Here is a 72,089-nt window from a genome sequence, read left to right on the forward strand (position 1 = left end):
CGGTCTCTGCAATGTGTAACTGGGGTGAGCTGAGGTTTGAGGGTTGGATCGCACTTTGGCAGCGTGTCTCAGGTTCTCTCCCTGCCTTTTTCTAGGGAGAGTCTGCATACAGACTTGAAATGACCTTCCTCCCCACATGAGATGCAGCGTTGGCCAATGGCCGGGCAGATGCCATTGTGGGGATACTCGAATCCGCATTTATAGCAGAATGGTTCCTCCGGCTTCTTTTCGAGTTGGAGACGATGTATGGCTTAAGTCGGTGTAGGGTTGTTGAAGCACTCCACCAGTGAGTAGACGGCCATCTCAGCTTTGAGCAAGAAGCAAAGATTTCATCTAGATTGCAGGCTTTTTGGAGTAGTTTTCTCCTGAACGTTTGCAATTCGCATCACGCAATCATTTGAGATCTTAATACCTCTGTGTTGGAGTAGTTGGCAAAATTACAATGCTTTATTTTCATGCGCAGTCTCATCACATAAGCGTCCATAGTTTCTCCTTTCGTTTGCTTGGTGCTGTGGAATAAATGACACTCATAATCCACGCTAGTGTGTGGGGTGAAGAAAGCAGCCAAAGAGTCTTTTAGATCGTGAATGGTGTCGATGGTGTCTGGGGGCATCTCATCAATAATATCCCTTGTAGCGTGTCCTGTGTGTGTCCTGAACCACCTGCAAATTTTGCGATGGCTGCCTATGTAGGCACGAGCACCATCATTTTACTCCTGGGATGTGGCCTCCCCTCCCTTTGGGCGTATCGTTGGGGTCTGAAGCCTGTGACTGTACCTTGGATGTCTTTGTTATAATCACCGCTGCGACCCGTGATCACCACCGCGGCCCAGGTTTCTGCTTCTGCGCAATGAGCTGATCAGGCATTCCTTTGCCGGGTATGGGCCTCTCTGCACTGCCTCGTGAGTGTGTGTGGTTGCAGTCGGTGCCTTTCGGCGACCGCGATGCGTCTCTGCCCCTCTTGGTTCTTGTCAGCGTCGTCGCTCTGCCCGCCTCGTCGCCAGTGTTGTGGCGTGGGGGAGGGGCCTCTCAGTTCTCACTCTCAAGCACACCAATGACACGCGGGAAACGGTGCTTCTCTGTGCACGTCTTTATTTTAACATCAGCCAAACTGGCAACGCCCCGCCCCTTCACGTCACTTCCCATTTCTCTCCTCCCCGTTACCTGGAACATGTCAACATGACACCTACTTAACTATTAACTTCCACTTTAACTAATATCATACATCATCATGAACATTAAACTAAACATACATTTAAATATTCAACAAACATATAAACACATATAACGTTGCACAGGGGTGACTTCTGCAGTCAGCCACCCCTTCTCAGTACAGTTGATGGTGCTGCTCAGGTGGATGGGAGGCAATTCTGCTCTCGTGTCAGTGGCGTCTCCTCGCCCACATGGAGCACCATATCACTAGACTTGCACCCCAGAACTTGCCCGGCTCTTTGGCAGCCCAATGCTCTGACGGGCAGGCCGGCCATCACCGCCCCACCCTGCGGCCAACAATGCCTTCTCTGATGGCCCTCATGTCAGGAAGTACGCTACGTCTTTCCTGCGCCCGCGGCACACATGATGTTCCTCGCGATGGCCCCGAGTCCTGGGGGAGCCACTGCACTACGGTTCCTCCTAGGCAACTCAATGCCCCGGGGACTCCCCACATCACAGCTAAGACCCGCGCTGCTGTGTTTCTTCAGGCGGCATCCCTGTTGCCATGAGGCCGGCGTCATCATTCACTGCCATGCCTGCGGTGCAGTGCATTGTCATACGGGCTGCACACTTCCCCGGAACTCCAGCCGGCGTGCCAGAGCTCTCTGCTTTACCTGCGTAGCGTGGAGGCTGCGGCCCAGGAATTGGCTTCATCTTCCCGCCCAATCAGGTGGGGCAGACTTCACCTGGACACTGAGGTGATGGCGCGAGACTTCTCTTCACCCCTCGCTCACTGTGGCATGGTGTCTTCCCCTCCTGCGCTGTAGCTGACCTACGTGTCGCGGTGGGACTTCTCCTCTAGGCCCACCCCGCCTGGCTTCGGGTCGGGCCCACAGACGAACGTGTCACCCAAGTCATACCGCCGCCCGCACACCCATGGCCTGGACTGGGTGGCTTTGCTTTCTTCAGCCCGGACGGACGCGTGCTCGCGGTCCGATGCCTTTGCTAATGGGTCCGGGCAGGTCCTCTGGCGGGCCGACTGTTATCCATTGAGCATAGGTCATTCGCTGAAGGAAATAATTCAATACAGTCGTCAGGGGCGGGTTGCATGCAATAAATCAGGAGCGGAGGCACTGCGATGCTGACAGGTCTCTTTATTTAGCCAAGACTGTCGCGCGAGGCGGTAACCCCGCCTCTCGCACCACGTGGGGCGCAGCCCACTGTCAACTGTAATAGATAGAGGACTGTTCCTCTGAACATGTGTTACCAATGAAGGTAGGACATTACATCTCCCCCCTCCTTAAACAAACACTTCAACGGTATTCAATTGGATTCTTCAATCCATCTAATGGGTCTGCGGATGACCCTCTTGGATGGGCTGCGCACCGGTGGGGCTGATCTTACCGGTGTGCTGTCGCTTTCACTGCCACTGTCATCCGCGTCTCTTTCCTCTTCATGATATTCAGAGTCTGTGTCCGACGAGTCATCTGTAGCTGTTGTTGAGGTGTTGACGGTGGTGTTGGTGCTGTTGAAAGCCTTGAAAAAGGATGAATTTCTGGTGATTGAGCCATTTGGGCTAGCGGCAGTTATCATCGACCCTTGGATGTGGGTCACTATCATGGGATCTGGTTTGAAAGCAGGCATGTCCTTCGTGACCTGCTTTTGTCGTACTAGTACTTGGTCGCCAATGCAGAGGGTGCTAGGTCGGGCACGTCTTCGGGCATCTGTGTATGTCTTCATCTTGTCCTTACTTTCTTGATCCTTCCTTCTGGCCTTCTTTATGTGCGTGGACTCATCCTTTCTTCGCACATGGTGGGGAAGTCTTGTTTTGATGACACGCCCGAACATTAGCATTGATGGGCATTCACCAGTTGAGCTATGCGGTGTGTTCCGATACTCTCGTAGTAAGGTACAGATGGATTGCATAAATGATCCATTTGTGATGGAGCAGATTTGTAGAGTGCGTTTGAGGTTTCCCATGAAACGTTCTACCATTCCATTCGCCTGTGGCCACAGTGGTGTGACTTTGTGGTGTTGGAAACCTAGATGTTCTGCGAACATGGCAAAATCATGGCTCGTGAAGGGAGGTCCGTTGTCCGATTTGACTCTGGATGGGATGCCATAGTCAGCAAACGTTTTGTCCAGCGCAGGTATAACGGACTGTGCACTGGTCGAGTGAACCAGATGTACTTCTGGGAATCGCGACATTTCATCAATGATCACCAGCACGTATTTACCATTTGCCAGCGGCCCAAACATATCCACTGCTACTTCATCCCACACTTGCAGCGGCATCTCTGATGTTTTGAGTGGCTCGGGAAACGTGTGCGGTGCCACCGCCTGACATGCTAGGCATTTCCGTATTAGCTGTTCTACCCGTTCGTCTATGGATGGGAACCATACCTTTGTTCTCAGTTGCCTCTTGGTCGACACTATTCCTCTGTGTCCTGCATGGGCGATGTCTAGTACCTGATCTTGCAGGGTTTCTGGGATGACTATTCTGTTTTCTTTTAATAGTAGGCCTTCAGGTGATGTGGATGGAGTATGACGGACAAGTTTGAATGTGCGAAAGTGTTGTTCCTCTTCCGTGGACAAGGAAAATGCCCCTTTTGTTCTGATCTGCCATTGGTTCGATTTTAGGCAAGATTGTACTATCTGGAGTAGTCCGTCCTTTCGAGTAGCTTCCAGCAGTTGTGCCGTGGTGATGTATTTGGGTAGCGCACTGCTGATCAGGTATCTTAGATATTGATTTGCTTTGTGTGATTGGCGCTCATCTTGAGCTGGAAGTGGGTGACGTGATAAGAAGTCGGCGGGATTGTTGTCTTTGCCCGGTCGATGTATTATCTTGAATGAGTACTCTTGTAGCCTTAGACCCCATCTGGCAATTCGTGGTGGCATTCTTGCTGTCGGTTTCCCATAGATGGTGGTGAGAGCCTGGTGATCCGTGATTATGGTGAATGGTCGTCCATACAGAAATAGATGATAGTGCTCGCACGCCCACACTACCGCTAAGCTCTCCTTTTCGGGTTGGGAGTATGCGCATTCTGTCTTGGAGAGGCTGCGACTGGCATAGGCTACAACTCTTCTTGGCGAGTCAGGTGGTGCACCACGCCTGGATTGTGCTAGGATTGCTCCTAGTCCAACTGGGCTCGCGTCTACTGTGAGTTCCGTGTCAAAGTCGGGGTCGTAATAAGCCATGCAGGAGGCCGTTGCGATTCTTTTCTTGATTTCTTGAAATGCTTCTTCACATGTATCCGACCACTGGAATTCTTGATGCTTCCCGGTTAGGAGTCGAAGAGGCGTGCTCACTGAGGCGAAATCTTGTATATATCGGGTGCAATAGCTCGCCATTCCCAGGAAGGAGCGTACTGCTGAAGCTGACGTGGGTGTGGGAGTCTCAACTAGTGCTTGAACCTTTTCCGGGTCTGGTTTCAGGCCATCTTTTGAGAAGATGTGTCCAAAAAATTTGAGAGTGGATTTACTGATTTCGCATTTGTCCGGGTTGAGTGTGAGGTGGGCATTTTCCAGCGCCATGCAAACTCTCCTCAGTGTGTCATCATGGCTCTCTTGTGTGATACCGAAAATTAAAATGTCGTCCGAGTAGTTTAGACAGTTGGGGATGTGTTTTATCACTTGATGTATTTCGTTTTGGAAGATTTCGGCAGCCGAAGATACTCCAAAACTGAGTCTTTTGTATCTGAACAGACCTAAGTGCGTTGAGAAGGTGGTAATATATCGTGAAGTAGGGTGCAGCTCCAGCTGATGGTATCCCTTATTCAAGTCTAACTTGGAAAATACTTTGGATCCATGTAGTAGATGCATCATATCAGTCATTCTTGGAGCCAAATGTCGTTCCCGCTCTATGGCTACGTTGGGGGCCCTCATGTCCACGCAAATGCGAATGCTGTCCTTGTTGTCTTTCTTCGGTACGGGTACAATGGGAGACACCCAGGGGGTTGGTCCCGATGCTGGCTCTATGATGTCCTGCTGCAATAATGACTGAATCTCGTCCTCCACGTGCCTTTGTATGTTTAGTGGTATACCTCTGTAGTGTTATGCTTTCGGGGTTATTTGGGGATTGATGTGTAATTTTACTTGTTTGTCCTTTAATTTTCCCAACCCCTTGAACAGAGAGAGAAACATTTGTTTTATCATGTCCTTGGGGCTGGTCGTGTATGCCGACATTATTTGATACATGATTTGAATGAGTCCCATTTGAATCGCAGACTTGAAGCTCAGGATGCTGCCACCTGGTACGTCCCCTTTTATGACATATATTTTGATCTTTTGACTCTTGTCTTTTTACTGACAGTGTGCCATGAACATCCCTTGGCAGTTGAGAGGCGTGTTGGAGCCATATGAATATATTAGTGTGTCTGCTTCCTTCAGTGACTTCTTGTAGTTGAGTCGTTTGTAGGTCTCATCATTTATGACATTAACTGTTGCCCCCGTGTCAATCAGGAATTCTCTATTTTGCCCATTTATTTGTAGTAGCAACGTGGGACTGTATTCTGCGGCTATGCTGTTTCCAATGGCATGCACGTATCCCCTTTTCCTGTCCCCACTGGATGAGGATGAATGTGAGTCTCGCCTTCTGAGGGGCGAATTTTCTAGATGTCTGATCTTCTGTCTGGAATGTCTCCTGCTCGAGTGTTCTCTTCTTTCTTCCCGCCTTCTCCCCTCCCGTGGCGTGTCACGGGATGAGCTTTGACGTTGGTGTCTGGATACTGTGGGTGACTGTCTCCTGCGAGATCTCGGGCTTTCTCTAGTTGAAAATTGGTCTGACCTCCTCGTGTCCCTGTGCATTTCAGTCGGTTGGAAGAAATTTTCGTTTCTGCATACAGATTGAAAGTGGTTTTCACCTCCGCACTTGTCACAATTGTGTCCTATGGCAGGACATGGACCGACATGTGGAAATTTGTAACCGCACCTATAGCATTTCTTTTGTTCAGTGGGACGTGGTGCTTCTTTGGATGTTCTGATGGGGCATATTGATGCCGTGGAGGCGGACTGTGTGATCTTGATGTTATCAAGTGATTCAGTCTGTTGCGTGAGGGCAGAGTCAGCTTGTGCGAGTTGTAGTATCTCTTCTAATGTCCTGCTTTTTTGTAACAATTTCTTTCTGAATTCCTGAGATGCGCAGCCGGCAATGGTTTGGGACTTTATTGCTTCTTCCGTTGAATATCTGTCAAAATCACAATATTTCGCTCTTTTTCTGAGACGCATTACAAAACTGTCCATATTTTCGCTGCTGTCCTGTGTGGAGGTGTGGAAAATGTGTCGTTCATAGTCGACATTTCGCAAAGGTGCGAAATAAGCATTTAGAGCATCAATGATACCTTGAAAAGTGTCTGTGGTAGATTCAGGCATTTCAAAGACGATGTCTCGTACTACTGGTCCTAGAGAGTGGAGTAGGATTCCTCTAAGTCGGCGCTCCTCCCTTACCCCTGATGCGTCTATGTAGACATGCAGCTCTTTGAGCCATCTGGCCCATCTGGGGGCAAGGCTGCTTGTGTCTGACATGTCAAATGGTGGCACAGCCAGTAGTTGTAGCGATTCTGAGCCACAGTCGTCTTTGTGAGTGGCTTGACGGGGTGTGGAACTGGAGGAGGGGCTTAGGATACCACTATCCGGGTTGACTTCAGACATGTTTGCTTTCTGTTTACTGCCAGCGATGCCTTGTCTGTCTGCTGTTAGCACACAATTCAGTAATGAAGTCTACTGGGATTAAGATTGATCATGCACAGGGGAGCGTCTTGGTGTCTTGCCTTGTCGGTTTCGAGCAAACCGCGTGCTTTGTGATGTACGCACACTTGGTTGGCCCTTGATGCTGGTGTTGCTACGGAGTGTCTGTAGAGCGCGATGAAGGTTCGCGCGTGCTGGGCCTGAAGGCAGTTCTGTAGCGAAATGTCTGTAAAGCGCGATGAAGGTTCGCGCGTGCTGGGCCTGGAAGCAGTTCTTTAGCTGCGTAGCGGCATACGCGTGATGTTTCAGCAGGTCTCCACGGTGCAGCAAATCAGGCGGCTGGAGTCCTGGAGTCAGTGACTGACGGCTGGCAGGACCTTCTGGCTCCGGCACCGGATTATGAAAACCTCGTCGCCATTGTTATCCATTGAGCATAGGTCATTCGCTGAAGGAAATAATTCAATACAGTCGTCAGGGGCGGGTTGCATGCAATAAATCAGGAGCGGAGGCACTGCGATGCTGACAGGTCTCTTTATTTAGCCAAGATTGCCGCGCGAGGCGGTAACCCCGCCTCTCGCACCACGTGGGGCGCAGCCCACTGTCAACTGTAATAGATAGAGGACTGTTCCTCTGAACATGTGTTAACAATGAAGGTAAGACATTACACCGACAACCCTCACAGCCCTGTAGGTGCCTGGGCTGCTCGAGCTTGCAGATGACACCGGCCGCTCCCTACATGTAGTCCAGTTTTGAAAGATGTGTAGGCCCCGTAGGCCGCTCTATGCCACAGTCCCTCAAAGATCTTGCCTCCCGCCCCTTTCTTTCTCCTTCTCGTCCCCTTTCTTCAACCATTTTCTCAATGGCTTCTTTTACAGTCCTTTCTACCCTGCTCAACCCATTCTTGGGCAGGGGAGCTTGGCCCTTTCTTTACTAAGTAAAACACATACAATACATAAACACTAAATAAAGTATTTATTTTTCTACACCCTGGTGTTTGTGTCTTTATTTCTATATTTCATTGTAGGTATGTAGGTGATGCAAGTTTCAAGTCTTAGCCAAATATCTGTAACCACTAGTACCTCTACTGGTTGAAACCAGGGGCACTAATCAAAGGTCGGGGGAAGGTCTTTAGCCCTGTAAGTGATGGGTGCTCGGCCTGGTGGCTTGAATTGCCACTGGGAGACTGCAGAGCAGTGTCCATAGGACTGGGCTTCGGAAGAAAGCTGAAGGATTCCTGAAGAAATGGGGAAGGAAAAGAAAACAGAACCCAAGGAGAGTGAAGCCATACCCAGTTGGCAATATTGCCAGGTGAAAAGTGAGTGTGCCTACATGTCATACCGCCTTAATTGCCAGACAGATCTTGTCCAGCTACTTACTGTTCATATTCTGTAAAGGTCCATAGTTTCAGCAGAAGTCTGGTATGCCACCTGTCACCAGTGATGAGCCCCCACAAGACACCATGTAGTGCAGACCCCTCCCCCCCACACGCTTTTGAAGACCCTGTTGAACATCACTGCAATGCTGTAATGCCTTTGTTCTTGGACTGGGACCTCCAGAAAAAACACCAACCTTATTAGCCAAGTCCACCAGGGCCCCTTATCCCGCAGCCCTTACAGATCACAAAAGCCTCCTCAGGGGGGGCGTGGCCTAGAGCACCATAGATGTGGCTGCTCTTTTAACGGCCTCCGTGGGGCGCCCGCTGTTGGGAAAGAATCATGCTGTTCCTGCAACCCGAACGGGTCGATACCACCAGCTAGTGCAACCAGAATACTCCGAGCACAGCTGACACCAAAATGAATGGGCGTTCTACACCCTAAGTGCCCGAAATTTGCAGTGGAAGCAACTGCCCGCCGGCACCCGAAAATCTAAGATGGCGAACGGGCGTTGCGGCGGGGAGAGGAGGAGCTGAGAGGACCTGAACCCGGAGGGCGAGTGAACACTGGCAGATCCGGGTCTCAACGACATCATTGAGCGCTGAGCGCCACTCGACAGGAGAAGACTTGGTGTCCTACGGGCGGCGGGTGTGGAGTCTCTGGGAAGCACCATTCGCATCCACAGCACCGACAGTGAGCGACGCCGCGCAAGAAGCCCAACACAGCGCACACTGGAAGTGTGCTGCCCTGCTCCCTGCAATCCCGCCCACCCCCCCTGGCGTCCCTCAACCCCTGTACCTGGGGCTCTACAACTGCCGGACCGCACGGAACACCAGATCCCACAGAGCCAGCCAGCAACCTCCCGTGTGCTTACACCGATCGGGAGAGGCGGCGGCTTGCAAGCTTTAAGACGGATGCCCGGCAGCAACACTTCACGCCGTCACAGGCCTCTATAAGGGGCCTGACCCATGCCTGTAGCATGGGGGTCGTGTGACTCCGGGCGGGATGCCCTAACCCCATCCCAAGGGCAGCATGAGGCAGGAATCTGGGGGAGCCCCTGCCCGGAACCTAGCAGAGGGGTGATTATCCTCGGGCCCCCCCCACTGAAGAGGGGGAAACGCTGCAAAAGACTGACCCAGCCTGGGTCCCATGAACTCCACCAGGCCTCCAGGTGCCCCCATCACTGATTTCTGGGGCGCCCCGACCCACGCAGCAACCCTTTGCGCCCCCATCAAGGTGGTATCTATCCTCCCCACGATGCTGGACAGGGGAGGCTTCCTCCTCCCACCCTCATCGCCTCTGGGAGAGAGCATAACCTCCAGGAGCCCCAGTGCTCATGAGTGGAGGGTCCCTGGGCTTCCTACCTGCCCATAGCTTATGGGGCTCCTCTTCTTGGCCCTCAAAGACCTGTCGGCCCCCCCATCTGCTCATATATCCTACTCTGGACCACAGACCTACGCAGCCTAAGGCAACTAGGAGTGCACCAACGCCAACCAGTGCCATTGATCTGATCAGGACCCCCCCCACGCTGTGACCAATCTCCCCCATTAGGCTGAATACAGTCATCGCATACGAATAGCCTCTGTGAAGCCCGACAACCTCACTTCCCGCAGCAACAACAGACTACATCCTTTTGTGCGACTGACCGGCTCCTGAGGCGCCTCAGCCCACCCCCTGATTCCCATTTCTCCCCAGCTGCTCTACACTCCCACCTTATGAGTGGTGACACCATGGCCAAGCAACCTAAATCCACCAAGAACACAGACATTTCCACAATGCTGCTATTGGCGGACAAAGGGAAGAAACAGGAGCCCCCCAACTCTGCGCCACAGATGGGCACGGAAGACAAAGGGACCCTCACAACCAGAAGCGACCTACTGGCCTTCATGGCCGATATGAAATCTTAATTCAGGTCCTGCATGGCCGAACTCTCTACAAAATTAGAGCATACCGATCAGACGGTGACGGAAGCAGAACAAAGATTGGGGGAAGTTGAGGACCAAGCCCAAGACCATACCATGGCTATAGACGAAATCCAACACTCCATTAGAGCTCTACAAGATAGATGCGAAATTTTGGAATTCAAGCAAGAAGATTTGGAAAATCGAGCCTGGTGCAATAACCTACGAATCCGAGGCATCCCCACCTCGATTGCTGACCAAAACGGAATACGTGGGGGACCTCTTTCAGTCCCTTCTTCCACACCTAGACAAGTCCCAACTCTTGTTAGACCGTACCCACAGGCTGCACCCACGCCGAGGAGTGGAGTCAGACCCCCCACCCCGATGTTATCACCAGGGTACACTTTTTCACTACAAAGGAGGCCATCTCGTCAATCTGTCGCACCCAGGACCAGCTAACTTTTCAGGGTTCCCCTCTTCAAATCTACCAGGACTTCTCCCTCCTCACGCTGCAAAAAAGATGATCCCTCCGGCCCCTGACCCTCTTCCTTCAGAGCCAGCAAGTCTGCTATAGATGACTTTTCCCAACGGCGTTACAATTTAACTATAAAAGCACTTTAAGGAGGATTAGCCACCTCGAGGACGCTGCACAAATCATGCATCCAACTTCGCCTGGGACCGCCTCCCCCGGGGCTTCCAAGGCCACCACAGGCAAGGACCCTACACCCCCTCCAAAAGAGAAGCGTACTACATGGACAAGGGTCCCGAGGGATAGGAAGAAGAAATGAGTAAACGCTAAAAGAGGGTACACAGGCAAGAGGACGAGATGCTGACATTCTACATAAAGGGATCTCGCAGCTCCCGCTCGACTGTAATCCTAGTCGGCACGACCCTATTCCCCCTCTAGACCTGGACCTCCTTTGCTCTGACGGAACGCCATTCACAGAGAAGCTAAAGAAAAAGAACCGTTCCATGCTCACGGCAGCGGCCCCCCACTGCTCCTGCCCACTTCCGAGGTACAATCCATCCACAAGTCCTTGGAATGCTAGACTCTGTCTTGCCTCAAGTTTCAGCCATGTTGGCTGACTACAGTTACCTGGCCCAGTTGGCCCGGGGTGGTCCAGTCCCACAAAGCTGGCACCCCCGTTAGTTAACACTTGGCCTCCCCGTTGCAGGCGAGAGCAAAAATCCCAAGAGCAGGATGATAAACAGTCTCATTCGCCCAAGCCATGGCTGACTCATACCCAACCCACGCCTCCCACTTGAACCCAACAGCAACCCCCCGCCCCACCCAGGAACATCGCACCTTGAGATTCATCTCCCTTAATGTCAGGGGGTTGAACTACCCCACCAAACACAAATCTATTTTACAAAAGCTCCAAGACGAAAATGCAGCGGTGGCCCTACTCCAAGAAACGCACTTCGGGCGCCTGCATTCACAACATTTCCCAAAGCAACTCATTTCCTCAGGCGGCAACAAGAAGGGGGTACGGCGGTTCTCTTCAGGAAGGGGTTGAACCCCCACGTCTTGGAAACTCAACTTTGCCCAGAGGTGAGATTCGTGGCAGTCAAATGCCTCCTGCTGGGCCAGCTATATACCCTCATCTCATTGTACGCCCCGAATACAGGACAAGTCGCATTCTATGAAGCTTTGAGCGCCACACTGATTCCCTTTATAGAGGGTCAAATCGTGTTGGGAGGCGATTTCAATGGAGTACCAGACCCCACAAGGGACAAGTCACAACCAGCCTCTTCTGGAGACATCGCTCTAGCCCTTGGATTGCTACGTCTATTTAGGACCCTGGAGGTGGTAGACTCATGGCGGGTCCTTCACCCCTCAGAGACGGACTTCTCCTTCTACTCCTGTGTCCACAGAACATTCTCAAGGATTGATCTCCTCCTGACGTCTCTGCAGGTGCTTGCTTTCACCAACGAGGTATCCATCGGATCAAGGATACTATCCGATCATGCCCCTGTGACCCTGTAAATCCGCATTCATGACCCAACCCCCACAGCCCAACCCAGATGGTCATTACATGACCCAATACTAAATGAGATGCCAATAAGAGACGCCATAGCAACATCAATCACAAATTTCTTCCAGGAGAACCCTGGCGAGGATACCTCCCTGGCCAACACCTGGGATGCCATGAAGGCTGTCATTCAGGGAGAACTAATAACTCGAGGAGTGGCATACCATAGGAGCAGGAGGCAAACTCGCCTGTCCCTCAAGGAAGAACTCCAGGAACAAGAAGACATTAATAAGAAAAAGGGATGGTCCCCCAAAACACAACGAGCCCTCCGGACTGCATGGAAACAAATCGAGGCGCACTACGCTGAACACACGGCACAACTATTAGCAAAAGCCAAACAATTTTATTACATAAGGAACAATAAAGCAAACAAGCTATTGGTAGCAAAACTTGCCAAAATCAAGAAGAACAATACCATTATTGGACTACGAAACCCGCAGGGCAAAATTCAATACTCGGAACTAGAGAAACTAGATCTAGCAACAAATTACCTCACGCAAGTAATGTCTGCACCACCGCGAAACTTGCAGGAACAGACAGAATACCTGCAGAAAGCCGCCCTCCCCAGCTGAAGACCTCAGCCCGAGACTTCCTGGATGCGCCAATCTCAGGTGAAGAGGTAGAAGAGGCCATAAAGGCCCTTAAACCCTGAGCCCCCGGACCTGACGGGTATACCAGCAAATTCTACAAAATATTCAGGCATCAACTTTTGTCAACATTGGTGAATCTTTTTAACTCCTTTCGGGGAACGGGCAAAATAGCCCCCTCCATGCAAGACTCCATCACTGTCCTCCTACCTAAACCTGTGGGGGACCCAACGAACCCAGCCTCTTACAGACCAATTGCATTGCTGAACATTGATGCCAATATCTATTCTAAGGTCCTGGCAACACGCCTCTCCCGCATCCTGCTCGACATAATCCACCCAGACCAGACCGGATTCATCAGAAATAGAGCAACAAGCGACAACATTCGCAGAACACTGGACCTGGGGGACCTGCCTACCCGGGACTCACAAGGCCTGGCACTCCTGGCCCTCGACGCCACCAAAGCGTTCGACAAAGTGGACTGGACCTTCATGAACCTCACCCTAGAAGCCTTTGGGTTCGGGCCAGAGTTCCGAGCCATGGTCCTAGCAAATTACAAATCACCAAAGACTCTACTGAGAATCAATGGCACCCTCTCCGCTCCAATCCCACTAACCAGCGGGACCAGGAAGGGATGCCCGCTATCACCACTTCTGTTTGCCTTGATCATGGAACCCTTCGCCCAAAGAATCAGAATAAACAAGTCTATTAAGGGCCTCCGGGTCGGGCACTCCCAACACAAACTTGCCCTATACGCGTGAAGGGGCCCCTAGGGGACCCTCGCATAGTGGAAACAAGGCAAATCACCACACACGAACTGATACGCCACACACGAGGTTGTATTCCCAAAAGCTAGGGTTTATTGCAAAGCAAATAGTCTCAGTTGGCCAACTCGGTCTCATGCCCCGTGACGTGTGTCTCCAGACCTCGAGGGAAGCAAGAGAGCAAATAACGTACATCAGTTACATATATACAAAATGGACATCCTGCAATCAGTCATGACATGTTCATTACGCCCATTGTACAGTTCCTTTGAACTGGGTCTGATGATTGACAATTTCGACGAATATAGCACCTTCGAACATCTTTTTTATAAACAATATGCAACATTACGAGCCTGGAGACATATTTCTTTGTTGAACAGAACACATTGCTTCTGTTCTTGCGAGCAAGCTGCTTACGGGGGAAGAGTCGCATTCCAGGCCTTGCTATCTCCTATTTGCTATTCGTGTGCTGGGAGTCAGCACGCTCTGCTGGGTTTAGGAAAAGGGGGCTGTGAGAAAAGCATAATTCAAGCCTTTAGCTGTTTCTTTCTAGCATTTCTACCATATTAACGAGACTAGCTGGTATCAGTGAAATGATTAAATGCCGTGGTGCTCTTCCAAGGCTACATGCGGGAGGGGATTGGACATTCCTCTCTGGGGCTGCCTACCTTATGTTTCAACAAATAACTCCCGGCCTCGCGGCCTTGCTCTTTCGCTTTGAACAACAAAGTAATCAGTGAAGCAGAATAAGCAGAATAAGCTTTCGGCTAAGCAGTTTTGAACAAAAAGCAATGAGCAAACGTTAGAGAACAAAATGGCGATTCTAGTTACATCAAAAATGGCCGCACATTGGTCAAAATTATGAGTCTGTATTTCTGACATTCAGTACATGAGACGGTTGGTCTTCGGCCAATATGATACATTGCCATTAATCGTGTGGTATCTATTTTCCTAGACTGACAAACCCTCCTTTTGGCCGATTGCCAAACGCCTCATCCATACATTGCACCCTCCTCTGATGAAGTGTCTGATATATCTGAATTTGAACCTGAATCTTGCATACTACTATATGCATCTTCATTCCCACCAATATTTATGGCCATGAATTCTTTTATCGTTTTCATTTCATGCATATCTTTATCATTTTGGCCATACGTTTGTTTTTGGGTTACCATATGCATACACTCTTCACTTATCTCAGTGCAAACTAGGGGCAGACAGTGTATGCAACAACAGCAAGTCATAAACATTCCGAGCACTATTACTAGTATTGCAACCAACTTCCATCCCCAAGCACCTAATATCCCCCAGAACCAGGACCCTGCCTCCCAATTCCCATTTATGGTATGGAGTTAGGACGTGTAACTTTTTTATCGCTTCAAAAATCGTAGGGGAGGAGTCATTTGCGAATACGCAGCACGCTGATCCCACGATTTTGCAAACTCCCCCATGATCAACCAGGATTATATCAAGAGCCATTCTATTTTGCAGCGTCATTAATCTTATTCCTTTCTCTGCCAGCGTCATGTTGCATAGTATATCAGTTGTTATGTTTATTGTACTCTATAACACTCAGGATAGTTTCCTTATGTTATAGGAATTTATGGCTTGGGCCAAAAATGGTACAAATGATTTTGCTAAGTCTTCTGTTCTTAAAGCATCTTCTGTGCTTCTTCGTAGCCTGGGTCTGGATAACCTGGCTACATCTGCTGTCTCTAAGAGGAACACTCCCGGGAACAGTAAACCCAAATAACATGTGCCTCCCCAGTTTCTGGGTAACCAGGGATACGCTTTTTCTCCGCATATAAAATAAACAGGATCACCTACATACACTGGTTCTACTTCTCTTTTGAGAACTGCTGTATTCATACATCTAGTAAATGTTCCTACTGAATAGGAGCCTTTCTTCTTTAGGCAAAAAGGAACAGTTCGTGGGCTATAATTCACTGTATAGGAAGGGGGCATTGCATCTTTATTTTCTTCTGTTCTTACACGGAACGTGATTACTGATGTTTTGGATGGTGGAGACAATCTATCTCGTTGTGCAGGTTTTGGCGTAAGGTTTTGGATTATCATTCGTGCTTTATGGAATATAGAACAACCTACGGGTCTCATAATTATTTCCTCAAATTCATTCATGTTTGTTTTATCTAGTTGACCCATATCACTCTTATTCCATTTCCCATAAAATAGTGCACTTAGTGATGCACTGCATGCAGAACTTAATGGTAATGGCTGCACATACCAACCTATTCCCTTCCCAGCGTGCTGCAGTACATGGGCGCATACACAGCAATTATTTTTCTTTAAAATTGCATGTGTCATGTTCATTATGAGCAATAAGGTATTATTCCCATATCCTTCTCTGTGCCTCTCTTCCATTGGGGACAAGGTGTAAGTAATTACATGAACCGGGCTTTCAGTAGTGGAGATGTTAATTACTGGCAAGAGCATATTTAATGGGTGCGTTACTTCTATGTACCATAGTATCAATGCTGTTATTATTGGCGCTAACATACTCATGACGCATATTAATATCGTTAGGATCAGCATACAGTTTTTTCGACAATGTGTTTTTTCTAACTTTTCAGTCTTTATACCTAATGTGTTATCACCAGCGGGGCAGGAGGAGGCTAAAGCTGGTTCCGGCATTCTCTCTCTCACAGTCCTTCTTCTTCCGCAGTGTTCGTCGTGAATATCTCTCCTTGTGGCACTCGTCCGAATGTCAATGAATTTGATAAATGTCAACAGTTCATTCTGCCAGTTCTTAGAAGCCTGGATTGCTTACTCGTTAGGCAAGATCACTATGCATTCGCATGTTTGCTCAAAAGGACTCCAGAGCAGTTATCAATTGCCTTTGTACCATGTGCGCCCCGCTTGTTCGTTCGGGTTCCGGACACATGGATTTTTATGATCGCACCGAGGAGCCGCGAGTCTTGAGTTTGCCGACTTGCACAACTCTCACGCTTCTCTCCTCTAGACCTCCAGTTTCATCTCCATCCGTGATGGGAACCAGAGGCAATGATGAAAAAAAACCCAATGAAATGCAGCTTCGATCACTCCTTCTTCCGAAGCCGTAGATTGTATCGTTTAGCTCCTGGTACAGTATGGTCAATGAATAGTGCTGATGCACTCCCAGACTCAAACTCAGAGTCCTGCGGTGCAGTGACAGGTGGCTGTGAACACTGCAGTGGTGATGCAAATTTTGTTTCAGGCTGTGGCACAATGGCAGATGCTGGTGGGCACCAAAGTGGTGCACGCTTTGTGTCAGCCCGCAGTGATGCAGATTCAGCTGGCCAACGTTGGGGCACTCTTTGCCCTTTCTCCTTTATAGCAATCTTTCCAGGCTTCGCTTCAAGCTTCACTTCAGGTTTAAGCAGATCCTTAAGTAAGGGACTGGCAACAGTTTATTTCAATTCTGGAGCTGCTGTTTCTTTCTGGTCGTCTCGGTCAGGCAAGTCTTTGAGCAGCGGTGGGATCTTTTTAGCATGCGTGGCATGAATCCACGCCTTCCTCCCATCCACTCGAATCGCCGTTTGTGTTGCCAGCAGTACTTGATAGGGGCCACGCCATCTGGGTGCTCACGATGATTTTCGTTCAAAATTCTTAAGTAGCACCCAGTCTGCCCCAGACCAGTATACCTCACGGGTAAAGCCTCCTGCACCTGCTGATGAATCAAACACAGTTTTTGTATTAAAAGGCCACAATAAGTACTAAGCACAGGATGCTCAACTTCGCAAAGCCGCTTAGGCTGAGGTGCGCACCAAACATTTGCCGGCCTCCCCATGACAATTTCATACGGGGAGAGCCCAGTTCTTGCCTGTACTGACGTGCGCATGCACAATAGCGCTAATGGTAATGCGTCCACCCAACTCAACTTGCTTCCTGCACATATCTTACTGATCTTAGACGTTAAGATTCCGTTGTGACGTTCAATAAGACCGGCCGACATCGGATGTCTGGAACAATGGAATCGCTTATTGATCTGGAGACCTGCGCAAATCTGTAATATTACTGCGCCCACAAAGTGTGGACCGTTGTCTGACCATATGACACGGGGCAGGCCAAAACGGGAAAAGTATTCCTTCAACATTACTTTTGCCGTGCTCATTGCAGTGCAGCCTTTTAAGGGATATGCTTCCACTCATTTGCTGAATGCACATATTACCACTAGGACATATTTCAAGGTTTGGCATCTCACCATCTCTATGAAATCAAAATGGATTACCTCAAAAGGCATAGAGGGAGGGCCAAAACTTCCGGTTGGAGTCACTGTTCCCTTTCCTACATTGTGTTGTAAGCACGTGATGCAGTTCTGGACCAACCTTTCTGCATTCTTTTTTATGTTTACCTTCTCCCACACCATAGCTAGGTACTGGATTATTTTCTTGGCACAAATGTGGGTAGGGCTGTGAGCCATTGTGACCATTGCAATTACATAGGAATTTGGCAACATCCAGTTTTTAGTTCCCTTGTCCACCCAACAACCCTCCAAATCTAATTCAGCAGAGCCCTCAGCCCACCCTTGTATCTCATCAGCAGTAGCTCCGGCCTGCATTTCTTTGACAGTGGCAATCCCATCTTCTATCATGCAAGGCACTTCCTCAGACTGTACTGTCATCATTTTGGTATTTAAATCAGTGGCAGTTTGTTTCGCAATCCTGTCTACAAATGCGTTTCCCTCTCCCACTTTACATGTCACCTTTTTATGCGCCTCGCATTTCACTATTGCTTGGTGCTTTGGAAACGTGAGTGCAGACAGCAATCGTACAATCAAGGGGCCATGTTGAATTCTGGCCCCATGTGATGTCAAGAAACCCCTCTCAGCCCAGAGTCGGCCCAAGTTATGAACCACGCCAAAGGCGTACTGGCTATCAGTATATATGTTCACGTTCAAATTCTCAGAAATCTCACAGACTCTGGTCAAGGCTTTTATTTCTGCGGCTTGCACCGAGTTGTAGGGGACTCTTTTGCTTTCTACAATGCTCTCTAGAGTAGTGATAGTGTAGGCGGCAGTTGATGTGCCATCAGGTAATTTAAAACAAGAGCCGTCACAAAATAACTCTCCATCTGGCTCTTTCTGTGGGGTGTCACTTAAATCAACTCTTCCCTTTGTTTCTTCCTCAGTTACCATTAAACAATCATGGGGAGGTGATTCGTTGTCACCAAGTTCTTCCGTGGGTAGTGGCATTAATTCTGCAGGATTCAAGGCGCTACACCTCATAATTTGGATATGGGGCGCGAATAGGATGATTTCATATCTAGTCAGTCTAGCAGAGGTGAGGTGTTGCGTCTGTGTTCTATTTAATAGAAAGTCTATGGCATGTGGCACCATCAAAATTAAAGTGTGCCCCAGTACCATCCCTTCCGTTTGTTTCACTGACGCAGCAGCCGCTGCAACAGCTCGCAAACATCGTGGCAGTGCGCACGCTACAGGGTCCAGCGTGGAAGAAAAATAGCTGCATGGCCTATTTCGTCCACCTTGTTCCTGTGTCAAAACATCCAATGCACATCCTTCACTTTTGCATACAAACAGTCTAAAAATCTTCTCATAATTTGGTGTGCCCAAAACTGGAGCAGAACATAATGCAGTTTTCAACAATTCAAATGCTCTCTGACATTCTTCATTCCACTGCAAAGGCATCACAGCATCCTTTTTCGTCAATGCCACCATTGGTTTTACAATTAACGCAAAGTATCCAATCCACTGCCAGCAATAAGAAGCCATGCCTATTATGGCTCTGACTCCTTTCTGTGTTTTTGGAATAGGCATACCAGAAATGCTCTCTATTCGCTCTGGCGTTAGTCTTCTCCCTTCTTTCGAAAGTAAGTAACCCAAATAAGCCACTTCCTTTCGACAATACTGACATTTTTTCAAGCTGGCTTTGTGGCCATGCGCTGCTAAGTGTATTAATAGTAAAATGGTACTTTCTTTACAAATCTCCTCTGTGTCTGCAGCGACCAACAGATTGTCTATGTATTGTAGCAATACACAACCTGTTGGTAGCTCTAGCATATCTAGTTGTTCCTTTAATGCCCTACTGTAAATACTAGGACTTTCCGTGTATCCTTGTGGAATGCGCGTGAATGTGAATGACCGTCCTCCTAAAGTGAACGCGAACAAGTATCTACTGTCCTTGTTCACTGGAATGCTAAAGAAAGCATTCTTTACGTCAGTCACGGTAAAGTATTCTGCTGATGCAGGTATCATTGTCAAAATCGTAGTGACGTCTGGCACTAAGGGAAATTGAGGGTCAACTACCTGGTTTAACGCGCACAGATCAATTATGAAACAATAGGGTACCTCATTATCTCCTTTCTTATATAGCGGAAGAATGGGGCTGTTACATGTACTACCTGTAATTTCCTCAATTACTCCCAATCTTACCAAATCTGAAACAATACATTTCAATCCTTTCTCTCCGTCAGCTGAAATTTTATACTGTGGAATACACGGCAACGTGACCCCTTCTCTCAAAATTATTTTTACTGGCTCTATGTTTAATCATCCCACATCATTTTCATTAATTGCCCATATACAGGTTGGAACCTTACTCAACTCTCCTGGCAAGGGTTTAGACAAAAATTCAGATACCGGTGCTTTCTGTGGCCAAATTGTCAAATACACACCATCGGGAGTGCAATGAATAACTGCACCTAGTTTTTTCAATAAATTCAATCCCATGAGGTTTTCCCCACAATTTTCTGTTAAGAGAAACGGACAATGCTCAGTGAATGGACCTATCGTTACTGGGATTGATTGGGACACTGGATTAATTACTGGTGTACCTGTGAACCCTACAGAAATATTCTTTTGCCCTGACAGTGGTATATCTGGAACCAAGTGATGGTCTATTGAACACTTTTGCGCTCCTGTATCTACAAGAAAATGGTGCTCTTTATCCCCGACTCTCATCTCTACACAGGGTCCTTTCTGATTCACGGGAATAGACACTGGTTCCGACCCCTGTCTTGGGCTGTCCTATTGAGGGAATAACACATCGTCCGATGTGTAATCACTGCTATTACTGTAATACGCATTTTGTTGCGTATCAAAAATGTTCCCATCCCTTCCTCTAGCTCCCCCATTCTGGGTACTCCCATGTTGGTGGTTACCCTGGCCCTGATTCTGGTTGGTAGTGTTCTGATGGTAAGCTTGATTCTGACCTCCTTGGTTACTTTGGTGGTGCTGGATATTATTCCTATTCGGTCCATTTGCTCCTGGGTCCCCCCGGTGCTGTCTTCTCTGACCACCCCCATTTCTATTTTGCAAATGTGGGCATTGCGCTCTCCAGTGTCTTTCCTCTTTGCAATATACACACTGATTCTGACCCAACGGCCCTCCATGCATATTTGTTTTACTCCTTCCTTGTGCATTCCCTCTCCCTCTATTGTGTCCCGCTACTTGCTGAAGTAGCACTCTTGTCTTCAATAAGCATGCTCTCAAATCCTCCCCCACCTGTTTTAACAATAATAATTCATCAACAATCGCCTTTTGCATCCTTCCTTTCCCAATCTCCTTGCTTCTATACCCAGGTGTGGTAAACATTTCAGCATATTCATTATCAAGTTAATTTATAAGCGCAAAAAGTCCATATATATGTTCCCTTATTTCTTCATCTCTTTCTCTACAACGTGCTAATGCATTTAAATCTAACAGTCGTTGTGGCAGTAATTTCCCAATTAACTGTTTCCATCTACCTTCTAAATATTCACCCATGCATTCCAACACTACCTGTCTTTCATTGCTTCTTCGGAAATCATACATCGAGTACAAATGCTGCCGTCCCATCGTTCCCTTCTATATACATCTCTGCTTGTACTTGCAACTCCCGCTTTCTTTCCTTGCTGATCGCACTACGGGTCACTCTTGTGCATCCACTTTGTACAGTCCCATCTCTCGCCCCCGTAGTTGTGAGTTCAATCACGGGTGGGACGGACGGGACTGTGTCTGTTTCCAGGGCGGGAGGTGCGGATGGGATAACAGGAACGGGAAGTGACTGTTGCGATTCTGGCTGGCTAATAGGAGGTGCTAAGTGTGCAGTCTGCGACTGTGCTAGGATTTGAACGATTGGGATGGGCGCGGGGGTTTGAGCAACAGGAGGGGGCTGGACAGTGGTTCTTGACGGGCTTGTTTTACTTTCTGGTCTTGGACCCGGCTTTGTATCGGTCAACATTTTTTCAATTAAATCATCTGCTACATGCAATTTTCGTTGTGGGTATATTCTTTCTATGTTCAACTGTTCACGTCTACCTGTCCTTCTCAGACTCTCAGTCCACTCCTCCTCCTTTTCTTCCGCTATTTTAGTTTTTGATTTATGCCTGCGCGCATGTTTCTCTCTACTTCTCAAACGAAGCATAGCTTCCCTTCTCCAGTCCCTAAGGATATCAAATGCTGCGGGACGTGCTTTCTTTCTTATCAATACCTTTTCCAAGTTATCTATTCTCTCAATCTCAAAACGCCCATTGATCGGCCACTGAAAATCTTCTTGGTTTCTGGTGTGCTTATGCCAAATCTCACAGAACATTATCGCACCCACACCATACTTCACATACATCTCATACGCCGGCGTTCCCCCAGGTGGCGCAACTTGGCAAATTTCCAAAGATTGTCTACCACAGCGGAAAAACCCCGCTAGGGTGGACAATACCCCAGGCATGTTTTAACCTTAACGTCGGCTAATCAACCTTACACCGGGCGTTTGATTTTGCAAAGTCAACTCTCAACCAATATCAGGGCTATTTCTAATCGGGGTACGACTCACCTGATAAGTCAAATTGTCTTCCAAGACACAATTCGTCCGCATACTGACACAACCAATGATGTTGTGTCTGCATATCTTGGCTCTGCCTCGTTTCGGGACCCTCGCCTCCTTGTTCTCTGGCCGGGCACGTCGATCAGGGATCAGATGTGTGCAGATCTGCAAAGGAGTCTCTCATCACTTATACAGGGCGCCCCGGACACCTTTTGATCCCGGCTTGATCGTCCCGTCCTCGCCGTTCTCTCCGCCTTTCTTATTTTACAATGTAAACGATGGAACAAGTGGGGGAGGGTCCCTATTCGGGCGCCATCTTGAAGGGGCCCCTAGGGGTCCCTCGCGTAGTGAAAACAAGGCAAATCACCACACACAAACTGAAACGCCAGACACGAGGTTGTATTCCCAAAAGCTAGGGTTTATTGCAAAGCAAATAGTCTCAGTTGGCCAACTCGGTCTCACGCCCCGCGACGTGTGTCTCCAGACCTCGAGGGACGCAAGAGAGCAAATAACGTACATCAGTTACATATATACAAAATGGAAATCCTGCAATCAGTCATGACATGTTCATTACGCCCATTGTACAGTTTCTTTGAACTGGGTCTGATGATTGACAATTTCGACGAATATGACACCTTCGAACATCTATTTCATCAACAATATGCAACATTGCGAGTCTGGAGACATATTTCTTTGTTGAACAGAACACAGCGCTTCTGTTCTTGCGAGCAAGCTGCTTATGGGGGAAGAGTCGCATTCCAGGCCTTCCTATCTCCTATTTGCTATTCGTGTCCTGGGAGTCAGCACGCTCTGCTGAGCTTAGGAAAGGGGGGCCGTGAGAAAAGCATAATTCAAGCCTTTAGCTGTTTCTTTCTAGCATTTCTACCATATTAACGAGACTAGCTGGCATCAGTGAAATGATTAAATGCTGTGGTGCTCTTCCAAGGCTACATGCGGGAGGGGATTGGGCATTCCTCTCTGGGGCTGCCTACGTTATGTTTCAACAAATAACTCCTGGCCTCGCGGCCTTGCTTTCTCTCGCTTTGAACAACAAAGTAATCAGTGAAGCAGAATAAGCAGAATAAGCTTTCGGCTAAGCAGTTTTGAACAAAAAGCAATGAGCAAACGTTAGAGAACAAAATGGCGATTCTAGTTACATCAAAAATGGCCGCACATTGGTCAAACTTATGAGTCTGTATTTCTGACATTCAGTACATGAGACGGTTGGTCTTCGGCCAATATGATACATTGCCATTAATCATGTGGTATCTATTTTCCTAGACTAACACACAGACAATGTCTTACTTACTATCTCAGAGCCCTGCCCCTCACTGGAACACGCCCTGGCCGAGATAGAAAACAACGGAAGAGTCACTGGCTTCTCCATCAACTTCAAGAAGTCTGCGGCCCTCGGGATAGACCTGACCCTGTCCGAGAAAGAAGCCCTGATCACTCTATGCCCCATCCAGTGGAAGACCACGGCAATTCCCTACCTGGGGGTCCAAATCCTGGCGAACCCAAAAGATGTTTACCGTGTAAACTTTCCCCCTTCTCTTTAAGGAGCTGGAAGACGATCTGAAGCGCTGGAAATGACAGGAAATCTCCCTAATGGGCTGCATCACCGTCTGCAAGATGAACCTCCTCCCCAGATTTTTGTATGCCTGCTCATCACTCCCAGTGCTTATTCCACCGCCAGCCTTTCGGGACCTCCAGAGGAACATGTTACGGTTTATTTGGAGGGGGAAAAACTCAGGATCCCCGAAGAACAATGCTAGGCAATGCAAGATTAGGTGGCCTGGGGGTACCCGACCTACAAGGATACCAGATGGCAGCACAATTAGCAAACACCCAAGCGTGGCGGATGGCCTCTGATCGCCCGAGATGGGTGGACCTTGAACAATCTCGCCTATCCCTCCCCCTACGCTCTCTCCCGCACATTTCACCACCAATGCGGAAGACAGGAAGACTATTTCTAGCTACCAAGCACACTATAGACATTTGGGACACAGCTCTAAAGAAAAACGGGGTTCCCAGAGGACGGAGCCCCTTGTCACCGGTATTCCATAACCCCAACCTTCTCGCCTGGTATGAATCCCTGGAATTTTAAGAACTGGATCAGAGGGGGCCTAGAGTCTCTGGGACAACTGTTGGTGGGGGGGGGACCCCGCACCTTCATCCAATGCAAGGAAGCCTTCCAGCTTCAAGAGACAGACAGGTTCTCCTACATCCAGCTTCGCCATAGGTGCTCCTACCCGCAAACCCGTCACACAGCAACTCGCCCCCCCACAACGTTGGAACTAACCCTGATGGATCTTCCGGACCGAGGTACGATCTCTGCTCTATACAAACGTTTTCAGGGAGATTTCCTCGCCTCCAAAACTCGCTGTATGGCACAATGGGAGGCAGACGTAGGCCATCCCATAGAGGAACAGACGTGGGTGGACATATGGACCGGGGCCCACTCATCTTCAGCCTCCGTCACCAACAGGCAATGCGTCTACAAAATATTGCTGCGCTGGTACTATCCCCCCATGAGGCTCCACCACATGAACCAATCTCTTGACCTGGCATGTTGGAGACAATGCCGACACACAGGGTCCTTCTTCGACATGTGGTGGACATGCCCAAAAGCCCAACAATTCTGGAGACAGTGTTTGGATATCATTGAAGGAATTACTCAAACGGTGCTCCCACTTGTATTGCTCTCCCCAGAGTGCACGGAAAAACAAATCACCAATGCAATTATAGAGCAAATACTTTGAATGCAGAAAGACTCAATAACTCGCAACCACATACTCTTAGAAGACAATCAGCACTTATACGGCTATTTATTCAAAGCTTAGAAGCAACCAGTGATAACATAGAAATAACTCACAGAAGTAACATAGACATAAATCACAGAAGAAGCAAAGAATGCAAAAGGAAATACATCACCGTGAGCGTAACTGGATTCCTCATCTCGCCCAGAAGCGACTGGAAGACCCCGGGAACAGCCAGGCCGAGAGCTCCACAGCTCACAGGAGTGCCGGACATAAGCGTCCTCCTCCGGCTGAAGTCTCACCTGACCACCTGCGGGTTTCCGCATATATACACACTCGGCAAAGGGGTGGCAGTTCTCGAACCTTCTGGAAATGGCACTTGCGCAGTTGATGAGCAGCCGTCGGTTGCCAGCTGGGTCAATCGAGAGCTACCCTCAAGGAGCAGAGTGCCTCCCTCCTCTAAAAACAACCTCCGCGGAGAACAGTAACAAACCATAACAAAGTTAGCTTTCCCAGCAGAAATGTCCTTGACCGCATACCAGGTTTGGAAAGCATGTTTTTCTCAGCACCGTGAATCTAACACTCAGCAAAATGTGTGCAGCTTTTCACTGCGGCATGAAGTAAATATCCATCATGGTTTCGAGCGCTCCCAGAATGCACTGCGCACCGGCGCCATTTTAGTTCAAGCATAACAGCACTAGAGCCTGAACCCATCATGCTAGGTGCTCCGGTCCCTGGAATCTGCTGAAGGGCAGGAGCCCAAGCCAAGCTGTTGTCCCAATGCCTTCTAGCAGGAAGAATAACGATTGCCCGTTCCTGGAAATCTAGGGAGGGCCCACTCCTGCCCCTTTGGTGGGTCAAATTATAGGACATTCTTATTGCAGAGAAGGTGACAGCGGCTACGGCAGGGCTTCTACACCGCTTTCAGAACATTTGGGGCCCATTTCTTGACTATGACCTAAAATTCCCGGCCCTCACGTACAAACCCCAACAGGCCAAGAGGTTTTTATACAGCGGGAATACCCCCGATGAGTGGGACGAGGGATAAAAAGTGAAGGGGAAAAACCCCAACTCCTGGGACTCTGAGCCGGGCCAGCATCCACAATAGGGGAATGGGGGAGGGAAGAATTTGATTGAAATGTTGAATTAATGTATAACTGTACTTGTTTTCCTGCCTTGGTTTAAAATAAACATATTTAAAAAAAAAAAAAAAGCCTCCTAAGGGAACCAACCAAAGGAGCTCTTGAAAGCAAACATAGTGACAGTAGGTCAAGTTCAGCAAGTCCTCTTAGTCCTAAGGGTATAGTTGATGTCCTTAAAGGTGTCCCCAATTTAATGAGTAGCTTCCATCACTTTGGGGATGTAGGTAGTGTGAACAATCCACAAAACCAGGCGTTGCAAGCCCTAAAGGAGAGATTTGCTGCCCTTTTAGCTGGTTGCATGTCTGAGTATACACAACCAAGTACTCGACTCCTCGGGTGGTTGGGCACCACTGTCCGCCCCTTGTTACTGCCTCTGAGCAGTTGATATGGGTGGACCTGTCATGATGCCTGCCCCTGGGCATCCAGACCCAGTCCATCAACCCAGGAAGCAGGCATCATGTCATCTGGAGCAAGCCCAGCAAACCCCTGTTAGGGGCCATCTAGGTACAGTCAGGCTCATATGGGACATCAGTCCTGGCGCCTGTGGCGCCAGGCTCATATGTTTAAACTTACCTGATGCAGACCATGCTGCAAGGAATCCAAGCCCTTGTGAGGCTTGGAAGGGACTACTTTACCTAGGGAACTATTTTGTTACTTGGGCGTGGTTGTGGAGGAAGGGAGTAGTTTCTTACCTGTAACTCCATTTCTCCAGCATTGGTATCTTTCATGGATTCACATGCTTAGAATATTCCCCGTCGTCAGGCTGGGAATCCCCGGTACATTATATAGACCCTTTCCCGTAGGAAAACTTTTTCGACGCTTATGCGTCCTATCCACCTCGTTTTGTATCATGCGTGCCCGCGCCGTCAGGACGCCATGATATAAATACGGGACCCGCCCTCGCGCTCCCTCAGATTTCGGCCCCCAAAGTAGTGGGGGAACCAGTTTGCCTGCTCAGGGGAGGCAGGCGGGCGCATGTGAATCCATGAAAGATACCAATGCTGGAGAAATGGAGTTACAGGTAAGAAACTACTCCCTTCTCCAGCATTGGATCTTTCATGGATTCACATGCTTAGAATAGATTACATAGCAGTACCATCCCGAAAAGAGGAGGCGTGCATGCAAACTCACATACTTTCCTCACAATGCCCGTTCCCTATGGTCGTGTACCCATCAGCAATTGTTAGCATAGAAAACGAACAATATTCAATCATAATTGCAACAAGATCTAACCCCTCAACCGGGGCGTACCTTATTGGAATAGGTGTCGAAGCAACGCCTGTCCCATCCGAGTATCTTCGGCATGTTGTTGCGACAGGCAGTAATGGCGGGTAAAAGTGTGTGTAACCGCCCAGGTAGCCGCCATGCAGATGTCCCCCAGAGGGACTCCAGACCACAGCGCCGTCGACGATGCCGCCGCTCTAGTTGAATGAGCTCTTGGGCGACGCAGAAGAGGCTTCCCAGCCTTGGAATGACAGTACGAAATGGTAGACGATACCCATCTTGACAGTCCTTGCTTTGAAATGGCTTTGCCTTTAGCACCCAAACCATAGGCCACGAACAATTGCCCCGTTTTCCTGAAAGGTTGCGTGCGATGAAGATAAAACTTGAGAGCCCTTTTCACGTCTAATGTGTGTAACGTGCGCTCCGCTCCCGAGCATGGCTCTGGAAAAAACGTAGGTTAAACAATAGAGCCATGTTTATGGAACACTGAAGGAGCTTTTGGTATGAACTGTGGGTTAGTGGCAAGGACCACCTTGTTCTTGAAAAATCTTAAGTATGGTGGGTCTACCATTAGAGCTTGGATTTCCGAAATACGTCGGGCTGAAGTGATGGCCACCAGGAAGGCCAATTTCCACGACAAAAACTTTAGAGATGATGATGACATTGGTTCAAAAGGAGGTTTCATAAGAGACGCTAACACCAGATTGAGGCTCCACACCGGAGGAAATCTCTTCTCGGGAGGGAAACTCCTAAACAAACCTTTAAGGGAGTGCTTAATCAGGCGGTCGCTGAATAATGGTGCGGAATGTCGTTGACGTGTAAACCTGGAGATGGCGGCCAGGTGTACTTTTATCGACGACACCGATAAGCCCTTTTGAGCTAAGAACAGCAAGTATGGAAGGAGCTGTTCCGGCGTAATCGACTGCGGAACCAAACCTGGTTGATCCACACACCACTGACAGAAAGTCTTCCATTTGTACGAGTATGAAGTGTTTGTGGAAGGTGCTCTTGCCGCTTGCAGAATACGACGACACTCCTCCGGAATCGTTAGCTGACCAAATTCGGGGAAGTCAGGAGCCAGGCCGTCAACTTGAGGCTGTCCGGGTCGTGATGCCAAACGATACCCTCCTGTCGAGACAGAAGGTTGGGGATCTTCCTGAACCTCATTGGCTCCGCCGCCGCCAAGTGTAGCAGGTCTGAAAACCACACCTGTCTGGCCCAATACGGGGCCACCAGAATCACCCGACATGGGTACTTGAGGATCCATTGCAACGTCCTCCGGATAAGAGGAAATGGAGGGAATGCGTACAGGAATTTGTTCGTCCATGGGAAGGAGAACGCATCCCCCAGTGAGCCCTGCTGAGGCCATCTGCTTGCATACTGCGGGCATTTCCTGTTGTCCTTCGTCGCGAACAGATCGATGGAAGGATGTCCCCACTTCTTGAATACATGTTGTAGTTGCTGGTCGTTCAGCACCCATTCGTGAACTTCGTTCATTTCCCTGCTGAGGGCATCGGCCTCCACATTTCTCACACCTGGCAGGTGGAACGCCAAGATTAGCATGTTGTGTTGCAGGGCCCAATGCCAGATTTTCTGTGCCTCCATCGACAGGGACCTGGAACGTGTTCCTCCTTGTTTCCTTAGGTAAAACATTGTAGTCGTGTTGTCCGTCATGACACGCACCACAGAGTCTCTCAATTGAGGAAGAAAAGATTTTAGAGCCCACCGCACTGCTCTCAGTTCTAGCAGGTTGATATGCAGGGAGGACTCTTGTAACGACCACCGGCCTTGTACCTGTAACGTATCCAGATGAGCTCCCCATCCGCTCAGCGATGCATCCGTCACCACCGTCTTCTGGAACTCCGGTTCCACCAGAGGCATTCCTTTCGTTAAATGAGTAGAAACTCTCCACCAACGGAGTGCTTGTACCAGTTGTTCGTCGATGACCAGTCTGTCGGACCAGCGACCTTGGCTCTGCGCCCAACGGTCCGCTAGAAATTCCTGGCAAGGCCTCATAAACAGACGGCAGTTGTTTATCAACGGAATGCAGGATGACATGGTCCCTAGCAGGGACATGTATTTGCGCACCGACACCCTGGTACCGCATCTCCATTCCGACGCCTTGCTTTGTAGCTTCTGTATCCTTTCGCTGGATGGTCTTACAAGGCTTGTGTGCGTATGAAACTCCGCTCCTAGAAAGACCAAGGTCCTCGAAGGCTCTACGGAGGACTTGCTGAAGTTTATCGCGAAGCCCAGTTCCTGTAAGAGGGACATTGTGGCCCCCAGACTGTTTTGTGTTTGTTCCACGGACGAACCTCTGACCAGCCAGTCGTCTAGATAGGGATAGACATGGTGACCGTCCTTCCTTAAATGGGCCGCTATAGGGGCCAAACACTTGGTGAACGTCCTGGGGGAGGACTTGAGACCGAACGGGAGGACCTTGAACTGAAAATGCTTTCGCCCGACGACGAACCTTAAATATCTCCTGTGTCGTGGACGTATTGGGATATGAAAATATGCGTCCTGAAGGTCTAGCGACGACAGATAATCCATGGGTTGCACTGACCTGATAACCTCCTGGAGCTTTAGCATTTTGAATTTTGAGCTCTTTAGCCATTTGTTGAGTACCATCAGGTCGAGAATGGGCCTCCATTTTCCATTTGGCTTCTTGACAACGAAGAACCGGGAATAAACCCCTTGTCCTTCCTGTGCCACAGGAACTCGTTCTACCGCTCCTTTTTGCCGCATAAGCGCCACCTCTTGTCTTAGCACTCGAAGGTGGGGCTGGGCCGAAAACACTGGCGGACGACTTGGAGGCTTGTTTTTGAATTGCAGCGCATGACGCATGCGAATCGTGTCCAGAACCCATCGATCTGTGGTGATGCATTTCCATTGGTCGATATGATGAGAGACTCGACCCCCCAGGACGTTCCGAAGGCCGTCATTGGTTGCTGGTTTGCTTGTCCTTCGTCGACGAGGGCCCCGAGCCGCGTCGTCTGGAGGCTTGATAATCTCTGCCTCTACATGCCGACTGGGATGCACGTCTGTAACCTTGAGGCTCCAAAGTGGGAGTTTCCGGAAGCACCCCTGAAGGGGCGAAAACTTCTACCTGTCTGGAGGGCGCCGAGGGACCTAGCGGTATCCGTGTCTTCTTTCATCCCCTTCAAGGCTTCATCTACCTTGTCTCCAAACAGATGTTCTCCTTCACATGGCATGTCTAGGACTTTGTATTGGACTTCAGGTCTGAAAGTAGTACATTTGAGCCACGCTTGTCGACGTAGTACTACGCCATGATTGATTTGTTTGAAGCCAGACTCTGCTAGGTCCACCGCAATATTAATTGCGTGGTTCGAGGCCTCCTCACCATCTCGTACTAGCAACATGGCTGCTTTTCGATGTTCTTCCGGCAGATGTTCTAGGATAGGGGCTAGTTTATGCCACATCTCCCTATCGTATCGTGATACAATCGCCAAGGAGTTGGCTGCTCTTACCGTCGTGGCGCCGACTGAGAGCACCTTTTTTCCAAAGGCGTCCTGCCTCCTGGCCTCGCTTTCTGGTGGGGTTGAACATTTTTGCTGTACTCTGGCCTTCCTAGCCGCTGCCGCCGACACCACAGAGTCTGACAGAGGCTGTGATGTTAGACATTTTGGAGTGGACTCCGGAGCTTTAAACTTTTTCTCAATACGCCCCTTAATAGCCGGTTCCGAGAACGGATGACGCATCGTCTTGAGGCCTTCTTGCCACACATGGTCCAGGATTGGGATGGCAAATACCGATTTCCTCCTTTGACCCATGTGATCAAAAAGAAAACAGTCTTTCTTTTGCTCCTCAGGAATTAAGCCGAACTCGGAACACGCTTTTCCCATCATTGCATGGAAGGCTCCCACATCATCCGGAGGAGATGGTTGTGCCTGGCTCCTCGTAGACTCTACCTCTACATCCGAATTCCATGTTGGGTCTCTCGACGGTGACAGGGAAATGTCCGACCCTGAGTCACCTCGTATAGAATCGGACTCCGATAGCTCACCCTCCTCCTGCGCTCGAGGACGATCCTTTGCCACCTGGGAGGCCAACGGGCTTCTGGTCGTCGAGCGAACTGCTTGAGCTTGTTCGTCGACAGAAGGTGCCGAAAATATCGACGATGAAGTGCCAGGCTGAGGGATCTGCGTATCCAGACGCTGCAGGAGCTTCTGAAGTGTATTAAGCACATCCAGAGACAAAACCGTCTGGGGGGTCAGCAACGTCGAGGATAGAGGGACCACACCCCCACTCGCACTCGTCGTCGACGTATTGGAAGGCCGTAAGCCCAAGTCCGACGGCTGCATAACCATGCCACATTCTCCTTCCACCGACGACGCCGACAAGGCCGTGCCTGGCTGCAGTAGGACCTCAGGGGGGGCCGGGTCACAAGCCTCTGGCTGCCAGGCCATAGATTGAGTCACCGTCGACGAAGGAATCCCCACCGCTGCTGAATAGTAATAGGCATCGTCAGCGACACCGGGGTCGACGAGCAAGTAGCCGGCACCGAGCCTTTAGACTTCGTAGCTGATTTCGTTGCCGACTTCCCTGCTGAAGAGTCTCGACTCACGGAAGACCTAGGATGGTCCCCTGAGGAGGATTTTGATGCCGCTTCCCTCTCTGAGGAGGACTTTTTGTGTGATGAGGAAGACCCAGCATGCTTCCCCCTATGCTTGTCCGCAGGGCGTTTTTCGACAGGTCGCACCTTCTTCGAGGGAGGTTCCGACTTGCTCCTGGAGGCCGTGGAGCCAACTTCTGATGCCGGATAGGCACCCGCTCCGTCGTTAAGCCAGTCGACCAACCTTCTTTTCCGGTCTTTAAGGGTTTTTTGGGAGAAACCCTGGCATATCTCGCATGTATCCGCCGTGTGGTGCGGGTGGAGACAGTAGATACAATCCATGTGGGCATCACCTTCATAGACTTTTTTGAGTCCACATGTCGCACAAGGGCGAAATAAAGCTTTTCCGGACATATTTTTTCCAGAATGTAACGTCGCCGAAGCGAAAATACAACCTAATTTCTACTAGCAGTAACCACGAGGATCCCACTACTTTGAAAGACGGTTGAAATCTGAGGGAGCGCGGGGGCGGGTCCCGTATTTATATCATGGCGTCCTGACGGCGCGGGCACGCATGATACAAAACGAGGTGGATAGGACGCATAAGCGTCGAAAAAGTTTTCCTACGGGAAAGGGTCTATATAATGTACCGGGGATTCCCAGCCTGACGACGGGGAATATTCTAAGCATGTGAATCCATGAAAGATCCAATGCTGGAGAATACGTGGTTGTGGAGGAATACTACCTGGGACTACTTTGGAGGCTATTTAAACCACACCCGAAGAGCAGCACATGCTTCCCGTTATTCTGCATCCTGCAGCGTGACGCTCACCGTGCCTGCAGTCAGCATCCAGCATCCTGCCACGCCCGCTTCGAGCCCAGAGCGCCTAGAAAGGAGGAGAAAGAAGAAGAAAGGTTAGAACAAGAAAATTACTGGATTTCTTACCTGATTTCGTATTCAACTCATCTTTGAACCATTTTAAACGCGTCGCTTCGCCAGCAGCAGCGCCGCCCCATACTTACCGTTCCTCGCAGCACCACCACGGTCCGGCGCTGTCTCCATCACTTGGTTACCGCATTCCAGCACCTAAGGGGGAACAAGGAAAAAACAACAAGGTGAGCCAAGGGAACAAACAAGGACAATCTCTTTCCATCATATATTTACCTGATTTTACCGCCGGAGGTATTAATCACCAGAACGCCAAATCCTCTTTCGCCGCACCTGCATGAAAAGAGAAAGCAGCAAGTTTAACCTTGGCAACTTTTACTGGACAGTGTTGGATAACACAGACTCTTACCTGATCGCTTTCAGCTGCCACAAGACGATCTTCTTTTGGATCTAAGCTGCAACAGAAAAAAAAGGAATTGGACAGAGTGATTACTCGGACATTGTGAACTCTTTAGAACTCTTCCAATATCTTCAAGCCAGTGAAGTAACTGGCCATCAGCGCGCCCCTGCATTCCTCGCAGGATGGAGAGCTCATCATTCAAAACTATAAGGTGAGCTTTGTGAAAGGGAATATCGGAGGTGATAAGTGGGAACGCAGTGAGGTGCTAATACTCGAATCCACGGGTAGCTAATTCCCTTTCCCCGTCTTTAGGAGACTAATTCCACGGGTCAAGCAGACGAAGCTAGGTGGGCCAGTCCGGTCAGTCATCTCTGCACTACGCATCACACTGGTGGAGACCGTGGGAGTCCAGTTCCGTCCGACACCCCTGTGGAAGCCAGGTGACCATAACAGGACCCCAGGTGGTCAGCATTTGCAACTGCTCGGGGCTCCACTCCTAAATGAATCCCTACCACTCCCCTCATGCTCGTTTCCATCTCCACCAATACCATCCCTGTTCTTTTACATTTAGGGAGGTCCCCAACTGTATCCCACTTTCCTACCACGCTGCACCCAGACTCCTTCACCTAATAACCCTATGTGGCATCACCCATTTCCATCCTTGCCCCATTCCTCCTTGTAGATACTCACAGCTCTCATCCTTACCTACCAGCCCAGCCCCCTCCCCGCATTACAAACATACCCCCACCATTTAAGCCCCCACCCCTCTCACACATGCCCTCACACACCTTACAAACAGACCCCCACCATGCTTTCTACCTCGAAGGCCGCTCCCCATCTGTGACGAATCAACTTCCGGGGGCACCAGTGGTCCAAGGAGGAATCTGTTTTTAAACCATCAATCAACCCCACACCTCTAGTACACCAGAAGGGATCCAAGCAGATTGGAATACAAGTGAATTATAAGACCTCATTGACCAATTTCGGTAACGTGGACGGAACGGAAGGCTAATCTCTGCAAGGTCGTGGATCGTGGTGAGTTGCAACACAGCGAAAATACAATGATTACCCAATGATAAAAGGGACTGTGCAGTCAAGGCTGTATTAAAATATCTACTTTATTATTACTACAACAGACAGTTCTAGCACACTACAAATATGACCACCCTGTAAAGGAACACAGAGGACAGACAGTTTCACGAAGGAAAGGGATGCACTCTAGATAGTGACAGGAAGGTAGTTGGTAAAGTAATAGGTCTTACTGTTCAAGGTTATTCGGTTCCAGCACCAAGGGGCCAAAGGGTAGTAACTGTCTCTAGGGGCCTTGGGAGAAGGACCAGGGGCGCAGAACAACAATGTACATGGTGCTCAAGAAGTTCTTAGTGCTCAACAGCATTGAGGCAGTTACAGGGCGCTATGCAGTCCTTGAGACAGAGTTAGTGGCGGGAGACAGCTGCGGGTACTAGGCGGCAGGCAGTTCGGCAAGCAAGGCTGTACGGACGTCTGCAGGCTGTCCGGCGCGACGGATCAGGTCCAAGAATCGTTGTCTCTGTGCTGGTTGGCGGATCTAGAATGCTGGTCGAGGCGACTTGGACGGCTCTTGTGACTGCGACGTGACAACAGTCAGCGGTGCCGTCAGATGCGGTTCGAGAACTCGACTGTCTCGAAGATGTCCTTAAAAGATGGACGCTGGATGATGCTTGTGTGGCACTCCTCCTAGTTCTTTGCAGTGCTTGTGTCCTTTCAAGGCGGACGGTCCAAAGCTCAGGAGAGTGGTTACAGGCAACAGCCTTGTCCTTTGTCCAGAGACTCTCCAGCACTTCCCACCTAGCAAGCTTGCTGGCAGAACCTAGCAGGGCACGCTGTGTGCTGGCTGTGTACTGGTTCTGGAGCTGCTGGATAGGTCCTCTGAGTTCGGTATCTCCCTCTGTTCCCAGGGAGATGTTTAGAGGAGGGATCTTGCTTCCCTCTTGGAACTCCTGGCCTTCCTTCACTGGCGGAAGATGTAAGGTAGACTGTACCCTCAGCTCAGGTCCAAATGAGTCCTTCTTACTCCTTTCAAAGTCATCAGGTGATCTGCTAAGTGAGGGGGTCAGCCATCTTTTAAAGCCAAATGGGCCCCAGTGATTGGTGCAGGCTAAGCCCACCTTAATGAACCAACCTGGGTCCTGTGAGAAACTGGTCGGTGTCTCCCTAGTTAGTCTCTGAGGATCTGTCATCCAGGTAGCTAGGACACGTCCATCGCTGTTCCTAGGGGTGGACGAGTGAGGTAGGATCACCTGGATGAGGGGTCCTTGGGGAGTGGGAGTGGGACACCGACGGTTGAGATGCAGTATCCCCTTCTTGCAACACCTTTTCCCCATCCTACTACGTATGATATTCCAAAACACTGCCCCCCCTCTACTTTTCCGACATGAACACCTTCGCACAACACGAAAGACAACGGACTAACTCCCAAGCCGTTTACCTGACATGTCCCAATACAAGGGTCAGGCAAAGTCAGGCAGTTGACCAGAATCTCACACACCTGACAGCCCTTTCACTTTCCCACAAGGATAAAAGGTGGAGCAAGAGAGCACAGCACGGGCAAGGCAGACCGCACGAAGTGAGAGCTTACTCAGCACGGCAGTTCAAGAGGAGGCGAAAGACAAAGAATACTGAGAAGGGGAGAAGTAACCTTGCCCTTTCCTATCAAGGCTTGTGAGACCTCGGCAGATGGAAGCATAAGACCATGAACAAAGACCAGCGTGTTTTGCAGCAGATGTTGATGGTACACAAGACCCTCCTCCACTGATAGCCAAGCCAGGGAGAGACGCTGGTCTCTGTGGTACCAACCTTGACTCGAAGGAGAACACCAAGCAGTTCATCACAGCCTGTGAGTTGAGAGGAGTCGATAAGAAACCGGGCCGTGTTAAACGAAAAGTGGCAAACCGATAATTTTAACTTGGAAAGCTTAACCCTTTAAGTGACATGGGTATTTCCCCCAAGTGCCAAGGCCTTTTTTGGTGATTTCAGTATGTGGCCATTCAATGGCTTGTAACTTTTTTGCTACATGAGCTATCTCGGCTAAATTCTGCTCCTTTTTTTCCCACATGTAGGCGGTCGTAACGCCACCCAGGAATCCTAGGTTGCTGTAGGGGGGGGAGAGAAAATAAGCAAAAATGGCGAAAATGTTGTGTTTTTTCAAAAAATGCCAATAAAATGATGCCCACAGAAGCCTGTGGTTTTTTCCTTGTAAGAGCTAGGAACAAATGGTTTGCTGTGCTGAATTCCCCAATTTCCTGGCTTTCAAGAACAGGTTGAGTGGAAACAAAAAAAAATTATTTGGATGTGGTTATCAACAGTTTTGTGAGAGGTAGGCGATTTTGGCAATTTTTGCCAATTGGACATGCATGGACGGAATGGAAGAAAAGGGTAGGAAAGCCGAATTGGAGGACAGAGAGGCATATATTTCTGAAAAGTAGACAAAATTCCAAGTTTAGGAAAGGGTGATTTGCGTAGGTCGGGCAACAATTAGGTAGGGGAAAATGCCATAGATTGGGGGGAAAGCAGGAAAATTACCAAAATAAAAGGTATGTGGTGGACATGGTTGGCTTGGTACAGCAATGGCTTCTATGAATTATGAGAAAAGCAATGCTCCGCTACATTCCCATGACTCTTTCAGTTAGGAAAGCACACCTTTTTTGTAGTGTTTTACAAAACAAGCAAGACCACAAGCCAAACACTGGCCCATGGTACACATGAGTGTTATGCTCACGGCCAGAATAGACGCATTTAGCATGTGTAAATCAGGAAAACCAATGTGGTGAGGAACGGCAAACATACTTTTTTGAAAGAGCACAGGCAGACCTTTTCAAGGGTAGGTGACTTGTGCAGGTTACAAAAGTGTATCGTGCCTAAAGCAGCAACTAAATGTAGTGCACATTTGGGAAATTAAATGGTTGTGTGACAAAGGGCGCTGGAAAATGGGTCAAAACGTTATGAAAACCACACAAACACAACAAATGTTATACCTTCCCGCGTTCCCAAAGGTGTCCCAATGAAAACGGTATCTCACATGTGTGGGTGCACCTACCTTGGCGCCAAGGGGAAAGCCGAAAAAACAGGTAACCCCAAGTCTGTTTTGACAACTGAATTTCACACTTTCTCCAGACGGGCACACCATACAAATATGGGCCTCGGGTGTCCAAGCCACCAAGGAAAACCGGGAACCCCATGCATTTCCGAAAAGAGTACACCTGTGGGAATCCGCAGAGGTATGTTTTGCGCAAATCGGCCCGAATATATTACCCAGACACCCCCGCAAAGTCTGAAAAGTGGGAAAAAAACACATTTTCCACACAATTCACTCGGGTCACCCATCGAAACACGCCCCCCAACAACACATGGCCTACCGTCCCGCATTCCGACAGGTGTCTCGATGAAAACGGTACCTCATATGTGTGGGTGCACCTATCTGGGCGCCAAGGGGAAAGCCTAAAACACAGGTAACCCCAAGTCTGTTTTGACACCTGAATTTCACACTTTCTCCAGACGGTCACACCATACAGATATGGGCCTCGGGTGTCCAAGCCACCAAGGAAATCAGGGAACCCCATGCATTTCCGAAAAGAGAACACCCATGGGAATCCGCAGAGGTATGATTTGTGCAAATCGGCCCAGAATTTATTACCCAGACAGCCCCGCAAAGTCTGAAATGTGGGAAAATAAACGCATTTTCCGGACATCTCACTCGGCTCACCCATCGAAACACACCCCCAACAACACATGGCCTACCGTCCCGCATTCCCAGAGGTGTCCCGGTCAAAACGGTACCTCACATGTGTGGGTGCACCTACCAGGGTGCCAAGGGGAAAGCCTAAAACACAGGTAACCCCAAGTCTGTTTTGACACCTGAATTTCACACTTTCTCCAGACGGGCACATCATACAGATATGGGCCTCGGGTGTCCAAGCCAGCAAGGAAAACAGGGAACCCCATGCATTTCCAAAAAGAGGACACCCGTGGGAATCCGCAGAGGTATGATTTGCGCAAATCGGCCCAGAATTTATTACCCAGACACCCCCACAAAGTCTGAAATGTGGGAAAAAAACACATTTTCTACACATTTCACTCGGCTCACACATCGAAACACGCCCGCAACAACACATGGCCTACTGTCCCGCGTTCCCACAGGTGTTCTGATAAAAACGTTACCTCACATGTGTGGGTGTACCTACCTGGCGCTAAGGGGAAAGCCTGAAACACAGGTAACCCCAAGTCTGTTTTGACACCTGAATTTCACACTTTCTCCAGACCGGCACACCATATAGATATGGGCCTCGCGTGTCCAAGCCACCAAGGAAAACAGGGAACCCCATGCATTTCCGCAAAGAGGACACCTGTGGGAATCTGCAGAGGTATGATTTGCGCAAATCAGCCCAGAATGTATTACCCAGACAGCCCTGTAATGTCCGAAATGTGGGAAAAAAATTGCATTTGCTGCACATTTCACTCGGCTCACCCATCGAAACACGCCCCCAACAACACATGGCCTACCGTCCCATGTTCCCACAGGTGTCCCAATGAAAACGGTACCTCACATGTGTGGGTGCACCTACCTGGGCACCCAGGGGAAAGCCAAAAACACAGGTAACCCCAAGTCTGTTTTGACACCTGAATTTCACACTTTCTCCAGACCGGCACACCATGCAGATATGGGCCTCGGGTGTCCAAGCCACCAAAGAAAACAGGGAACCCCATGCATTTCTGAAATGAGGACACCCGTGGGAATCCGCAGAGGTATGATTTGCGCAAATCGGCCCAGAATGTATTACCCAGACAGCCCCGTAATGTCCGAAATGTGGGAAAATAAATGCATTTTCCGCACATGTCACTCGGCTCACCCATTGAAAAATGCCCCCAACAACACATGGCCTACCGTCCCGCATTCCCACAGGTGTCCCTATCAAAACGGTACCTCATATGTGTGGGTGCACCTACCTGGCGCTAAGGGGAAAGCCTGAAACACAGGTAACCCCAAGTCTGTTTTGACACCTGAATTTCACACTTTCTCCAGACGGGCACACCATACAGATATGGGCCTCGGGTGTCCAAGCCACCAAGGAAAACAGGGAACCCCATGCATTTCCGAAATGAGGACACCCGTGGGAATCCGCAGAGGTATGATTTGGGCAAATCGGCCCAGAATTTATTTCCCAGTCACCCCCGCAAAGTCCAAAATGTTGGAAAATAAATGCATTTTCTGCACATTTCACTCGGCTCACCCATCGAAACATGCCCCCAACAACACATGGCCTACCGTCCCGCATTCCCACAGGTGTCCCTATCAAAACGGTACCTCATATGTGTGGGTGCACCTACCTGGGCGCCAAGGGGAAAGCCTAAAACACAGGTAACCCCAAGTCTGTTTTGACACCTGAATTTCACACTTTCTCCAGACGGGCACATCATACAGATATGGGCCTCGGGTGTCCAAGCTACCAAGGAAAACAGGGAACTCCATGCATTTCAAAAAGAGGACACCCGTGGGAATCCGCAGAGGTATGATTTGCGCAAATCGGCCCAGAATTTATTACCCAGACACCCCTGCAAAGTCTGAAATGTGGGAAAAAACACATTTTCTACACATTTCACTCGGCTCACACATCGAAACAGGCCCCCAACAACACATGGCCTACCGTCCCACATTCCCACAGGTGTCCTGATAAAAACGGTACCTCACATGTGTGGGTGTACCTACCTGGGCACCAAGGGGAAAGCCTAAAAACCAGGTAAACCCAAGTCTGTTTTGACACCTGAATTTCACACTTTCTCCAGACGGGCACACCATACAGATATGGGCCTCGGGTGTCCAAGCCACCAAGGAAAACAGGGAACCCCATGCATTTCCGAAAAGAGGACACCCGTGGGAATGCGCAGAGGGATGATTTGCGCAAATCGGCCCAGAATTTATTACCCAGACAGCCCCGCAAAGTCCGAAATGTGGGAAAAAAAAATCGCATTTGCTGCACATTTCACTCGGCTCACCCATCGAAACACGCCCCCAACAACACATGGCCTACCGTCCCATGTTCCCACAGGTGTCCCAATGAAAACGGTACCTCACATGTGTGGGTGCACCTACCTGGGCACCCAGGGGAAAGCCAAAAACACAGGTAACCCCAAGTCTGTTTTGACACCTGAATTTCACACTTTCTCCAGACCGGCACACCATACAGATATGGGCCTCGGGTGTCCAAGCCACCAAAGAAAACAGGGAACCCCATGCATTGCCGAAAAGAGAACACCAGTGGGAATCCACAGAGGTATGATTTGCGCAAATCGGCCCAGAATTTATTACCCAGACAGCCCCGTAATGTCCGAAATGTGGAAAAATAAATGCATTTTCCGCACATTTCACTCGGCTCACCCATCGAAACACGCCCCCAACAACACATGGCCTACCTTCCCGCGTTCCCACAGGTGTCCTGATAAAAACGGTACCTCACATGTGTGGGTGTACCTACCTGGCGCTAAGGGGAAAGCCTGAAACACAGGTAACCCCAAGTCTGTTTTGACACCTGAATTTCACACTTTCTCCAGACCAGCACACCATACAGATATGGGCCTTGGGTGTCCAAGCTACCAAGGAAAACAGGGAACCCCATGCATTTCAAAAAGAGGACACCCGTGGGAATCCGCAGAGGTATGATTTGCGCAAATCGGCCCAGAATTTATTACCCAGACACCCCTGCAAAGTCTGAAATGTGGGAAAAAACACATTTTCTACACATTTCACTTGGCTCACACATCGAAACAGGCCCCCAACAACACATGGCCTACCGTCCCACATTCCCACAGGTGTCCCGATAAAAACGGTACCTCACATGTGTGGGTGTACCTACCTGGGCACCAAGGGGAAAGCCTAAAAACCAGGTAAACCCAAGTCTGTTTTGACACCTGAATTTCACACTTTCTCCAGAAGGGCACACCATACAGATATGGGCCTCGGGTGTCCAAGCCACCAAGGAAAACAGGGAACCCCATGCATTTCCGAAAAGAGGACACCCGTGGGAATGCGCAGAGGGATGATTTGCGCAAATCGGCCCAGAATTTATTACCCAGACAGCCCCGCAAAGTCCGAAATGTGGGAAAAAAAATCGCATTTGCTGCACATTTCACTCGGCTCACCCATCAAAACACGCCCCCAACAACACATGGCCTACCGTCCCATGTTCCCACAGGTGTCCCAATGAAAACGGTACCTCACATGTGTGGGTGCACCTACCTGGGCACCCAGGGGAAAGCCAAAAACACAGGTAACCCCAAGTCTGTTTTGACACCTGAATTTCACACTTTCTCCAGACCGGCACACCATACAGATATGGGCCTCGGGTGTCCAAGCCACCAAAGAAAACAGGGAACCCCATGCATTGCCGAAAAGAGAACACCAGTGGGAATCCACAGAGGTATGATTTGCGTAAATCGGCCCAGAATTTATTACCCAGACAGCCCCGTAATGTCCGAAATGTGGAAAAATAAATGCATTTTCCGCACATTTCACTTGGCTCACCCATCGAAACACGCCCCCAACAACACATGGCCTACCTTCCCACGTTCCCACAGGTGTCCTGATAAAAACGGTACCTCACATGTGTGGGTGTACCTACCTGGCGCTAAGGGGAAAGCCTGAAACACAGGTAACCCCAAGTCTGTTTTGACACCTGAATTTCACACTTTCTCCAGACCAGCACACCATACAGATATGGGCCTCGGGTGTCCAAGCCACCAAGGAAAACAGGCAACCCCATGCATTTCTGAAATGAGGACACCCGTGGGAATCCGCAGAGGTATGATTTGCGCAAATCGGCCCAGAATGTATTACCCAGACAGCCCCGTAATGTACGAAATGTGGGAAAATAAATGCATTTTCCGCACATGTCACTCGGCTCACCCATTGAAACATGCCCCCAACAACACATGGCCTACCGTCCCGCATTCCCACAGGTGTCCCTCTCAAAACGGTACCTCATATGTGTGGGTGCACCTACCTGGGCGCCAAGAGGAAAGCCTAAAACACAGGTAACCCCGAGTCTGTTTTGACTCCTGAATTTGACACTTTCTCCAGACGGGCACACCATACAGATATGGGCCTCGGGTGTCCAAGCCACCAAGGAAAACAGGGAACCCCATGCATTTCCGAAATGAGGACACCCGTGGGAATCCGCAGAGGTATGATTTGGGCAAATCGGCCCAGAATTTATTTCCCAGTCACCCCCGCAAAGTCCAAAATGTTGGAAAATAAATGCATTTTCTGCACATTTCACTTGGCTCACCCATCGAAACATGCCCCCAACAACACATGGCCTACCGTCCCGCATTCCCACAGGTGTCCCTATCAACATGGTACCTCATATGTGTGGGTGCACCTACCTGGGCGCCAAGGGGAAAGCCTAAAACACAGGTAACCCCAAGTCTGTTTTGACACCTGAATTTCACACTTTCTCCAGACGGGCACACCATACAGATATGGGCCTCGGGTGTCCAAGCCACCAACGAAAACAGGGAACCCCACGCATTTCAAAAAGAGGACACCCGTGGGAATCCGCAAAGGTATGATTTGCGCAAATCGGCCCAGAATTTATTACCCAGACAGCCCCGCAAAGTCCGAAATGTGGGAAATAAAATCGCATTTGCTGCACATTTCACTCGGCTCACCCATCGAAACACGCCCCCAACAACACATGGCCTACCGTCTCATGTTCCCACAGGTGTCCCAATGAAAACGGTACCTCACATGTGTGGGTGCACCTACCTGGGCACCCAGGGGAAAGCCAAAAACACAGGTAACCCCAAGTCTGTTTTGACACCTGAATTTCACACTTTCTCCAGACGGTCACACCATACAGATATGGGCTTCGGGTGTCCAAGCCACCAAGGAAAACAGGGAACCCCATTCATTTCTGAAAAGAGAAAACCATATCTGTATGGTGTGCCCGTCTGGAGAAAGTGTGAAATTCAGGTGTCAAAACAGACTTGGGGTTACCTGGTTTTTAGGCTTTCCCCTAAAATCCACAGAGGTATGATTTGCGCAAATCGGCCCAGAATTTATTACCCAGACAACCCCGTAATGTCCGAAATGTGGAAAAATAAATGCATTTTCTGCACATTTCACTCGGCTCACCCATCGAAACATGCCCCCAACAACACATGGCCTACCGTCCCGCATTCCCACAGGTGTCCCTATCAAAACGGTACCTCATATGTGTGGGTGCACCTACCTGGGCGCCAAGAGGAAAGCCTAAAACACAGGTAACCCCAAGTCTGTTTTGACACCTGAATTTCACACTTTCTCCAGACGGGCACACCATACAGATATGGGCCTCGGGTGTCCAAGCCACCAAGGAAAACAGGGAACCCCATGCATTTCCGAAATGAGGACACCCGTGGGAATCCGCAGAGGTATGATTTGGGCAAATCGGCCCAGAATTTATTTCCCAGTCACCCCCGCAAAGTCCAAAATGTTGGAAAATAAATGCATTTTCTGCACATTTCACTCGGCTCACCCATCGAAACATGCCCCCAACAACACATGGCCTACCGTCCCGCATTCCCACAGGTGTCCCTATCAAAACGGTACCTCATATGTGTGGGTGCACCTACCTGGGCGCCAAGGGGAAAGCCTAAAACACAGGTAACCCCAAGTCTGTTTTGACACCTGAATTTCACACTTTCTCCAGACGGGCACATCATACAGATATGGGCCTCGGGTGTCCAAGCTACCAAGGAAAACAGGGAACTCCATGCATTTCAAAAAGAGGACACCCGTGGGAATCCGCAGAGGTATGATTTGCGCAAATCGGCCCAGAATTTATTACCCAGACACCCCTGCAAAGTCTGAAATGTGGGAAAAAACACATTTTCTACACATTTCACTCGGCTCACACATCGAAACAGGCCCCCAACAACACATGGCCTACCGTCCCACATTCCCACAGGTGTCCCGATAAAAACGGTACCTCACATGTGTGGGTGTACCTACCTGGGCACCAAGGGGAAAGCCTAAAAACCAGGTAAACCCAAGTCTGTTTTGACACCTGAATTTCACACTTTCTCCAGACGGGCACACCATACAGATATGGGCCTCGGGTGTCCAAGCCACCAAGGAAAACAGGGAACCCCATGCATTTCCGAAAAGAGGACACCCGTGGGAATGCGCAGAGGGATGCTTTGCGCAAATCGGCCCAGAATTTATTACCCAGACAGCCCCGTAATGTCCGAAATGTGGGAAAATAAATGCATTTTCCGCACATTTCACTCAGCTCACCCATCGAAACACGCCCCCAACAACACATGGCCTACCTTCCCGCGTTCCCACAGGTGTCCTGATAAAAACGGTACCTCACATGTGTGGGTGCACCTACCTGGGCACCCAGGGGAAAGCCAAAAACACAGGTAACCCCAAGTCTGTTTTGACACCTGAATTTCACACTTTCTCCAGACCGGCACACCATACAGATATGGGCCTCGGGTGTCCAAGCCACCAAAGAAAACAGGGAACCCCATGCATTGCCGAAAAGAGAACACCAGTGGGAATCCACAGAGGTATGATTTGCGCAAATCGGCCCAGAATTTATTACCCAGACAGCCCCGTAATGTCCGAAATGTGGAAAAATAAATGCATTTTCCGCACATTTCACTCAGCTCACCCATCGAAACACGCCCCCAACAACACATGGCCTACCTTCCCGCGTTCCCACAGGTGTCCTGATAAAAACGGTACCTCACATGTGTGGGTGTACCTACCTGGCGCTAAGGGGAAAGCCTGAAACACAGGTAACCCCAAGTCTGTTTTGACACCTGAATTTCACACTTTCTCCAGACCAGCACACCATACAGATATGGGCCTCGGGTGTTCAAGCTACCAAGGAAAACAGGGAACCCCATGCATTTCAAAAAGAGGACACCCGTGGGAATCCGCAGAGGTATGATTTGCGCAAATCGGCCCAGAATTTATTACCCAGACACCCCTGCAAAGTCTGAAATGTCGGAAAAAACACATTTTCTACACATTTCACTTCGCTCACACATCGAAACAGGCCCCCAACAACACATGGCCTACCGTCCCACATTCCCACAGGTGTCCCGATAAAAACGGTACCTCACATGTGTGGGTGTACCTACCTGGGCACCAAGGGGAAAGCCTAAAAACCAGGTAAACCCAAGTCTGTTTTGACACCTGAATTTCACACTTTCTCCAGAAGGGCACACCATACAGATATGGGCCTCGGGTGTCCAAGCCACCAAGGAAAACAGGGAACCCCATGCATTTCCGAAAAGAGGACACCCGTGGGAATGCGCAGAGGGATGATTTGCGCAAATCGGCCCAGAATTTATTACCCAGACAGCCCCGCAAAGTCCGAAATGTGGGAAAAAAATCGCATTTGCTGCACATTTCACTTGGCTCACCCATCGAAACACGCCCCCAACAACACATGGCCTACCGTCCCATGTTCCCACAGGTGTCCCAATGAAAACGGTACCTCACATGTGTGGGTGCACCTACCTGGGCACCAAGGGGAAAGCCAAAAACACAGGTAACCCCAAGTCTGTTTTGACACCTGAATTTCACACTTTCTCCAGACCGGCACACCATACAGATATGGGCCTCGGGTGTCCAAGCCACCAAAGAAAACAGGGAACCCCATGCATTGCCGAAAAGAGAACACCAGTGGGAATCCACAGAGGTATGATTTGCGCAAATCGGCCCAGAATTTATTACCCAGACAGCCCCGTAATGTCCGAAATGTGGAAAAATAAATGCATTTTCCGCACATTTCACTTGGCTCACCCATCGAAACACGCCCCCAACAACACATGGCCTACGTTCCCACGTTCCCACAGGTGTCCTGATAAAAACGGTACCTCACATGTGTGGGTGCACCTACCTGGGCACCCAGGGGAAAGCCAAAAACACAGGTAACCCCAAGTCTGTTTTGACACCTGAATTTCACACTTTCTCCAGACGGTCACACCATACAGATATGGGCTTCGGGTGTCCAAGCCACCAAGGAAAACAGGGAACCCCATTCATTTCTGAAAAGAGAAAACCATATCTGTATGGTGTGCCCGTCTGGAGAAAGTGTGAAATTCAGGTGTCAAAACAGACTTGGGGTTACCTGGTTTTTAGGCTTTCCCCTAAAATCCACAGAGGTATGATTTGCGCAAATCGGCCCAGAATTTATTACCCAGACAGCCCCGTAATGTCCGAAATGTGGAAAAATAAATGCATTTTCTGCACATTTCACTCGGCTCACCCATCGAAACATGCCCCCAACAACACATGGCCTACCGTCCCGCATTCCCACAGGTGTCCCTATCAAAACGGTACCTCATATGTGTGGGTGTATCTACCTGGGCACCAAGGGGAAAGCCTAAAAACCAGGTAACCCCAAGTCATTTTTGACACCTGAATTTGACACTTTCTCCAGACGGTCACACCATACAGATATGGGCTTCAGGTGTCCAAGCCACCAAGGAAAACAGGGAACCCCATGCATTTCTGAAAAGAGAATACCAGTGGGAATCCACAGAGGTATGATTTGCGCAAATTGGCCCAGAATTTATTACCCAGACAGCCCCGTAATGTCCGAAATGTGGGAAAAATAAATGCATATTCCGCACATTTCACTCGGCTCACCCATCGAAACACGCCCGCAACAACACATGGCCTACTGTCCCGCGTTCCCACAGGTGTTCTGATAAAAACGTTACCTCACATGTGTGGGTGTACCTACCTGGCGCTAAGGGGAAAGCCTGAAACACAGGTAACCCCAAGTCTGTTTTGACACCTGAATTTCACACTTTCTCCAGACCGGCACACCATATAGATATGGGCCTCGCGTGTCCAAGCCACCAAGGAAAACAGGGAACCCCATGTATTTCCGCAAAGAGGACACCTGTGGGAATCTGCAGAGGTATGATTTGCGCAAATCGGCCCAGAATGTATTACCCAGACAGCCCTTTAATGTCTGAAATGTGGGAAAATAAATGCATTTTCCGCACATGTCACTCGGCTCACCCATCGAAATACACTCCCAACAACACATGGCCTACCGTCCCGCTTTCCCACAGGTGTCCTGATGAAAACGGTACCTCATTTGTGTGGGTGTACCTACCTGGCGCTAAGGGGAAAGCCTAAAACACAGGTAACCCCAAGTCTGTTTTGACAACTGAATTTCACACTTTCTCCGGACGGGCACACCATACAGATATGGGCCTCGGGTGTCCAAGCCACCAAGGAAAACAGGGAACCCCATGCATTTCTGAAATGAGGACACCCGTGGGACTCCGCAGAGGTATGATTTGCGCAAATCGGCCCAGAATTTATTACCCAGACAGCCCCGTAATGTCCGAAATGTGGGAAAATAAATGCATTTTCTGCACATTTCACTCGGCTCACACATCGAAACAGGCCCCCAACAACACATGGCCTACCGTCCCACATTCCCACAGGTGTCCCGATAAAAACGGTACCTCACATGTGTGGGTGTACCTACCTGGGCACCAAGGGGAAAGCCTAAAAACCAGGTAAACCCAAGTCTGTTTTGACACCTGAATTTCACACTTTCTCCAGAAGGGCACACCATACAGATATGGGCCTCGGGTGTCCAAGCCACCAAGGAAAACAGGGAACCCCATGCATTTCCGAAAAGAGGACACCCGTGGGAATGCGCAGAGGGATGATTTGCGCAAATCGGCCCAGAATTTATTACCCAGACAGCCCCGCAAAGTCCGAAATGTGGGAAAAAAAATCGCATTTGCTGCACATTTCACTCGGCTCACCCATCGAAACACGCCCCCAACAACACATGGCCTACCGTCCCATGTTCCCACAGGTGTCCCAATGAAAACGGTACCTCACATGTGTGGGTGCACCTACCTGGGCACCCAGGGGAAAGCCAAAAACACAGGTAACCCCAAGTCTGTTTTGACACCTGAATTTCACACTTTCTCCAGACCGGCACACCATACAGATATGGGCCTCGGGTGTCCAAGCCACCAAAGAAAACAGGGAACCCCATGCATTGCCGAAAAGAGAACACCAGTGGGAATCCACAGAGGTATGATTTGCGCAAATCGGCCCAGAATTTATTACCCAGACAGCCCCGTAATGTCCGAAATGTGGAAAAATAAATGCATTTTCCGCACATTTCACTTGGCTCACCCATCGAAACACGCCCCCAACAACACATGGCCTACCTTCCCACGTTCCCACAGGTGTCCTGATAAAAACGGTACCTCACATGTGTGGGTGTACCTACCTGGCGCTAAGGGGAAAGCCTGAAACACAGGTAACCCCAAGTCTGTTTTGACACCTGAATTTCACACTTTCTCCAGACCAGCACACCATACAGATATGGGCCTCGGGTGTCCAAGCCACCAAGGAAAACAGGCAACCCCATGCATTTCTGAAATGAGGACACCCGTGGGAATCCGCAGAGGTATGATTTGCGCAAATCGGCCCAGAATGTATTACCCAGACAGCCCCGTAATGTACGAAATGTGGGAAAATAAATGCATTTTCCGCACATGTCACTCGGCTCACCCATTGAAACATGCCCCCAACAACACATGGCCTACCGTCCCGCATTCCCACAGGTGTCCCTATCAAAACGGTACCTCATATGTGTGGGTGCACCTACCTGGGCGCCAAGAGGAAAGCCTAAAACACAGGTAACCCCGAGTCTGTTTTGACACCTGAATTTGACACTTTCTCCAGACGGGCACACCATACAGATATGGGCCTCGGGTGTCCAAGCCACCAAGGAAAACAGGGAACCCCATGCATTTCCGAAATGAGGACACCCGTGGGAATCCGCAGAGGTATGATTTGGGCAAATCGGCCCAGAATTTATTTCCCAGTCACCCCCGCAAAGTCCAAAATGTTGGAAAATAAATGCATTTTCTGCACATTTCACTTGGCTCACCCATCGAAACATGCCCCCAACAACACATGGCCTACCGTCCCGCATTCCCACAGGTGTCCCTATCAACACGGTACCTCATATGTGTGGGTGCACCTACCTGGGCGCCAAGGGGAAAGCCTAAAACACAGGTAACCCCAAGTCTGTTTTGACACCTGAATTTCACACTTTCTCCAGACGGGCACACCATACAGATATGGGCCTCGGGTGTCCAAGCCACCAACGAAAACAGGGAACCCCACGCATTTCAAAAAGAGGACACCCGTGGGAATCCGCAAAGGTATGATTTGCGCAAATCGGCCCAGAATTTATTACCCAGACAGCCCCGCAAAGTCCGAAATGTGGGAAATAAAATCGCATTTGTTGCACATTTCACTCGGCTCACCCATCGAAACACGCCCCCAACAACACATGGCCTACCGTCTCATGTTCCCACAGGTGTCCCAATGAAAACGGTACCTCACATGTGTGGGTGCACCTACCTGGGCACCCAGGGGAAAGCCAAAAACACAGGTAACCCCAAGTCTGTTTTGACACCTGAATTTCACACTTTCTCCAGACGGTCACACCATACAGATATGGGCTTCGGGTGTCCAAGCCACCAAGGAAAACAGGGAACCCCATTCATTTCTGAAAAGAGAAAACCATATCTGTATGGTGTGCCCGTCTGGAGAAAGTGTGAAATTCAGGTGTCAAAACAGACTTGGGGTTACCTGGTTTTTAGGCTTTCCCCTAAAATCCACAGAGGTATGATTTGCGCAAATCGGCCCAGAATTTATTACCCAGACAGCCCCGTAATGTCCGAAATGTGGAAAAATAAATGCATTTTCTGCACATTTCACTCGGCTCACCCATCGAAACATGCCCCCAACAACACATGGCCTACCGTCCCGCATTCCCACAGGTGTCCCTATCAAAACGGTACCTCATATGTGTGGGTGTACCTACCTGGGCACCAAGGGGAAAGCCTAAAAACCAGGTAACCCCAAGTCATTTTTGACACCTGAATTTGACACTTTCTCCAGACGGTCACACCATACAGATATGGGCTTCAGGTGTCCAAGCCACCAAGGAAAACAGGGAACCCCATGCATTTCTGAAAAGAGAATACCAGTGGGAATCCACAGAGGTATGATTTGCGCAAATTGGCCCAGAATTTATTACCCAGACAGCCCCGTAATGTCCGAAATGTGGAAAAATAAATGCATATTCCGCACATTTCACTCGGCTCACCCATCGAAACACGCCCGCAACAACACATGGCCTACTGTCCCGCGTTCCCACAGGTGTTCTGATAAAAACGTTACCTCACATGTGTGGGTGTACCTACCTGGCGCTAAGGGGAAAGCCTGAAACACAGGTAACCCCAAGTCTGTTTTGACACCTGAATTTCACACTTTCTCCAGACCGGCACACCATATAGATATGGGCCTCGCGTGTCCAAGCCACCAAGGAAAACAGGGAACCCCATGCATTTCCGCAAAGAGGACACCTGTGGGAATCTGCAGAGGTATGATTTGCGCAAATCGGCCCAGAATGTATTACCCAGACTGCCCTTTAATGTCCGAAATGTGGGAAAATAAATGCATTTTCCGCACATGTCACTCGGCTCACCCATCGAAACACACACCCAACAACACATGGCCTACCGTCCCGCTTTCCCACAGGTGTCCTGATGAAAACGGTACCTCATTTGTGTGGGTGTACCTACCTGGCGCTAAGGGGAAAGCCTAAAACACAGGTAACCCCAAGTCTGTTTTGACAACTGAATTTCACACTTTCTCCGGACGGGCACACCATACAGATATGGGCCTCGGGTGTCCAAGCCACCAAGGAAAACAGGGAACCCCATGCATTTCTGAAATGAGGACACCCGTGGGACTCCGCAGAGGTATGATTTGCGCAAATCGGCCCAGAATTTATTACCCAGACAGCCCCGTAATGTCCGAAATGTGGGAAAATAAATGCATTTTCTGCACATTTCACTCGGCTCACCCATCGAAACATGCCCCCAAAAACACATGGCCTACTGTTCGCATTCCCATAGGTGTCCCTATCAAAACGGTACCTCATATGTGTGGGTGCACCTACCTGGGCGCCAAGGGGAAAGCCTAAAACACAGGTAACCCCAAGTCTGTTTTGACACCTGAATTTCACACTTTGTCCAGACCGGCACACCATACAGATATGGGCCTCGGGTGTCCAAGCCACCAAGGAAAACAGGCAACCCCATGCATTTCTGAAATGAGGACACCCGTGGGAATCCGCAGAGGTATGATTTGCGCAAATCGGCCCAGAATGTATTACCCAGACAGCCCCGTAATGTCCGAAATGTGGGAAAATAAATGCATTTTCTGCACATTTCACTCGGCTCACCCATCGAAACATGCCCCCAAAAACACATGGCCTACCGTTCGCATTCCCATAGGTGTCCCTATCAAAACGGTACCTCATATGTGTGGGTGCACCTACCTGGGCGCCAAGGGGAAAGCCTAAAACACAGGTAACCCCAAGTCTGTTTTGACACCTGAATTTCACACTTTCTCCAGACCGGCACACCATACAGATATGGGCCTCGGGTGTCCAAGCCACCAAGGAAAACAGGCAACCCCATGCATTTCTGAAATGAGGACACCCGTGGGAATCCGCAGAGGTATGATTTGCACAAATCGGCCCAGAATGTATTACCCAGACAGCCCCGTAATGTCCGAAATGTGGGAAAATAAATGCATTTTCCGCACATGTCACTCGGCTCACCCATCGAAACACACACCCAACAACACATGGCTTACCGTCCCGCATTCCCACAGGTGTCCTGATGAAAACGGTACCTCATTTGTGTGGGTGTACCTACCTGGCGCTAAGGGGAAAGCCTAAAACACAGGTAACCCCAAGTCTGTTTTGACAACTGAATTTCACACTTTCTCCAGACGGGCACACCATACAGATATGGGCCTCGGGTGTCCAAGCCACCAAGGAAAACAGGGAACCCCATGCATTTCCGAAATGAGGACACCCGTGGGAATCCGCAGGAGGTATGATATGGGCAAATCGGCCCAGAATTTATTTCCCAGACACCCCCGCAAAGTCCAAAATGTTGGAAAATAAATGCATTTTCTGCACATTTCACTCGGCTCACCCATCGAAACATGCCCCCAACAACACATGGCCTACCGTCCCGCATTCCCACAGGTGTCCCTATCAAAACGGTACCTCATATGTGTGGGTGCACCTACCTGGGCGCCAAGGGGAAAGCCTAAAACACAGGTAACCCCAAGTCTGTTTTGACACCTGAATTTCACACTTTCTCCAGACGGGCACATCATACAGATATGGGCCTCAGGTGTCCAAGCTACCAAGGAAAACAGGGAACCCCATGCATTTCCAAAAAGAGGACACCCGTGGGAATCCGCAGAGGTATGATTTGCGCAAATCGGCCCAGAATTTATTACCCAGACACCCCTGCAAAGTCTGAAATGTGGGAAAAAAACACATTTTCTACACATTTCACTCGGCTCACACATCGAAACAGGCCCCCAACAACACATGGCCTACCGTCCCACGTTCCCACAGGTGTCCCGATAAAAACAGTACTTCACTTGTGTGGGTGTACCTACCCGGGCACCAAGGGGAAAGCCTAAAAACCAGGTAACCCCAAGTCATTTTTGACACCTGAATTTGACACTTTCTCCAGACGGTCACACCATGCAGATATGGGCTTCGGGTGTCCAAGCCACCAAGGAAAACAGGGAACCCCATGCATTTCTGAAAAGAGAATACCAGTGGGAATCCACAGAGGTATGATTTGCGCAAATCGGCCCAGAATGTATTACCCAGACAGCCCTTTAATGTCCGAAATGTGGGAAAATAAATGCATTTTCCGCACATGTCACTCGGCTCACCCATCGAAACACACACCCAACAACACATGGCCTACCGTCCCGCTTTCCCACAGGTGTCCTGATGAAAACGGTACCTCATTTGTGTGGGTGTACCTACCTGGCGCTAAGGGGAAAGCCTAAAACACAGGTAACCCCAAGTCTGTTTTGACAACTGAATTTCACACTTTCTCCGGACGGGCACACCATACAGATATGGGCCTCGGGTGTCCAAGCCACCAAGGAAAACAGGGAACCCCATGCATTTCTGAAATGAGGACACCCGTGGGACTCCGCAGAGGTATGATTTGCGCAAATCGGCCCAGAATTTATTACCCAGACAGCCCCGTAATGTCCGAAATGTGGGAAAATAAATGCATTTTCTGCACATTTCACTCGGCTCACCCATCGAAACATGCCCCCAAAAACACATGGCCTACTGTTCGCATTCCCATAGGTGTCCCTATCAAAACGGTACCTCATATGTGTGGGTGCACCTACCTGGGCGCCAAGGGGAAAGCCTAAAACACAGGTAACCCCAAGTCTGTTTTGACACCTGAATTTCACACTTTGTCCAGACCGGCACACCATACAGATATGGGCCTCGGGTGTCCAAGCCACCAAGGAAAACAGGCAACCCCATGCATTTCTGAAATGAGGACACCCGTGGGAATCCGCAGAGGTATGATTTGCGCAAATCGGCCCAGAATGTATTACCCAGACAGCCCCGTAATGTCCGAAATGTGGGAAAATAAATGCATTTTCTGCACATTTCACTCGGCTCACCCATCGAAACGTGCCCCCAAAAACACATGGCCTACCGTTCGCATTCCCATAGGTGTCCCTATCAAAACGGTACCTCATATGTGTGGGTGCACCTACCTGGGCGCCAAGGGGAAAGCCTAAAACACAGGTAACCCCAAGTCTGTTTTGACACCTGAATTTCACACTTTCTCCAGACCGGCACACCATACAGATATGGGCCTCGGGTGTCCAAGCCACCAAGGAAAACAGGCAACCCCATGCATTTCTGAAATGAGGACACCCGTGGGAATCCGCAGAGGTATGATTTGCACAAATCGGCCCAGAATGTATTACCCAGACAGCCCCGTAATGTCCGAAATGTGGGAAAATAAATGCATTTTCCGCACATGTCACTCGGCGCACCCATCGAAACACACACCCAACAACACATGGCCTACCGTCCCGCATTCCCACAGGTGTCCTGATGAAAACGGTACCTCATTTGTGTGGGTGTACCTACCTGGCGCTAAGGGGAAAGCCTAAAACACAGGTAACCCCAAGTCTGTTTTGACAACTGAATTTCACACTTTCTCCAGACGGGCACACCATACAGATATGGGCCTCGGGTGTCCAAGCCACCAAGGAAAACAGGGAACCCCATGCATTTCCGAAATGAGGACACCCGTGGGAATCCGCAGGAGGTATGATATGGGCAAATCGGCCCAGAATTTATTTCCCAGACACCCCCGCAAAGTCCAAAATGTTGGAAAATAAATGCATTTTCTGCACATTTCACTCGGCTCACCCATCGAAACATGCCCCCAACAACACATGGCCTACCGTCCCGCATTCCCACAGGTGTCCCTATCAAAACGGTACCTCATATGTGTGGGTGCACCTACCTGGGCGCCAAGGGGAAAGCCTAAAACACAGGTAACCCCAAGTCTGTTTTGACACCTGAATTTCACACTTTCTCCAGACGGGCACATCATACAGATATGGGCCTCAGGTGTCCAAGCTACCAAGGAAAACAGGGAACCCCATGCATTTCCAAAAAGAGGACACCCGTGGGAATCCGCAGAGGTATGATTTGCGCAAATCGGCCCAGAATGTATTACCCAGACAGCCCTTTAATGTCCGAAATGTGGGAAAATAAATGCATTTTCCGCACATGTCACTCGGCTCACCCATCGAAACACACACCCAACAACACATGGCCTACCGTCCCGCTTTCCCACAGGTGTCCTGATGAAAACGGTACCTCATTTGTGTGGGTGTACCTACCTGGCGCTAAGGGGAAAGCCTAAAACACAGGTAACCCCAAGTCTGTTTTGACAACTGAATTTCACACTTTCTCCGGACGGGCACACCATACAGATATGGGCCTCGGGTGTCCAAGCCACCAAGGAAAACAGGGAACCCCATGCATTTCTGAAATGAGGACACCCGTGGGACTCCGCAGAGGTATGATTTGCGCAAATCGGCCCAGAATTTATTACCCAGACAGCCCCGTAATGTCCGAAATGTGGGAAAATAAATGCATTTTCTGCACATTTCACTCGGCTCACCCATCGAAACATGCCCCCAAAAACACATGGCCTACTGTTCGCATTCCCATAGGTGTCCCTATCAAAACGGTACCTCATATGTGTGGGTGCACCTACCTGGGCGCCAAGGGGAAAGCCTAAAACACAGGTAACCCCAAGTCTGTTTTGACACCTGAATTTCACACTTTGTCCAGACCGGCACACCATACAGATATGGGCCTCGGGTGTCCAAGCCACCAAGGAAAACAGGCAACCCCATGCATTTCTGAAATGAGGACACCCGTGGGAATCCGCAGAGGTATGATTTGCGCAAATCGGCCCAGAATGTATTACCCAGACAGCCCCGTAATGTCCGAAATGTGGGAAAATAAATGCATTTTCTGCACATTTCACTCGGCTCACCCATCGAAACGTGCCCCCAAAAACACATGGCCTACCGTTCGCATTCCCATAGGTGTCCCTATCAAAACGGTACCTCATATGTGTGGGTGCACCTACCTGGGCGCCAAGGGGAAAGCCTAAAACACAGGTAACCCCAAGTCTGTTTTGACACCTGAATTTCACACTTTCTCCAGACCGGCACACCATACAGATATGGGCCTCGGGTGTCCAAGCCACCAAGGAAAACAGGCAACCCCATGCATTTCTGAAATGAGGACACCCGTGGGAATCCGCAGAGGTATGATTTGCACAAATCGGCCCAGAATGTATTACCCAGACAGCCCCGTAATGTCCGAAATGTGGGAAAATAAATGCATTTTCCGCACATGTCACTCGGCTCACCCATCGAAACACACACCCAACAACACATGGCCTACCGTCCCGCATTCCCACAGGTGTCCTGATGAAAACGGTACCTCATTTGTGTGGGTGTACCTACCTGGCGCTAAGGGGAAAGCCTAAAACACAGGTAACCCCAAGTCTGTTTTGACAACTGAATTTCACACTTTCTCCAGACGGGCACACCATACAGATATGGGCCTCGGGTGTCCAAGCCACCAAGGAAAACAGGGAACCCCATGCATTTCCGAAATGAGGACACCCGTGGGAATCCGCAGGAGGTATGATATGGGCAAATCGGCCCAGAATTTATTTCCCAGACACCCCCGCAAAGTCCAAAATGTTGGAAAATAAATGCATTTTCTGCACATTTCACTCGGCTCACCCATCGAAACATGCCCCCAACAACACATGGCCTACCGTCCCGCATTCCCACAGGTGTCCCTATCAAAACGGTACCTCATATGTGTGGGTGCACCTACCTGGGCGCCAAGGGGAAAGCCTAAAACACAGGTAACCCCAAGTCTGTTTTGACACCTGAATTTCACACTTTCTCCAGACGGGCACATCATACAGATATGGGCCTCAGGTGTCCAAGCTACCAAGGAAAACAGGGAACCCCATGCATTTCCAAAAAGAGGACACCCGTGGGAATCCGCAGAGGTATGATTTGCGCAAATCGGCCCAGAATTTATTACCCAGACACCCCTGCAAAGTCTGAAATGTGGGAAAAAAACACATTTTCTACACATTTCACTCGGCTCACACATCGAAACAGGCCCCCAACAACACATGGCCTACCGTCCCACGTTCCCACAGGTGTCCCGATAAAAACGGTACTTCACATGTGTGGGTGTACCTACCTGGGCACCAAGGGGAAAGCCTAAAAACCAGGTAACCCCAAGTCATTTTTGACACCTGAATTTGACACTTTTTCCAGACGGTCACACCATGCAGATATGGGCTTCGGGTGTCCAAGCCACCAAGGAAAACAGGGAACCCCATGCATTTCTGAAAAGAGAATACCAGTGGGAATCCACAGAGGTATGATTTGCGCAAATCGGCCCAGAATTTATTACCCAGACAGCCCCGTAATGTCCGAAATGTGGAAAAATAAATGCATTTTCCGCACATTTCACTCGGCTCACCCATCGAAACACGCCCCCAACAACACATGGCCTACCTTCCCGCGTTCCCACAGGTGTCCTGATAAAAACGGTACCTCACATGTCTGGGTGTACCTACCTGGCGCTAAGGGGAAAGCCTGAAACACAGGTAACCCCAAGTCTGTTTTGACACCTGAATTTCACACTTTCTCCAGACCGGCACACCATACAGATATGGGCCATGGGTGTCCAAGCCACCAAGGAAAACAGGCAACCCCATGCCTTTCTGAAATGAGGACACCCGTGGGAATCCGCAGAGGTATGATTTGCGCAAATCGGCCCAGAATTTATTTCCCAGACACCCCCGCAAAGTCCAAAATGTTGGAAAATAAATGCATTTTCTGCACATTTCACTCGGCTCACCCATCGAAACATGCCCCCAACAACACATGGCCTACCGTCCCGCATTCTCACAGGTGTCCCTATCAAAATGGTACCTCATATGTGTGGGTGCACCTACCTGGGCGCCAAGGGGAAAGCCTAAAACACAGGTAACCCCAAGTCTGTTTTGACACCTGAATTTCACACTTTCTCCAGACGGGCACATCATACAGATATGGGCCTCAGGTGTCCAAGCTACCAAGGAAAACAGGGAACCCCATGCATTTCCAAAAAGAGGACACCCGTGGGAATCCGCAGAGGTATGATTTGCGCAAATCGGCCCAGAATTTATTACCCAGACACCCCTGCAAAGTCTGAAATGTGGGAAAAAAACACATTTTCTACACATTTCACTCGGCTCACACATCGAAACAGGCCCCCAACAACACATGGCCTACCGTCCCACGTTCCCACAGGTGTCCCGATAAAAACGGTACCTCACATGTGTGGGTGTACCTACCTGGGCACCAAGGGGAAAGCCTAAAAACCAGGTAACCCCAAGTCTGTTTTGACACCTGAATTTCACACTTTCTCCAGACGGGCACACCATACAGATATGGGCCTCGGGTGTCCAAGCCACCAAGGAAAACAGGGAACCCCATGCATTTCCGAAAAGAGGACACCCGTGGGAATGCGCAGAGGGATGATTTGCGCAAATCGGCCCAGAATTTATTACCCAGACAGCCCCGCAAAGTCCGAAATGTGGGGAAAAAAAATCGCATTTGCTGCACATTTCACTCAGCTCACCCATCGAAACACACCCCCAACAACACATGGCCTACCATCCCGCGTTCCCACAGGTGTCCTGATGAAAACGGTACATCATTTGTGTGGGTGTACCTACCTGACGCTAAGGGGAAAGCCTAAAACACAGGTAACCCCAAGTCTGTTTTGACAACTGAATTTCACACTTGCTCCAGACGGGCACACCATACACATATGGGCCTCGCGTGTCCAAGCCACCAAGGAAAACAGGGAACCCCATGCATTTCCGCAAAGAGGACACCTGTGGGAATCTGCAGAGGTATGATTTGCGCAAATCGGCCCAGAATGTATTACCCAGACAGCCCCGTAATGTCCGAAATGTGGGAAAATAAATGCATTTTCCGCACATGTCACTCGGCTCACCCATCGAAACACACACCCAACAACACATGGCCTACCGTCCCGCTTTCCCACAGGTGTCCTGGTGAAAACGGTACCTCATTTGTGTGGGTGTACCTACCTGGCGCTAAGGGGAAAGCCTAAAACACAGGTAACCCCAAGTCTGTTTTGACAACTGAATTTCACACTTTCTCCGGACGGGCACACCATACAGATATGGGCCTCGCGTGTCCAAGCCACCAAGGAAAACAGGGAACCCCATGCATTTCCGCAAAGAGGACACCTGTGGGAATCTGCAGAGGTATGATTTGCGCAAATCGGCCCAGAATTTATTACCCAGACAGCCCCGTAATGTCCGAAATGTGGGAAAATAAATGCATTTTCCGCACATTTCACTCGGCTCACCCATCGAAACACACCCCCAACAACACATGGCCTACCTTCCCGCGTTCCCACAGGTGTCCTGATGAAAACAGTACATCATTTGTGTGGGTGTACCTACCTAGCGCTAAGGGGAAAGCCTAAAACACAGGTAACCCCAAGTCTGTTTTGACAACTGAATTTCACACTTTCTCCAGACGGGCACACCATACAGATATGGGCCTCGGTGTCCAAGCCACCAAGGAAAACAGGGAACCCCATGCATTTCCAAAATGAGGACACCCGTGGGAATCCGCAGAGGTATGATTTCGGCAAATCGGCCCAGAATTTGTTTCCCAGACACCCCCGCAAATTCCAAAATGTTTGAAAATAAATGCATTTTCTGCACATTTCACTCGGCTCACCCATTGAAACATGCCCCCAACAACACATGGCCTACCGTCCCGCGTTCCCACAGGTGTCCTGATAAAAACGGTACCTCACATGTGTGGGTGTACCTATCTGGCACTAAGTGGAAAGCCTAAAACACAGGTAGCCCCAAGTCTGTTTTGACAACTGAATTTCACACTTTCTCCAGACGGGCACACCATACAGATACGGGCCTCGGGTGTCCAAGCCACCAAGGAAAACAGGGAACCCCATGCATTTCCAAAAAGAGGACACCCGTGGGAATGCGCAGAGGTATGATTTGCGCAAATCGGCCCAGAATTTATTACCCAGACAGCCCCGCAAAGTCCGAAATGTGCAAGAAAAAAATGCATTTTCCGCACATTTCACTCGGCTCACCCATAGAAACATGCCCCCAACAACACATGGCCTACCATCCCACGTTCCCAGAGGTGTCCCAATGAAAACGGTACCTCACATGTGTGGGTGCACCTACCTGCGCACCCAGAGGAAAGCCTAAAATACAGGTAACCCCAAGTCCGTTTTGACACCTGAATTTCACACTTTCTCCAGACGGTCACACCATACAGATATGGGCCTCGGGTGTCCAAGCCACGAAGGAAAACAGGCAACCCCATGCATTTCTGAAATGAGGACACCCGTGGGAATCCGCAGAGGTATGATTTGCGCAAATCGGCCCAGAATGTATTACCCAGACAGCCCCGTAATGTCCGAAATGTGGGAAAATAAATGCATTTTCCGCGCATGTCACTCGGCTCACCCATCGAAACACACCCCCAACAACACATGGCCTACCGTCCCGCGTTCCCACAGGTGTCCTGATGAAAACGGTACCTCATTTGTGTGGGTGTACCTACCTGGCGCTAAGGGGAAAGCCTAAAACACAGGTAACCCCAAGTCTGTTTTGACAACTGAATTTCACACATTCTCCAGACGGGCACACCATACAGATATGGGCCTCGGGTGTCCAAGCCACCAAGGAAAACAGGGAACCCCATGCATTTCTGAAAAGAGGACACCCGTGGGAATCCGCAGAGGTATGATTTGCGCAAATCGGCCCAGAATTTATTACCCAGAAACCCCCGCAAAGTCCGAAATGTGGGGGAAAAAAACACATTTTCCGCACATTTCACTCGGCTCACCCATCGAAACACGATCCAACAACACATGGACTACCATCCCGCGTTCCCACAGGTGTCCAATGAAAACGGTACCTCACATGTGTGGGTGTACTTACCTGTGGCCGCCAAGGGGAATGCCTAAAACACAGGTAACCCCAAGTCCGTTCTGACACCTGAATTTGACACTTTCTCTAGACGGGCACACCATGCAGATATGGGCCTTGGGTGTCCAAGCCACCAAGGAAAACAGGGAACCCCATGCATTTCCGAAAAGAGGACACCCGTGGGAATCCGCATAAGTATGATTTGCGAAAATCGGCCCAGAAGTTATTACCCAGACACCCCCGCAAAGTCTGAAATGTGGGGGGAAAAAACGCATTTTCTGCACATTTAACTCGGCTCACCCATCGAAACACGCCCCCAACAACACATGGCCTACCGTCCCGCATTCCCACAGGTGTCCCAATGAAAATGGGACCTCACATGTGTGGGTGCACCTACCTGGGCGCCAACGGGAAAGCCTAAAACACAGGTAACCCCAAGTCTGTTTTGACACCTGAATTTCACACTTTCCTCAGACGGGCACACCACACAGATATGGGCCTCAGGTGTCCAAGCCACCAAGGAAAACAGGAAACCCCATGCATTTCCGAAAAGAGGACACACGTGGGAATCCGCAGAGGTATTATTTGCGCAAATCGGCTCACAATTTATTACCCAGATACCCCCTCAAAGTCTGAAATGTGGGGAAAAAAAACACATTTTCCGCATATTTCACTCAGCCTACCCATTGAAACACGCCCCAACAACCCATGACCAACCGTCCCGCGTTCCCACAGGTGTCCCGATAAAAACGGTACCTCAAATGTGTTGGTGTACCAACCTGTGGCCGCCAAGGGGAAAGCCTAAAACACAGGTAACCCCAAGTCTGTTCTGACACCTGAATTTCACACTTTCTGCAGACGGCACACCATACAGATATGGGCCTCGGGTGTCCAAGCCACCAAGGAAAACAGGGAACCCCATGCATTTCCAAAAAGAGGACACCTGTGGGAATCTGCAGAGGTATGATTTGCGAAAATCGGCTCAGAAGTTATTACCCAGACACCCCCGCAATTCCGAAATGGGGGGAAAAAAACGCATTTTCAGCACATTTAACTCGGCTCACCCAAGGAAACACGCCCCCAACAACACATGGCCTACCGTACCGCATTCCCACAGGTGTCCCAATGAAAATGGTACCTCACATGTGTGGGTGCACCTACCTGGGCGCCATGGGGAAAGCGTAAAACACAGGTAACCCCAAGTCTGTTTTGACACCTGAATTTCACACATTCTCCAGACTGGCACACCATACAGATATGGGCCTTGGGTGTCCAAGCCACCAAGGAAGACAGGGAACCCCATGCATTTCCGAAAAGAGGACACCCGTGGGAATCCGCATAAGTATGATTTGCGAAAATCGGCCCAGAAGTTATTACCCAGACACCCCCGCAAAGTCCGAAATGTGGGGAAAGAAACTCATTTTCCGCACATTTAACTCGGCTCACCCATCGAAACACGCCCCCAACAACACATGGCCTACCGTCCCGCATTCCCACAGGTGTCCCGATGAAAATGGTACCTCACATGTGTGGGTGCACCTACCTGGGCGCCAAGGGGAAAGCCTAAAACACAGGTAACCCCAAGTCTGTTTTGACACCTGAATTTCACACTTTCTCCAGACGGGCACACCATACAGATATGGGCCTCGGGTGTCCAAGCCACCAAGGAAGACAGGGTACCTCACATGTGTGGGTGCACCTACCTGGGCGCCAACGGGAAAGCCTAAAACACAGGTAACCCCAAGTCTGTTTTGACACCTGAATTTCACACTTTCCTCAGACGGGCACACCACACAGATATGGGCCTCAGGCGTCCAAGCCACCAAGGAAAACAGGAAACCCCATGCATTTCTGAAAAGAGGACACCCGTGGGAATCCGCAGAGGTATGATTTGCGCAAATCGGCCCAGAATTTATTACCCAGAAACCCCCGCAAAGTCCGAAATGTGGAGGAAAAAAACACATTTTCCGCACATTTCACTCGGCTCACCCATCGAAACACGACCCAAACAACACATGGACTACCATCCCGCGTTCCCACAGGTGTCTGATGAAAACGGTACCTCACATGTGTGGGTGTACCTACCTGTGGCCGCCAAGGGGAATGCCTAAAACACAGGTAACCCCAAGTCCGTTCTGACACCTGAATTTGACACTTTCTCTAGACGGGCACTCCATGCAGATATGGGCCTTGGGTGTCCAAGCCACCAAGGAAAACAGGGAACCCCATGCATTTCCGAAAAGAGGACACCCATGGGAATCCGCATAAGTATGATTTGCGAAAATCGGCCCAGAAGTTATTACCCAGACACCCCCGCAAAGTCTGAAATGTGGGGGAAAAAACGCATTTTCTGCACATTTAACTCGGCTCACCCATCGAAACACGCCCCCAACAACACATGGCCTACCGTCCCGCATTCCCACAGGTGTCCCAATGAAAATGGGACCTCACATGTGTGGGTGCACCTACCTGGGCGCCAACGGGAAAGCCTAAAACACAGGTAACCCCAAGTCTGTTTTGACACCTGAATTTCACACTTTCCTCAGACGGGCACACCACACAGATATGGGCCTCAGGTGTCCAAGCCACCAAGGAAAACAGGAAACCCCATGCATTTCCGAAAAGAGGACACACGTGGGAATCCGCAGAGGTTTTATTTGCGCAAATCGGCTCACAATTTATTACCCAGATACCCCCTCAAAGTCTGAAATGTGGGGAAAAAAAACACATTTTCCGCATATTTCACTCAGCCTACCCATTGAAACACGCCCCAACAACACATGATCAACCGTCCCGCGTTCCCACAGGTGTCCCGATAAAAACGGTACCTCAAATGTGTTGGTGTACCAACCTGTGGCCGCCAAGGGGAAAGCCTAAAACACAGGAACCCCAAGTCTGTTCTGACACCTGAATTTCACACTTTCTGCAGACGGCACATCATACAGATATGGGCCTCGGGTGTCCAAGCCACCAAGGAAAACAGGGAACCCCATGCATTTCCAAAAAGAGGACACCTGTGGGAATCTGCAGAGGTATGATTTGCGAAAATCGGCTCAGAAGTCATTACCCAGACACCCCCGCAATTCCGAAATGGGGGGAAAAAAACGCATTTTCCGCACATTTAACTCGGCTCACCCATGGAAACACGCCCCCAACAACACATGGCCTACCGTACCGCATTCCCACAGGTGTCCCAATGAAAATGGTACCTCACATGTGTGGGTGCACCTACCTGGGCGCCATGGGGAAAGCGTAAAACACAGGTAACCCCAAGTCTGTTTTGACACCTGAATTTCACACATTCTCCAGACTGGCACACCATACAGATATGGGCCTTGGGTGTCCAAGCCACCAAGGAAGACAGGGAACCCCATGCATTTCCGAAAAGAGGACACCCGTGGGAATCCGCAGAGGTATTATTTGCGCAAATCGGCCCACAATTTATTACCCAGATACCCCCCGCAAAGTCTGAAATGTGGAGAAAAAAAACACATTTTCCACATATTTCACTCGGCCTACCCATTGAAACATGCCCCAACAACACATGGCCTACCGTCCCGCGTTCCCACAGTTGTCCTGATAAAAACGGTACCTCACATGTGTGGGTGTACCTACCTGGCGCTAAGGGGAAAGCCTATAACAGAGGTAACCCGAAGTCTGTTTTAACAACTGAATTTCACACTTTCTCCAGACGGGCACACCATACAGATATGGGTCTCGGGTGTGCAAGCCACCAAGGAAAACAGGGAACCCCATGCATTTCCAAAAACAGGACACCCGTGAGAAACTGGAGAGGTATGATTTGCGCAAATCGGCCCAGAATTTATTACCCAGACACCCCCGCAAAGACTGAAATGTGGGGAAAAAAACACATTTTCCACACATTTCACTCGGCGCACCCATCGAAACACACCCCCAACAACACATGGCCTACCGTCCCGCGTTCCCACAGGTGTCCCGATAAAAACGGTACCTCAAATGTGTTGGTGTACCTACCTGTGGCCGCCAAGGGGAAAGCCTAAAACACAGGTAACCCCAAGTCTGTTCTGACACCTGAATTTCACACTTTCTCTAGACAGGCACACCATGCAGATATGGGCGTTGGCTGTCCAGGCCACCAAGGAAAACAGGGAACCCCATGCATTTCCGAAAAGAGAACACCCTTGGGAATCCGCATAAGTATGATTTGCGAAAATCGGCCCAGAAGTTATTACCCAGACACCCCCGCAAAGTCCAAAATGTGGGGAAAGAAACGCATTTTCCGCACATTTAACTCGGCTCACCCATCGAAACACGCCCCCAACAACACATGGCCTACCGTCCTGCATTCCCACAGGTGTCCCGATGAAAATGGTACCTCACATGTGTGGGTGCACCTACCTGGGCGCCAAGGGGAAAGCCTAAAACACAGGTAACCCCAAGTCTGTTTTGACACCTGAATTTCACACTTTCTTCAGACGGGCACACCATGCAGATATGGGCCTTGGGTGTCCAAGCCACCAAGTAAAACAGGGAACCCCATGCATTTCCGAAAAGAGGACACCTGTGGGAATCCGCAGAAGTATGATTTGTGAAAATCGGCCTAGAAGTTATTACCCAGACACCCCCGCAAAGTCCGAAATGTGGGGGAAAAAAAGCATTTTCTGCACAGTTAACTCAGCTCACCCATCGAAACACGCCCCCAACAACACGTGGCCTACCGTCCCGCATTCCCACAGGTGTCCCGATGAAAATGGTACCTCACATGTGTGGGTGCACCTACCTGGGTGCCAAGGGGAAAGCCTAAAACACAGGTAACCCCAAGTCTGTTTTGACACCTGAATTTCACGCTTTCACCAGACGGGCACACCATACAGATATGGGCCTCGGGTGTCCAAGCCACCAAGGAAGACAGGGAACTCCATGCATTTCCGAAAAGAGGACACCCGTGGGAATCCGCAGATGTATGACTTGCGCAAATCGGCCCAGAATGTATTACCCAGACAGCCCTGCAAAGTCTGAAATGAGGGGAAAAAAACACATTTTGCGCAGATTTCACTCGACTCACCCATCGAAACAGGCCCACAACAAAACACAGCCTACCTTCCCGCATTCCCACAGGTGTTCCGATGAAAACGGTACCTCACATGTGTGGGTGCACCTAGCAGGGTGCCAAGGGGAAAGCCTAAAACACAGGTAACCCCAAGTCTGTTTTGACACCTGAATTTCACACTTTCTCCAGACGGGCACATCATACAGATATGGGCCTCGGGTGTCCAAGCCACCAAGGAAAACAGGGAACCCCATGCATTTCCAAAAAGAGGACACGCGTGGGAATCCGCAGAGGTATGATTTGCGCAAATCGGCCCAGAATTTATTACCCAGACACCCCCGCAAAGTCTGAAATGTGGTAAAAAACACATTTTCTACACATGTCACTCGGCTCACACATCGAAACACGCCCCCAACAACACATGGCCTACCGTCCCATGTTCCCACAGGTGTCCCAATGAAAACGGTACCTCACATGTGTGGGTGCACCTACCTGGGCACCCAGGGGAAGCCAAAAACACAGGTAACCCCAAGTCTGTTTTGACACCTGAATTTCACACTTTGTCTGGGTAATAACTTCTGGGCCGATTTTCGCAAATCATACTTATGCGGATTCCCACGGGTGTCCTCTTTTCGGAAATGCATGGGGTTCCCTGTCTTCCTTGGTGGCTTGGACACCCAAGGCCCATATCTGTATGGTGTGCCAGTCTGGAGAATGTGTGAAATTCAGGTGTCAAAACAGACTTGGGGTTACCTGTGTTTTACGCTTTCCCCATGGCGCCCAGGTAGGTGCACCCACACATGTGAGGTACCATTTTCATTGGGACACCTGTGGGAATGCGGTACGGTAGGCCATGTGTTGTTGGGGGCGTGTTTCCATGGGTGAGCCGAGTTAAATGTGCGGAAAATGCGTTTTTTTCCCCCCATTTCGGAATTGCGGGGGTGTCTGGGTAATGACTTCTGAGCCGATTTTCGCAAATCATACCTCTGCAGATTCCCACAGGTGTCCTCTTTTTGGAAATGCATGGGGTTCCCTGTTTTCCTTGGTGGCTTGGACACCCGAGGCCCATATCTGTATGGTGTGCCCGTCTGGAGAAAGTGTGAAATTCAGTTGTCAAAACAGACTTGGGGTTACCTGTGTTTTAGGCTTTCCCCTTAGCGCCAGGTAGGTACACCCACACATGTGAGGTACCGTTTTTATCAGGACACCTGTGGGAACGCGGGACAGTAGGCCATGTGTTGTTGGGGGTGTGTTTCGATGGGTGAGCCGAGTGAAATGTGCAGAAAATGCATTTATTTTCCCACATTTCGGACATTACGGGGGGCTGTCTGGGTAATAAATTCTGGGCCGATTTGCGCAAATCATAGCTCTGCGGATTCCCACGGGTGTCCTCTTTTCGGAAATGCATGGGGTTCCCTGTTTTCGTTGGTGGCTTGGACACCCGAGGCCCATATCTGTATGGTGTGCCCGTCTGGAGAAAGTGTGAAATTCAGATGTCAAAACAGACTTGGGGTTGCCTGTGTTTTAGGCTTTTCCCTTGGCGTCCAGGTAGGTGCACCCATACATGTGAGGTACCATTTTCATCGGGACACCTGTGGGAATGCGGGACGGTTGGTCATGTGTTGTTGGGGCCGTGTTTCAATGGGTAGGCCGAGTGAAATATGCGGAAAATGTGTTTTTTTCCCCACATTTCAGACTTTGCGGGGGTATCTGGGTAATAAATTGTAGGCCGATTTGCGCAAATAATACCTCTGCGGATTCCCACGGGTGTCCTCTTTTTGGAAATGCATGGGGTTCCCTGTTTTCCTTGGTGGCTTGGACACCCGAGGCCCATATCTGTGTGGTGTGCCCGTCTGAGGAAAGTGTGAAATTCAGGTGTCAAAACAGACTTGGGGTTACCTGTGTTTTAGGCTTTCCCCTTAGCGCCAGGTAGGTACACCCACACATGTGAGGTACCGTTTTTATCAGGACACCTGTGGGAACGCGGGACGGTAGGCCATGTGTTGTTGGGGGTGTGTTTCGATGGGTGAGCCGAGTGAAATGTGCAGAAAATGCATTTATTTTCCCACATTTCGGACATTACGGGGCTGTCTGGGTAATAAATTCTGGGCCGATTTGCGCAAATCATACCTCTGCGGATTCCCACGGGTGTCCTCTTTTCGGAAATGCATGGGGTTCCCTGTTTTCGTTGGTGGCTTGGACACCCGAGGCCCATATCTGTATGGTGTGCCTGTTAAGACGGATTTCTGAACTCTGTCCTGGTGGTGCAGAAGTTCAGAAGGCCAACCTAATTACTTGGAACAGGGTAACCTCTGGACAAGCCAGACCAATCAAGGTAGCGATCGCGGCGGTCAAGACTAGGTCTCAAGAGGGGTGAGGGTGACTGAAAGCCCGCAGTGAGCACACAAAGCAAGAGCGCTGACAAACTACTCCAAACAGTTGTTATATCAAAAATAGATACACATTTATTTTAAGGCCTTTAAAACAATGACCGTAGCGAGAAAATCACAATATCACAATATTAAACCAACACATACCATATCAACACAATATATATACAAATACACAGTCGCAAGCGTTTAAAGCACGAAATATGTAGTCCACCTGCCAGGGAAGGAAAACAGGCAGTGCGATAACGCTTTAGACTCAGTTCGCCTTCAGATGCACCTAACTAGATGGAAGTCCGAGCCCTGCGAAGAGTGGAGCCTTGTGCTCAAAGTACCTGCCACGCCGGTGCCAACGGGCAAAAGGGGAAGCTCTTCGGAGGAAGTCAGGCAGTTCAGTATAGTGCACAGCAGAAGGAGAACAGGTTCCGCAACTCAAGCGCAGCCTCCACAGCGGGCAGAAGCAGAGCGCGAGCGCGGCAAAAGGGTGCTGTTTTTACACAGCAGGGAAAAGCAATGGGATACTGCAGGAGGGCGACCAGATCCTAGATATACTACTCACCGGTCCCCGAAGCAAGCAGACCCAGGCTTCTCCACGATAGTTTCAGCAGCTGGCAGGTTCAGAAGAGCAGGAGACGCTTTGTAGTCGTGTAGAGCAAAAAGACGTCCCAATCGACGAAACCAGCACAGTTTTGTTGCCGCACAGGACAACGGAGCGGCCGTGTGTATTCGAGCCAAATGAACCCTCCTCCCTTCAGACCTGGGAACGCCAAGCGTACGAAGCGTGGGAGAGGGTCAAGGACTCGCAATACAACACAACCTGGCGGCGGTTTCAGAGCCAAACCCCTTTGTAAGCTGGTCAGTCAACTGGATGGCCCAGAGACGCTTCCGAAGGCTTACTTGGCGGGAGATGGTTGAAGATGCCGGGAATAGCTGTTCCTGCTATTCCAAAGGTCGAAGCACCAGTACAGGCCTTCTGGTTCGATCAAAGGAGGACAGGGGCTCTCCGGACGACAGCAGTGCAAAGGAGGATTCCTTCAGCGGGTCACCAGCGATTCCTCGGTCCAGCCTCGTAGTTGCAGGATACTTGGCTCCTGTATTCCTTCGTTCGTGAGAACTCAGGAGATCGACATGGTAGTGGTGTTTCCAGCCCCCTCTTATCCACGGTTCCCTTCGCGCCAAAACGGAGGGGAGCCAATGGGAGATCCGCTCATCAAAACACATACCATACGTGGACCAATCACGGACCACGGTGGTCCCAGGCATTCACACCACCCTAGACTCTCTGGCACCCAGGATGTGTATTGGGACCAGACATCCCAGCCCACACCCTGGAGGCACACAAACGACATGTAGAAGCCCGCGAAAGCAACCACGTTTCGCGGGAAAGTACATGCCCAAATAAGGAAGGCCCCGGGTCGCCGGACCTGGGGAAGGTGAAGGGAGCAAGACGGTCAGTGGACAAGACAAAGGAGCCTCGCGGCCTGGCCATTTTGGGAGCCAGGCCACCATTTTGGGTTCAGTGCAAAAACGTGCTCAGAACGCCAAAAGGAGCTCAAAATAAACAATACGATCGCTGCCACCATTCGAGTCCCTGAATGACTTGCACCGATCAAATACATTCCTAAAAGAGTATCTAGGGCCTGTAGAAGGCTAGAGACCCAAGAGAGCTGTAACTTAGCTTACAGTGCCCTCTTGTGTCGTGTTGCACTAAAGCTGCGACACGATAGAAGAAACTACGGGAAACCACGTTCCCCGGTACTGACTGTCTTAAGGGCATGTCAGTTTCCCCGTAAGAAAGGAGCGAAAGCCCAGAGAAGTGCGGCAGAAGGCTGTACTTCTCTGGCAAAGTCAAGAACAAGGTTAAAAACAATAGCAAAAAGTTTAGGGGTTGCCACATGGAAGGAAAATTCCCTACAATAACGAAATCTTTCCTAACACTCGCCCCTCCCAGACTATGGACAGGGGGAACTAATCCACCCCTGGATGAGTTTCTTGTTCAGGTCGGTTAAACATTCTGGACAACCCATCAGCATTGCTATGTTGGACACCTGGTCTATGCTCAATAGTGAAGTCGAAGCCTTGAAGACTTATGGACCACCTAAGCAACTTTGGATTCTCCCCCTTCATGTTCATTAGCCACTTTAACGGCTTATGGTTAGTCTGCACAGTGAAGTGGGTCCCATAGAGGTAGGGCCTCAGCTTCCTTAGGGCCCACACAACAGAGAAACATTCTTTCTCTACCGTGGACCATCTGAGCTCTCTGTCCTTAAGCTGGCGACTAATAAAACCGATAGGGTGTTCCTTACCCTTCTCATCTACTTGTGATAGTACAGCTCCTATCCCAGTGTCAGAGGCATCCGTCTGCACGATAAAAGGTCTTTGATAATCAGGGGCCCTGAGCACAGGGGCCTGGCACAAGGAGTCTTTTAAGCCATTGAAGGCCTTCTCACACTCGTCGGTCCAAGTTACCTTCTTGGGTTTCTTCGGAGTTGTGAGGGCAGTCAGAGGAGCAGCTATGGTGCCATAGTCTGCCACAAAATTGCGATAATACCCCGTGAGTCCTAAGAAGGCTCTCACTTGGGTTTGCGTAGTGGGGGTAGGCCAGTCTTGTACTGCTTGTACTTTACTGGGTAGAGGCTGTATCCTCCCTCCACCTACTTCATGTCCAAGGTAAACCACTGAGCCTTGTCCAATCTGGCATTTACTAGCCTTTATGGTCAAGTGGGCTTTCTGAAGAGCCTGGAGCACAATCCCGAGGTGTTTCACATGGTCTTCCCAGGTGGCACTGAAAACTGCTATATCGTCCAGATATGCAAGACAGAATTCGTCCAACCCATTCAACACATGATTCACAAGCCTCTGAAAAGTGGCAGGTGCATTCTTCAACCCGAACGGCATTACCCGGAATTGGTAAAGGCCGTCTGGCGTCGAAAATGCTGTCTTCTCCCTGGCATGTTCTGCTAAAGCTATTTGCCAATAGCCAGCAGTAAGGTCAAACGTGCTGAGGTACTTGGAGGCACCCAAAGTATCCACCAGCTAGTCTGTTCGAGGCAAGGGGTGGGCATCTGTCTTGGTGACAGCATTCAGAGCCCTGTAATCCACGCAGAACCTCAATTCAGAAGTGCCTGCCTTTGGAACCAGAACCACAGGACTGGACCAAGGACTACTAGAGGGTTCAATCACCCCAAGATCTAACATCTTGTTGACCTCGGTCTTAATATAAGACCGTACTTTATCTGACATCCTGTATCCCCTACTTTTGGTAGGTACACTGTCTCCTGTGTCAATGTTATGTTTGCACCAAGGTGTCAAACCAGGGGACTGTGAAAACAGGGGGGAAAACTGCCTAAGCAAACTTTTCACCTCAGCCTGCTGATCAGAAGTCAGGTGAGGGGCCACTCGGACACCCTCAACAGAGCTATCTGAAGGACCGCTTTGGAACAGGTCGGGGAGAGGTTCTGACTCCTCTTCCTCAACATCTGATGCCAGTAGCAGTGCTGCGATTTCGACTCTTGGGACGAAAGCCTTCAGCCTATTCACGTGGAACACTTTTGGAGCCTGTCCAGGCCTTCCAAGGTCCACTAAATAGTTCACCTCACCCAGGGGCTCCACCACTGTGTAAGGGCCTGACCATTTGTCCTGTAAAGCGCGAGGCCTTATTGGATTCATGATCAGGACTTGCTGACCAGGTGTAAAGTTGATGAGGGAAGCTTTCTGGTCGTACCAATGTTTCACCAGCGCTTGCCCTGCCTTCAACTTATCACTAGCCAAGCCCATCAGAAGTACCATCCGTTTTCTGAGCCCTAGCACATAGTCAACTACATTGGTAGTAACAGGGGGAGTGGGCA

This window comes from Ambystoma mexicanum, unplaced genomic scaffold (genome assembly GCF_040938575.1).
Source record: "Ambystoma mexicanum isolate Mex_15411 unplaced genomic scaffold, UKY_AmexF1_1 Mex_scaf91, whole genome shotgun sequence".
Taxonomy (NCBI): domain Eukaryota; kingdom Metazoa; phylum Chordata; class Amphibia; order Caudata; family Ambystomatidae; genus Ambystoma; species Ambystoma mexicanum.